We start from the raw sequence: 72,089 nt of genomic DNA on the forward strand, positions 1-72,089 counted from the left end.
AGGAGGTGGAGGTTGTGGTGAGCCAGGATTGCACCATTGCACTCCAGCCTGGGCAGCAAGGGCACAACTCCATCTCAAAAAAAGGTACATATACAACATGGAATACTATATAGCCATGAAAAAAGGAATCATGTCCTTTGTAGCAACATGGATGGAGCCAGAGACCATAATCCTAAAGAAATTAACACCAGAACAGGAAATCAAATACTGCATGTCATCACTTAGGAGTGGGAGTTAAACATTGAGCACACATGGATATAAACATGAAAACAATAGACACAGTGGTATACTGGTTGGGAGAGGGACTATGGGGGCAAGGTTTGAAAAATTATCTCTTGGGTACTGTGCTCACTAGCTGGGCCCAACATGATCAATGAATAATGCTACACATGTACCCCCTGTATTTAAAATAAAAGCTGAAATATAAAGAAAAAAGAAAGGACCTTAATATTTATATGACAGTTAAAAATAGTGGGTTTTTTTGAGCCAGAGTTTCTCTCCGTTGCCTGGCACCAGGCTGGAGTGCAGTGGTGTGATCTCGGCTCACTGCAACCTCCGTCTCCTGGGTTCGAGCAGTTCTCCTGCCTCAGCCTCCCAAGTAGCTGGACTACAGGTGCGCACCACCATGCCCAGCTAATTTTTGTATTTTTAGTAGAGAAGGGGTTTCACCTTGTTGACCAGGATGGTCTCGATCTCGACCTCGTGATTCACCCGCCTCAGCCTCCCAAAGTGCTGGGATTATAGGCATAAGCCACCGCGCCTGGCCTTTTTTTTTTTTTTTTTTTTTAAAGACAGAGTCTTACTCTGTCCCCCAGGCTGGAGTACAGTGGCATGATTTGTGCTAACTGCAACCTCCACCTCCCTGGTTCAAGCAATTCTCCTGCCTCATTCTCCTGAGTAGCTGGGAATACTGGTGACTGCCACCATGCCCAGCTAATTTTTGTGTTTTTAGCAAGGACAGGATTCCACCACGTTGGCCAGGCTGGTCTTGAACTCTTGACCCCCCAATTTTTGTGAGATGCAGCAGAAGCAACAGCATCCAAGAGTCAAGAGACCCGAGTGTGTTTGCCCTGAAAGCTGGATCTACACTGGTGTTTAGAGGCAGGGAAGGGTTGTGTAAATGACTGTAGATTTGGAAGGATAAAATGTGAGAATGTATCAGGAACTTTAAACTATTCTCATTGGCAAGAAAGTAAAAGTTGTATAGTGAATTAAGGCTCTTTCTTTCCCTTTCTCTCTCTCTCTCTCTTTCTTTCTTTCCTTTTTGAGATGAAGTTTAGCTCTTGTTACCCAGGCTGGAGTGCAATGGCGTGATCTCGGTTCACCGCAACCTCTGCCTTCTGGGTTCAGGCAATTCTCCTGCCTCAGCCTCCTGAGTAGCTGGGATTACAGGCATGCACCACCGTGCCCAGCTAATTTTTTGTATTTTTAGTAGAGACTGGGTTTCACCATGTTGACCAGGATGGTCTCGATCTCTTGACCTTGTGATCAACCCACCTCAGCCTCCCAAAGTGCTGGGATTACAGGAGTGAGCCAACACACCCGGCCCAAATTCTGGAGGTTTAAACTGACAAACTACCTATACAAAAGTATGGAACTTCAATCTTTTCACTGAAGTTCAAAAGTTACATTATGCTTTCCTGGTCCACACTGATAATTCACAAACACGGTATGGTTGTTCTGGACAATTCAATCCTCAGTTGGCCATTAAGGAATCATGCTCATTATTTTCTTTTTTTTTATTATTATTTTTTTTACTGCATTTTAAGTTTGGGGGTACATGTGCAGAACATGCAAGACAGTTGCATAGGTACACACATGGCAGTGTGTTTTGCTTTCCTTCTCCCCTTCACCCACATTTGGCATTTCTCCCCAGGCTACCCCTCCCCACCTCCCCCTCCCACTGGCCCTCCCCATTTCCCCCCAATAGACCCCAGTGTTTAGTACTCTTCTCTCTGTGTCCATGTGTTCTCATTTTTCATCACCCACCTATAAGTGAGGATATGCGGTGTTTCGTTTTCTGTTCTTGTGTCAGTTTCCTGAGGATGATGTTCTCCAGATTCATCCATGTCCCTACAAATGACACAAACTCATCATTTCTGATTGCTGCATAATATTCCATGGTGTATATGTGCCACATTTTTCCAATCCAGTCTATCATCAATGGGCATTTGGGTTGATTCCAAGTCTTTGCTACTGTAAACAGTGCTGCAATGAACATTCGTGTATATGTGTCCTTATAGTAGAACGACTTATAGCCTTTTGGATATATACCCAATAATGGGATTGCTGGGTCAAATGGAATTTCTATTTCTAAGGCCTTGAGGAATCGCCACATTGACTTCCACAGTGGTTGAACTACTTTACACTCCCACCAACAGTGTAAAAGTGTTCCTTTTTCTCCACATCCTCTCCAGCATCTGTTGTCTCCAGATTTTTTAATGATCGCCATTCTAACTGGCGTGAGATGGTATCTCAATGTGGTTTTGATTTGCATCTCTCTAATGACCAGTGACGATGAGCATTTTTTCATATGATTGTTGGCCTCATATATGTCTTCTTTCATAAAGTGTCTGTTCATATCCTTTGCCCACTTTTGAATGGGCTTGTTTGTTTTTTTCCTGTAAATCTGTTTGAGTTCTTTGTAAATTCTGGATATCAGCCCTTTGTCAGATGGGTAAACTGCAAAAATTTTTTCCCATTCTGTTGGTTGCCGATTCACTCTATTGACTGTTTCTTTTGCCGTGCAGAAGCTGTGGAGTTTCATTAGGTCCCATTTGTTTATTTTGGCTTTTGTTGCCAATGCTTTTGGTGTTTTGTTCATGAAGTCCTTGCCTACTCCTATGTCCTGGATAGTTTTGCCTAGATTTCCTTCTAGGGTTTTTATGGTGCCAGGTCTTATGTTTAAGTCTTTAATCCATCTGGAGTTAATTTTAGTGTAAGGTGCCAGGAAGGGGTCCAGTTTCTGCTTTCTGCACATGGCTAGCCAGTTTTCCCAGCACCATTTGTTGAACAGGGAATCCTTTCCCCATTGCTTGTTTTTGACTGATTTATCAAAGATTGTGTGGTTGTAGATATGTTGTGTTGCCTCTGTTCTGTTCCATTGGTCTATATCTCTGTTTTGGTACCAGTACCATGCTGTTTTGATTACTGTAGCCTTGTAGTATAGTTTGAAGTCCGGTAGTGTGATGCCGCCCGCTGTGTTCTTTTTGCTTAGAATTGACTTGGCTATGCGGGCTCTCTTTTGGTTCCATATGAAGTTCGTGGTGGTTTTCTCCAGTTCTGTGAAGAAAGTTGATGGTAGCTTGATGGGTATAGCATTGATTCTGTAAATTACTTTGGGCAGTATAGCCATTTTCATGATATTAATTCTTCCTAACCATGAACATGGAATGTTTCTCCATCTGTTTGTGTCCTCTCTGATTTCGTTGAGCAGTGGTTTGTAGTTCTCCTTGTTATTGGTCTATTCATAGTTTCAGCTTCCTCCTGGTTTAGGCTTGAGAGGACACAGGAGTCCAGGAATTTATCCATTTCTTCCAGGTTTACTAGTTTATGTGCATAGAGTTGTTTGTAATATTCTCTGATGATGGTTTGAATTTCTGTGGAATCTGTGGTGATTTCCCCTTTATCATTTTTTATTGCATCTATTTGGTTGTTCTCTCTTTTCTTTTTAATCAATCTGGCTAGTGGTCTGTTTATTTTGTTGATTTTTTAAAAAACCAGCTCTTGGATTTATTGATTTTTTGGAGGATTTTTCGTGTCTCAATCTCCTTCAGTTCAGCTCTGATCTTAGTTATTTCTTGTCTTCTGCTGGGTTTTGAGTTTTTTTGATCTTGCTCCTCTAGCTCTTTCAATTTTGACGATAGGGTGTCAATTTTGGATCTCTCCATTCTTCTCATATGGGCACTTATTGCTATATACTTTCCTCTAGAGACTGCTTTAAATGTGTCCCAGAGATTCTGGCACGTTGTGTCCTCATTCTCATTGGTTTTGAAGAACTTCTTTATTTCTGCCTTCATTTCATTGTTTATCCAGTCAACATTCAAGAGCCAGTTGTTCAGTTTCCATGAAGCTGTGCGGTTCTGGGTTGGTTTCTGAATTCTGAGTTCTAACTTGATTGCACTATGGTCTGAGAGGCTGTTTGTTATGATTTCAGTTGTTTTGCATTTGCTGAGCAGTGCTTTACTTCCAATTATGTGGTCAATTTTAGAGTAGGTGTGATGTGGTGCTGAGAAGAATGTATATTCTGTGTATTTGGGGTGGAGAGTTCTGTAAATGTCTATCAGGTTTGTTTGCTCCAGGTCTGAGTTCAAGCCCTGGATATCCTTGTTGATTTTCTGTCTGGTTGATCTGTCTAATATTGACAGTGGAGTGTTAAAGTCTCCCACTGTAATTGTGTGGGAGTCTAAGTCTCTTTGTAAGTTGTTAAGAACTTGCCTTATGTATCTGGGTGCTCCTGTGTTGGGTCCATATATGTTTAGGATCGTTAGCTCTTCTTGTTGTATCGATCCTTTTACCATTATGTAATGGCCTTCTTTGTCTCTTTTGATCTTTGTTGCTTTAAAGTCTATTTTATCAGAGATGAGAATTGCAATTCCTGCTTTTTTTTGCTCTCCATCTGCTTGGTAAATCTTCCTCCATCCGTTTATTTTGAGCCTTTGTGTATCCTTGCATGTGAGATGGGTTTCCTGGATACAGCACACTGATGGGTTTTGGATTTTTATCCAATTTGCCAGTCTGTGTCTTTTGATTGGTGCATTTAGTCCATTTACATTTAGGGTTAGTATTGTTATGTGTGAATTTGATACTGCCATTTTGATGCTAGCTGGCTGTTTTGCCTGTTAGTTGTTGCAGATTCTTCATTATGTTGATGCTCTTTAGCAATTAGTGTGATTTTGGAATGGCTGGTACTGGTTGTTCCTTTCTATGTGTAGTGCCTCTTTCAGGAGCTGTTGTAAAGCAGGCCTGGTGGTGACAGGATCTCTGAGTACTTGCTTGTTCACAAAGGATTTTATTTTTCCTTCACTTCTGAAGCTCAGTTTGGCTGGATATGAAATTCTGGGTTGAAAGTTCTTTTCTTTAAGGATGTTGAATATTGGCCCCCACTCTCTTCTGGCTTGCAGAGTTTCTGCCGAGAGATCTGCTGTGAGTCTAATGGGCTCGCCTTTGTGGGTGACCTGACCTTTCTCCCTGGCTGCCCTTAGTATTTTCTCCTTTATTTCAACCTTGTTGAATCTGACGATTATGTGCCTTGGGGTTGCTCTTCTTGCAGAATATCTTTGTGGTGTTCTCTGTATTTCCTGCAATTGAGTGTTGGCCTGTCTTGCTAGGTGGGGGAAATTTTCCTGGATAATGTCCTGAAGAGTATTTTCCAACTTGGATTCACTCTCTTCGTCACATTCTGGTACACCTGTCAAACGTAGGTTATGTCTCTTCACATAGTCCCACATTTCTTGGAGACTTTGTTCATTCCTTTTTGCGCTTTTTTCTCTGATCTTGGTTTCTTTTTTTATTTTTTATTTCATTGAGTTGATCTTCGACTTCTGAAATTCTTTCTTCAGCTTGGTCAATTCGGCTATTGAAACTTGTGCATGCTTCGTGAAGTTCTCGTATTGTGTTTTTCATCTCCTTTAATTCATTCATATTCCTCTCTAAGTTATCCATTCTTGTTATCATTTCCTCGAATCTTTTTTCAAGGTTCTTAGTTTCTTTGCATTGATTTGAAACATGTTCTTTTAGCTCACAAAAGTTTCTCACTATCCACCTTCTGAAGTCTAATTCCGTCATTTTGTCACAGTCATTCTCCATCCAGCTTTGTTCCCTTGATGGTGAGGAGTTTTGGTCCTTTCTAGGAGGAGAGTTGTTCTGGTTTTGGGTGTTTTCCTCCTTTTTTCGCTGGTTTCTTCCCATCTTTGTGGATTTATCCACCTGTCGTCTGTGTAGTTGCTGACTTTTCGATTGGGTCTCTGGTGGGACCCCCAGATTGTTGATGATGAAGTATTTCTGTTACTTGGTTTTCCTTCTACCAGTCTAGCCCCTTTGCTCTACGACTGAAGAGGTCCACTCCAGGCCCTGCTTGTCTGGGGTACACCTATAGCAGCTGCGGAACAGTAGGGATGCTACCAGTTTCTTTTTCTGCTATCTTTGTCCCAGAATGATGTCTGCCAAATGTCAGTCTTTTGGATATAGAGGGGTCAGGTAGCTGCTTGAGGAGACAGTCTGTACTTTGTAGGAGCTCAAGTGCTGAGCTGTGAGCTCTGATGTTCATTCTGGGCTGTTAGGCTGCTATGTTTAGTTCTGCTGCAACAGAACTCAAAAAATATCCCTTTTTTTCTCAGCTGCTCTTTCTGAAGGGGTTGGTGCTTTATTTTTGAGTGTCTTCTGGGTTGTCCTGCCCAGCTAGGCGGCAGTCTTGTCCTGCCGGGGCTCCGCCCTGCTGGTGTGAGGTTTACCCTGTTTCTGCGGTCTCCGCCCTGCAGCCGCGGGCTCTGCCCTGCGGCGGAGTCTCTCTGTTGTACCGGGTTGCCTCGGCAATCGCAGGCTGCATCAGCAATGGGCGTGTACCTCAGTAGGGGCTGATTGCCTCAGTAATGGTGGACGCCCCTCCCCCACGGAGCTGCGCCTTAAGGTAACCTCCTAACAGCGAGCGTTTGGAATCCAGTTTTGTTTGTCGCACTGCGCTACCCCTAACGCTTTGTCCTGGGCTGGCTCACTGTTCAAATCCCATTCAGTCTCAAGTTCAGCCCTCTCAGGTCTCAGGTTGCCAGTTCAACAGGGCACCCGGAACAGTGCGCTTTTGTGCGGACCTCTGTGGAGCGCCTCTGCGCTCCGGCGTGGGCCACAGCCGCACCGGCTGCTGGCTACACCAGTCAAGATCTCTGGCTGGCGTCCCGCGTTTGTTTTATATCTGGGAATTTCCCTGTTCTGTGGGCAACAAAGGTCCGTCTGGAAATGCGTCCCTGACTCACCTATTCTGCGCATCCAGCGAGAGCCTCATTCCTGGGTTGTTCTCACAGCGCCATCTTCTCATTATTTTCAAATACTAAAATTAGGTTATGATATGACCCAGCAAACCAAATACAAGAAAAATTAAACCCTCTTTCTTCTTATTATGACCATAAAATCACAACAATATAAATTAGATGAGCGTCAGACAACAATTCTCATTTTGCAAAATTAATTAAGTTATCCATTCTTGTTATCATTTCCTCGAATCTTTTTTCATATCTTTTTTCAAGGTTCTTAGTTTCTTTGCATTGATTTAATACATGTTCTTTTAGCTCACAGAAGTTTCTCATTATCCACCTTCTGAAGTCTAACTCCGTCATTTCGTCACAGTCATTCTCCATCCAGTTTTGTTCCCTTGCTGGTGAGGAGTTTGGTCCTTTCTAGGGGGCGAGGTGTTCTGGTTTCGGGTATTTTCCTCCTTTTTGCGCTGGTTTCTTCCCATCTTTGTGGATTTATCCGCTTGTTGTCTGCGTAGTTGCTGACTTTTCGATTGGGTCTCTGAGTGGACACCCAGATTGTTGGTGATGAAGTATTTCTGTTACTTGGTTTTCCTTCTACCAGTCTAGGCCCTTCGCTGTATGACTGCTGAGGTCCACTCCAGGCCCTGCTTGTCTGGGGTGCACCTATAGCAGCTGTGGAAAAGCGAGGGATGCTACCAGTTTCTTTTTCTGCTATCTTTGTCCCAGAATGATGTCTGCCAAATGTCAGTCTTTGGATATAGAGGGGTCAGGGAGCTGCTTGAGGAGACAGTCTGTACTTTGTAGGAGCTCAATTGCTGAGCTGTGAGCCCTGTTGTTCATTCAGGGCTGATAGGCTGAAAAAAACCCTTTTTTCTCAGATGCTCTTTCTGGGGCAGGGAGGGGTTGAGACTTTCCTTTTGAGTGTCCGCCTCGCTGTCCTGCCCCGCTGTCCTGCCCAGCTAGGAGGCAGTCAAATCACTATTTGCCTGCCGAGGCTCTGCTCTGCTGGTGTGAGGTTCACCCTGTTGCTGCAGGTTCTGCCCTTCTGCTGTGGTCTCCGCCCTGTTGCCACAGGCTACGCCCTGTAGCGCAGTCTTTCTGTTGTACTGGGTTGCTTCGGCAACAGCAGGCCACGTCAGCAATGGGCGTGTACCTCAGTGGGGGCTGATTGCCTCGGTAATGGCGGAGGCCCCTCCCCCACGGAGCTGCGCTTTAAGAAAACCTCCTCACAGGGAGGGTTTGGAATCGCCGTTTTGTTTGTCGTACTGCGCTAGCCCAAACGCTTTGTCCCTGGGATTTCCTGGGCTAGCTCACTGCCCAAGTCCTGTTCAGTCTTAAGTTTAGCCCTCCCAGGTCTCAGTTTGCCTGTTCAACAGGGCACCCGTAACAGTGCGCTTTTGTATGGAGTGCTGTGGAGCGCCTCTGCGCTCTGGCGTGGGCCGGAGCCGCAACGGCTGCTGGCCACTCCAGCCAAGACCTCCGCCTGGCGTCCCACGTCTCTTTTATACCTGGGAATTTCCCCGTTCTGTGGGCAACTAAGATCCGTCTGGAAATGCGTCCCCGACTCACCCTCTCCGCGCATCCAGCGAGAGCTTCAATCCTGGGTTGTTCTCACAGCGCCATCTTGAGTCCTCCACTCCTTTGTTCTTTTATGATCAAATGTATCTCAAATTAACTATTGGGGAAGTTTTCTGAGCCTTTATCCTGTTTCTCAAGGTCCATTTCATCACTGGTTGTAGCTATAACTATCTTGTCATTTTAAAAATCCCTGTTCAGTTTGAACCCATTGTTTAGAGTTTTTATGGAGGTTCTATTATGAAGGCATGTTTGGTTACATCATTAGCCATTAGTGATTGAACTCAGCAACCAACCCCATCCTAACGTTGTCTTGGGGGACATCAAAAGTGACCTCATGAGCATAGGCACCCGGCTTGGATAAAGGGTCTTGTTATGAATAATAAAAGACACTCTTTTCATCTTAAAAAAATTTTTTTTAGTGTTTAACTAGGTAACTATCATTAATTTTTTTCTTTCATCTTTATTGCCCTGGAGCTATTTCAGAAACTGGGAACAAAAAACAAATAGATAACATAAGATGTTTCTTGCATCTTTATTACTCTAGAACATGATTGAGAAGCTGAGACAAAACCCAAATATTATAATAAAAGATGCTCTTCTCATTTCTGTCAACCAGGTAGTTTTAGGGTTTCAGAAGCTCTGTAATAAACAAAAATGAAATATACATGTTTCTTATTATATCACAAGTTCAATATTCCTAATAGATTTTCTTGTATTTAAGACTGTTTACTTGAGAATGTGGAAATGTTTGTGATGTTAATAGAGTGATCTACATTTTAGAGACTGTATGTAAATGATGAAGTGTTTGAAAGCCCTTGGGTAATGATTGGAGGAAACAAAAATAACCCTCTCTAAGGTAACTGCATATTACTGAGCTGAAAAAGGTAGCAATGTAGGAGAACATTCTTCCCCTCCTTCTGCTTGCCTGATGGCAGAACAACAATTTGCAGAGATGAAGTTCTTTCTGCCCTTCTTTCCACTTTTCGCTGCTAAGGATTAGCTCCTTTAAAATACCTGTAAAAGGATTTAAAAGCAGACTACTCTTCCCATAAAAATGTCTTCCTGTTTCATTTCCTTTTGGAATACTGAAGATACTCTCTTCTATGTCTTTTCACTGTCATCCTAAAGGAAGTAGTTGAAGTCACATTAATACAGAGTTTATTTGGGCCAAGGTTGAGGACAGCTTCTTGGGAAAACACTTCCAAGTTGCCTTGGTAAGTGGACTGGAGAATAAAGGAAAGACTGAAGATTTTAAAGAAAAAAACAAAAGAATCTGTGAAATCACAGAACCAGCCCAAATGTCCATCAGTCAATAAGTGGATAAAGAAACTGTGGTATAAATATATGATGGAATACTACTCAGCCATAAGAAGGAATGAACAGAATTTGCACTGACCTGGATGAGATTGGAGACTGTTATTCTAAGTGAAGTACCTCAGGAATGGAAAACCAAACATTTTATTTTCTCACTGATATGGGGAGCTAAGCTATGATGATGCAGAGGCATAAGAATAATACAATGGACTTTGGGGAAGTGGACAGAAGAATGGGAGAGGATGAGGGATAAAAGACAACAAATATGGTATAGTGTATACTGCTTGGGTAATGGGTGCAAAAAAACTCACAAATCACCAATAAAGAAAGAAGTTACTTATGTAACCAAATACAACCTGTACCCCCAATAACTTATGGAAAAATAAATAAAAAGTGAAAAAGGAATGAATCAGGAGAGGGAGTGATTTTCAAAAGTTATTCAGTAAATTATCATTGGTTTAAAGAAACCACATTGATTAGGAATTGGCTATACACTGTTAAACTGAAGGGTTCAGTTAGTTTAGAAGCCACATAACAAGTGGCTTCAAGAGGTAATTGTTGAGCTCAAGGTGGCAGTGAGGCATGACTCTTGTCACGTCTCTCTCATGATTCAACTCTGGACTTGATACTTTCAAGGGGCCACATTTCTCAAATAAAAAGGATTTTTCCTTTCTCACCACCCCATAAGATTTATGGCTCTTTGTTAAAATACTATTTAAGCAAAGCCTATAAGCCACTGCCTTGAAAGAGATGAGTATTTGAACTGAGTTCTCTCCTCAGTGATGGGTACAGCACACATTAATAAACAACTGTTTTTTCTCTTGTTTCTCTAACTTTTGTTTTCAGGAGAGTGTCTCTATTAAGAATCTATGAGGACAAGAAAACTAACTATATTTTCTGTGTTACAATATCAAATTTATGAAGCCTGCTTCTGATTTTATATCACTTCAGCTCCCTTTCACCTAGTCAGGGAGACTACAAAATATCACTGACATCTGCCTAGTATTAGTCTTGATGCAGTAAGGATGTTTCATCACCTACACAGACTGATTTCAGAATGTTTCATTTTGCAGTCTGTTTACATTCCTTAACAATGTTCACAGGTTTTGTTATTTACTATGTTATCCTTCATATCGAAACCATATCCATTCAATCAGACTTGTACTTACTTCCTAGGGCGCTGTTTAACACATGGATTAAGGCTTGCATAAAATAAGCAACCAGTGTAAACTTTAGCTAGGGAGTACTTAATTTAAACAAGGTCTCCAAATAGATTTCTTTCAGAGGATATAAAATGTTCTATTTTGCATGCCAGAATGAATAGGAATCAGAGAGAGAAATTTTATATTAGGAACTGAAGAAATGATCTAAGTATTCTTGCCAAAGTTCTCACGAATGGTTTTCAATATGTTTCTTAATTCCTCTTTCTCCACCCCCCCGCCACCCCCATGTATTGAAATCACTGGAAACTTTAGTTGTAACTGTGACTTCTTCTTTTGAGGTACACTTAATATTGGAAGTCTCTTAGTCCTATGAGTGAGTGTGTAGCAGTTTGTCTCTGAGCTCTGGCTTCTTTAAATGAAGCTGGGTCTCTGCGCAACATCTTTAGGGAGAGAGATACAAAGGTTCCTGGACCTTCTCAACACAGGGAGCCTGTGTAAGGATGCAAGAGCGGCAACTTCAAGGTACAGGCGAGTATTTTCTCAGTTTCAGAGGAGGAAGTGTATGATGTAATAAGATCACCTGGAGAGAAGTAGCTAAAGAACAGATTGAAGAGCTAGTGATTGGACAGATGTAGTAGACCCAAAGGAATTTGAAAGAAAGAGTAATTATTCAGAGCCATAAGCACTTGAAAGAATAAGAAAGCAAATACTTTTTGGGAGATTTGTATTAGATTTTATTGAAAGTTTAGGGAGACAGAAAAGATTTACATGATAGAAGATAAACAGGGAAAGTATTGATTATTAGATAGCTGCTCTTAAAAGTCTTCTGACTAATTTTGAAATCCAGACAGCAGCATTCTTTTCAATTACCCTGAGATTTTTTTTGTACTTTCTTTTCTCTTTTTTTTTGTAAGAAAAAAGCTTCCCATTTTTAATGCATGAAAATTTGACTTTAGCTTCAATCCTTTGCATGTCGATGAATAATGTTTAAAAATTTTTTTATTAAAATTTTTTATGGATACAAAAGTTGTGCATATTTATAGGGTACATGTGATATTTTGATACAAGAATATGATGTGTAATGATAAAATCTGGAAAATTAGATTATCCATCATCTCAAATATTTATCATTTCTTTGTGTTGGGAACATTCCAAATCTCTTTTAGCTATTTTGAAATATACAATAAATTATTGTTGGGATAGGCACAGTGGCCCATACCTGTAATCTCAGCATTTTGGAAGGCTGAGGTGGGTGGATCACTTGCGGTCAGGAGTTCCAAACCAGCCTGGCCAACGTGGTGAAATCCCTGTCTCTACTAAAAAGACAAAAGTAAGCCAGACATGGTGGCATGTGCCTGTAATCCCAGCCACTCAGGAGGCTGATAGGAAGAACAGCTTCAACCCGGGAGATAGAGGTTGCAATGAGCCAAGATTTCCTCACTGCACTCTAGCCTGGATGACAGAGTGGGACTCCATGCCAAAAAAAAATTGTTAACTACAATTGTCCTACTGTGCTAAGGGACACTAGATTTTATTTTTTCTATCTAATTGTATTTTTGTACCCAGGAAGCAACCCTTCTCTATCTTCTCTTCCTCATTACCCTTCCTGACCTCTGGTAACCACCATTCTATTCACTGTCTCCACGAATCAATTTTTTAGCTTCCACATATGAGTCAGAACATGCAATGTTTGTCTTTCTGTGTCTAGCTCATTTCACTTAACATGGTGTCCTCCTGTCCCATCTATGTTGTTGCAAATGGCAGGATTTTGTTCTTTTTTATGATGGAATAATATGCCGTTGTATACATTATACTACAGTTTCTTTTTCCATTCATCTGTTGATAGACACTTAGGTTGATTTCATGTTTTGGCTACTGTGAATAGTGCTGTGATAAACACGGGAGTGCAGATATCTCTTGGATATACTGAAGAAACCAAATGTCAATACAGGGTTATGAGAAATGGGAGACAAAAGTGATGTTTTGAGAAAGAAAATAAATGGAAATACATAATAGTTAAGAAGAAAGAACAAAGATATGGAAATTCCAGTCGACTGAGCATGTGTTTTACCTGGATTCTTTTGGGCTACAGAGCTACTACCTGGTTATTTATTCTAAGGGAGTTTGTAAGATCTCTTTTTGCTTTAAGTTTTTGATTGCTCTAAGGTTCTTCATCCAATTTGTTTATTACTGCAAGCTTTCTGGGGATTTTGGCTCCCTGGTCCCCTGGTAACTGCATTTGTTGTCTTCTTGATTGAACAGAGAAAAGAGGCTGGTGGTCCCTGAAACACTGGTCTGTGGCTGGGATTTTCATTGCACTCCTCAGTGCTTGCTTCATTGTGAGCTGTGTGGGTAAGTTCTTCACTGAGGCGCTATTTTCCTTGCTTCCCTTCCCTTAAATATTGGTTTCCTAGGATATATTCTCCTTTGCCCCATTAATATGTCAGCTCTTACTTGGAATATTAGCCTTTCCTTGATTTCTCCTTTCCTTTTGTTATTCTTCCTCTATCTTTTGAAAATTGAATTCTTGTAGATTTACTTTACCTGGTTTTATTAGCATTTTCTGAATCATGGCCTCACATATCCGTGTTGTCACTGTGGCCATAATCTAAGACACCATCTTTCAGGATTGGGTTCACCAGCAATCATGTGTTTTCTAGTCACAGAAGTCCTGTATTGGGAGTGCAACTCTCATTGCTGTCATAAGTGTAATGTTTTATATTGGGTTTTTTGCTTCATATGCAGATCCTTTCCAGGATGAGAGGAAAAAGTATTCAAATGAAATAATGGAGATAAAGAGAATAAAAGATTTCTTTCCTGTTCTGTTTTCCTCTGAACACATGTCTCAGATTCATTGTGTGAGAAGTCTTATTAAAGACCTTTTTCCTCTCCGATTCACAATTTGAATTTCTATTTACTGATAAGGTGATTAAAAATAGTTATCGAATAGTCTGGGTGGGAGTAAAAGTGACTTCCTCTGTCAATCAGGTCATAGCTGTAGTTCCCTCAAAGATTTAGATAAATCTGACAATATTTAGTAAAATACAAGTAATTATCACCAAAGTTGGAGTCTGTTTTGCTTTTTATAATCAAGCGCAAGAGAGACGGGGTTTAAGAATAATTATTTCATAAAAAGAAACACAAATTCAGGACCTCAAAACATGGACTAAAGAGCAGGGTAGAAAGATTTGACTGTATTGAATTTCAGTTATAGAAGGACAAAAAAGAAATGAGTGAAGAATCAGATCAGATTCTGCGAGATAAAAGGTCTTGCTGAATGTGAACATTAACATAAAAGGTAACTTTCATTTGAGACATTCAAAATATCTTTATAAGTGTTTAAATTTTCCCCTTTGTTGTTACTTAGCCCATATGTTTATGTGTGGCTACTTGCAGCTAGTATTATTTAGAAAACATCAAAATAACCTGTGTGCTTGCATCAAGGTTATTAAGGCTAAAGACAAGCAGACATCGAGTGAGTCAATAAATATTTATTGATGACTTTGTGACAGTTACCCTTTTAGGTGTTTGCAATTAAAAAAATTAGTTTTCACCTTCAGACTTCCTCCTTTTTTAAATAATAAAATATTTTAAAATCATTATTTAAAAACTTAGTGGGTACATAGTAGGTATATATATTTATGAGGTATATGAGATGTTTTGATACAAGCATGCAACGTGAAATAAGCACGTTATGAAGAATGGAGTATTTATTCTCTCAAGCATTTGTCCTATCCTGTAAGTTGTGTTTGTGATTAATTGTTGTAGGAAACAGGCAGAATCTCTGTCCATGTGTATGGAGCCTAAATCCCAGTGGTGAAAAGACCAAACAATTAAGTGGGATATATATATATATATATATATATATATATGCAAATAAGATAAATGAGTACAAGCAAATAATAATTTGGCGTGGTCTTTACTGGGCTTGTATAGAGAAAGAGTGATGGGGTCAGAGGTAAGCCAGCACTGTATAGATATAGAGCCTGAGGCTCCATAGCAAAATAATAGATGAACACTAATCCTTCTTCTTCCTTCACAGTAACTTACCATTTTACATATGGCAAAACTGGCAGAAGTCTGTCTGAACTACACTCATATCATTCAAGTCTCACCTGCTTCAGTGAAGGGACAAAGGTGACAGGTAAAACTTTAAAATGCTTAAATAGAGAAATCTCAGAGAGAGATCAGGGTTGAGTTCAAAATTGGTCTATTGTATTGTGCATTTGTGTGTGTATGTTTTATTAAGGTTTCTGCTTGGATATTTTCATGATTTCTCTAAACATACATGTTCATATTAGGCTCTAGACATGCCCCCAAAACAATTTCTTCTTCATGCTTCTTGAGCTTGGTAAATACTATAAACCTACATGCATGTCATTTGCTCAGGCCAACCCTGGAAATTATTCATAACAATTCTCAGTTTTTACACTCTCCTCACCCTCCATCAAATGCATAAAATACTTTCTTTGATAGTTAAGTTTCCAAATTAATACTGCCTATCTCTATCCCAAATACCAGCTTTATTACTGGTCAAATTGGTTCAGGATGAGACTGATCCCTGTCCAAATTATACTGTTGTTAACTTCGTATGTCGAGAGTTGGCAGAGTTGAATTTAGGATCACGGTTGGTGTATTAGTCAGTTTTCAGGCTGCAGATAAGGACATAACCCGAGACTGGGCAATTTACAAAAGAAAGAGGTTTATTGGTTTCAGAGTTCCACGTGGCTGGGAGACCTCACAATCATGGTGGAAGGTGAAAGTCACGTCTCACGTGGCAGCAGACAAGAGAGACTGAGAGCCAAGTGAAACGAGTTTCCTCTTATCAAACCATCAGATCTTGTGAGACTTATTCACTACCATGAGAACAGTATAGGGGAACCACCCCCATGATTCAATTATCTCCCATAGGGTACCTCCCACAGCACGTAGGAATTATGGGAGTACAATTCAAGATGAGATTTGGGTGGAGACACAGAGCCAAACCTTATTAGTCAGCTTCATGAAAAAGGGAAAGAGGCTTGCCGTCTGGCGGCAGCTATCCAGTGAGCCAAGATGGGTGTATGTAAGTACATCCAGGAGTTATAGAGAAAGAAGCAGCCTGATGTCCTGCGCTTTCTTTCAAGAGTCTGCTGCTGGCAGTATCACCAGCTCTCTGCTCTCCACAGGTCCCCCCTGCCCCGCCCCAATAAAGAGCAGCGACTGGGCTACAAGGACAAGCAAGGTTACGTTATATATAGGATTCGTGTCCGTCCTGGTGGCCAAAAACGCCCAGTTCCTGAGTGTAACTTAGGGCGAGCCTGTCCCTCACAGTGTTAACCAGCTGAAATTTGCTCCAAGCCTTCAGTCTGTTGCAGAGGAGCAAGCTGGAGGACACTGTGGGGCTCTAACAGACCCGAATTCTTACTGGGTTGGTGAAGATTCCACATAAAAAGTTTTGAGCTTATTGATCCACTCTATAAAGCTATCGGAAGAAATCCTGACACCCAGTGGCTCTCCAAACCAGTCCACAAGCACAGGGAGACGCGTGGGCTGACATCTGCAGCCCGAAAGAGCCATGGTCTTGGAAAGGGCCGTAAGTTCCGCCACACATTTGTGGTTCTCGTCGGCAGCTTGGAGAAGGCACCATACTCTCCAGCTCCACTGTTACTCCTGATATAAGTAAACTTTGCAAACTTCATATCTAATAAACAATTTAGGACATTCAAAAAAAAAAAAAAAAAAAGAAAGAAGAAAGAAAAAGGGAAAGAGAAGTAAATAGTGGTCTTTATGGCTTTAAGCTTCCAAAGTAAGGAAATGCAATCTAGACAGATGGCAGACTCTTGCTATTTCAAAAACCAATTAATTCCTCTGCTTTTATTGAGAAGCCTGTGAGAATTGAAGAGAGGAAGAAGCTTCTTTGTACTTCCAGGAGATTCAGGAATTTTCTTTTTGGTATTTGTTGAGAACATGGTACATGAGAGATGTAGAGGATGCTGTTGTTTTTTTAACTTTCAACAACTTACATCATCCTGAGGGTTTTTAGTCAAACAATTTGGAGCTGATTCTTCTTGTTGGGGGGGTGGAGTGGGGGGGGAATCATAATCCTATTAGGATAATCTTCCTCCCACCTATGTGGAACACTGCTTCAAAAACTAGCATTTGAATGCATATTTTCCTGGAAGCAACAATGGGCACCTTAGCTTTTGCCTTCAGATTGCTCGGAAATGGGACAGAGATGGATATTAATTACATTAACTCTGTATCTATCTGGCATAAGAGACTGTTAATTATAACCAGCCTAGCTGTCCAATGCAACTACTTAAAGTTACAGAAAAGCTTATGCAACAAAATGCAATTATTTTATATAATACCATGGCAGCCAATAAAAGTGCTCTAATTTTAACAATATCCTTTCAAATTATCATTACAATGAAAAATAAAAAGTCCAAACACAAAATTTCCATTTTGATTGAGGTTAAAGAATAATTGAAATCCACACTGTATCTTCTTCAGTTTGTTTCCCACTCAGTCTCAGCGTGTGGAGACTTCAGCTGCATAGGAAGAGCTAGAGTTCCTTCAATCCACTTGCACTGTTTAGACTGGTTTGCTTTTAACTATTTTGCTTGTCAACCCCCAAAAAGGATTTTGAAAACATATGTACTCTCCTATACAGTTTAATTTGACGTTAAAGTTTTCATCATGCTATAGAACAAAAGCTTTAATTTCTGGAACATTGTAAATGTTGACTTTAAAAAACCAAACTGTTATTTCTCTTTTAAAATGTATTTACTTGTGTGTTACGAAGTGTTAACCCCTATCATCCATTGAAACAATAAAAAACATGTATTATTTAATAGTTGGATGTTTTACATCATCTTCTATCCCCTTGAACTAAAATTTATATTATGCTTTCCTCATCTGTGAAAATATGCAGATAAGCATGCCTAATATTTTGATTTCCTGTGGACCATTTGGCTTCAAGTATTATAAAATGTGTTCTGGATTGGTTTACTATCATAATCATTATCAGGACATAATATCAAAACATCACAAATTTACTATAGACTTTGATAAATCATTAATAATGAAGAAAAAGTATTGGAAGTCTAAATCTTAATGAGACGAATGAAACTTTTAAAAAGTTATCAAATATAACTATAATATTATTGCTAACATATTCAACATCAATTCAACTCCTATTTTCCAATTTAACAACATTAACTGAAAAATCTTGCTTACCTTAATCAGTAGATAAGAATGAAACAATTTTGTTTGAATGTAACTCAATTTTTGATATTCTTTCAGCATTGTCTGTTTAAGATTATATAGTAATTTATTGCCAAAAATTATTTATAATGCTTTGCAAACTGAGAATTTGATCAGGTTACCTCCAGTGTTGTTGAAAGTAAAGAATAAGAAATATTGTAAAATAATTTTGCAAGAGATTTGTTATTTCTCAGTCAGTAGTTGTTTGCTTTCTCAAAAGTATATCCAAAAGTGTTCTAATAAGGCCTGTCAAATGATTTTGATTTTCATCTGTTACTTTCTACACTTGCAAAGTAACTTGATCAGCTCATTATTCTCAGCGTAAACTGAGAAAATAAAATATAATTAATGTTAGTTATATCTTTTGACAGATGCTTTTATTGATCTCAGCTGTCAATATTTTTTGTCAACCTTGGAGTGGCAATTTCACATATTCAGCTTATGAAAAATTTTTGGCATATATATCTCAGTTGGCAAAGTCAGTCAAATTTGACGTTAGAAAATTCAAATCATATGTTAACACATACATTGGGACATATTAAAGCAATCATTAATAATAAGCAGAATGCACAATGAAAGTATATTTCTAAAAGAAGCCAACATGCAAATAATATAGAGGTGGTTAATCTATTTTATTTATTTTATAACATTATAAAAGGAAGAATACGCTTTCCGATTTTTAATCACTGAATATGTAATGATGTAATAATGTAAAAAAGGAATAAAATAGAACTATATGTGATAACATTGATGAATATTAGCAATGCAAAATAAAAAAATAAGCCCAAGAAGATCACATACATTATAATTACTGTTTCAAATTTCAAAACCCAACAAATCGAAACAATTTACTATTTAGGCACACATAGTTATTTGTTTAAATTATATGAAATCAAAATCATATTGATTTTAAGTATATAATGAAAATATATCAGTGGATTTATATATGACTAGCTATGGATTTCTTTAATCCTAGGATAGTGGCAAACTGGTACTTGTAAGGGGGCGGAAGAGAACTGCTAATTGTTTAAGATGCTTAAGCACTTAATATGGTGTGAAAATTAGTAATAGGTAACATTTATTGAGCAATTATTCTATGTTAAGCATTTTTAAAAAATGCTTTATACTTATTATGTGATTAAATCCCCCTGTGAGGTTGGCTCTATTATTATCTCCATTTTGGAGATGCAATAATTGAGGCTCAAGGAGGTTACAAATTTGCTCAAAGACATACCTGATAAATGGAGGAGCCAGAATTCTAAAGAGGCATAATTCTAATTCTCATAACTAACCTGTGAGTTATCATTTTAAAAACCTAAGGCCCTGTGGCTTGTGCAAGATTACTGAGCAGAACTGGATTTCTAGGTTCATCTGTGTTAGTCATTTAAAACTCTAGGAGGACTTGGTGCTCACAATGCATAAGGGACATGAAAAACAAAACTCAATCGTAATTTTTTTTTGAAGAAAATCCAGAGAAATTCTGCAGGTAACTTTAATACATACTGAGGACTTAATGCTAAAGAATGTTTATTTGAAATCAATTCTGGGTCCCCAAATTATATAATTCAGGAAACAGTAAAAACATGAATTAAGAAACTGTCTGTAGAAAGCAACCACAGATCATTAATCTTATTTATCTCATCTTGCATTCACTTTTTTTTTCATGTAACACAAAAATAGCCTGGGGATGTTGCCCAGCTTCTTGGAAGTCATTTGGTTCCAGTTGCTATTTCATTTCTAGTAAAGAGAAGTTTTGGTCTAAGAGTGAGCAGAACTGTGCTGAGATGGGAGCGCATTTGCTTGTGATTAACACGGAAGCAGAACAGGTACTGTTTTCGTTTTAAAATTATTTAATTGCAGAAAAAACATAACATAAAACTTACTCTCATAACCATTTTGAAGTGTACAGTTCAGTAGTGTTTACTATTTTCACATTGCTGTGTAACAGATCTCTAGAACTTTTTCATCTTGCAAAACGAAACGCTCCACCCATTGAACAGCAATTATCCATTTCCCCATTCCTGAAAGCCCTGTGAATCACTTCTCTACTTTTGTTTCTATGAGACTATTTTAAACACTTTATATAAGTGAAATTATACAGTATGTATCATTTTTAATAACCTATTTTATTTAGTATAATTTCCTCAAGATTCATCCATGTTCTAGTATATGACAGGACTTTCTTTCACTCCAGGGCTGAATAACATTCCATTGTATGTGCATCTCACACTTTCTTTTTGTTTCTTTGTTTTATTTAAGGTGTACACTGTGATGATTTGATATACATATATATTGTGAAATGGTTACCACAATCAAGCTAATTAATATATCCATACCTCATATATTTAACCTTCTTTTTCTCCTTTTTTGTGGTGAGAATTCATTAAGATGCCACACTTCCATTCATTTACCTGTTAATTGTCATTTAGGTTGCTGCCACTCTGTGGCTATTCTGAATAATTCTGCCATAAATGTGGGTGTGCAAATAATCTTTTATAGCTCCTGTTTTCAATTCTTTGGATATATACCCACCCATAAATTGGATTTCTGGATCACATGGTAGTTCTATTTTTAATTGTTTGAGGAACCTTCATACTATTTTGATACTGACTGTGCCATTTAATATCACCAGCAAGAGTACCCAAGGGTCTCACTTGACATTCTTGTCAACACTTGTTATTTTGTTTTTGCTTTTTGAATAGTGGCGATCCTAATGGATGAGGTAATATCTCATTGTAATTTTGATTTGTATTCCTTTAATAATCAGTAATGTTGAGCAACATTTTTTTTTTTTTGAGACGGAATCTTGCTCTGTCACCCAGGCTGAAGTGCAGTGGCAGTGATCTTGGCTCGCTGCAACCTCCACCTCCCAGGTTCAAGCAATTCTCTGCCTCAGGCTCCTGAGTAGCTGGGATTACAGGTGCCTGCCACCATGCCCAGCTAATTTTTGTATTTTAGTAGAGACAGGGTTTCACCATCTTGGCCAGGCTGGTCTTGAACTCCTGACCTTGTGATCCATGTGCTTTAGTCTCCCAAAGTGCTGGGATTAGAGGTGTGAGCCACCACACCCAGCCGAGCAACATTTTAAATGTACTGTTGATAGTGTGTATATCTTCTTTGGAGAAATGTCTATTCAAGTCCTGTGCCCACTTTTTAACTGGGTCATTTGTTTTATTGTTGTTGAGTTAGAGGCATTCCTTATATATTCTTGATATTAACTCCTTACCAGATATATGATTTGCATGTATTTTCTTTCATTTCATAGGCTGTCTTTTCCTTAGTTCATTGTTTCTTTTGCTTTGTAGAAATTTTTTAGTTTGATGGAGTTCCATTTTTCTGTTTTTTTTTGCTTTTGCTCCCCGTGGTTTTGATTTCATATCCAATACATTGCCAATTTCAATGTCATGAATCTTTTTGCTTATGTTTTTTCCAGGAATTTTAGTTTTAGTCCTTTGTTTAGGTCTTTAAAACATTTTGAGTTAATTTCTGTATATGATGTTGGGTAAGGATTCAACCTGATTCTTTCGCCTGTGGATATTCAGTATTTCTAGCACCATTTATTAAAGAGATTGTTCTTTCCCCATTGTGTGGTCTTGGCACATTTTGGAGATTATTTGACCATATGGGTGAGGGTTTATTACTGGACTCTCTATCCTCTTACATTGGTCTCTATCTCTGTCTTTATGCCAGCACTGCACTGTTTCAATTACTGTAGCTTTGGAACATACTTTGAAATCAGGAAGTGTGAGGCATCCAACTTTGTTCTTTTTCAAGGTTATTTTGGAAGTAGGGATTTTGTAATATTCCATATGAATTTTAGAATTTTTTTTCTTTCTTCAAAAAGTAATATTGGAATTATGGTAGGGATCACACTGAATTATTAGATTGCATTTCAACTATATTAACTCTACCAGTCCATAAACATGAGATGTATTTCCATTGATCTGTGTCTTCTTTGGTTTCCTTTATCAGTGTTTTATAGTTTTTATAGCACAAGTGCTTTGCCTTCTTGGTTAAGATTATTCCTAAGTATTTTATGCTACTTTATTTATTTTGCTTTTTTTTTGGGGATCTTCCCAATATTTTATTGTGTTTTGAAAAGCTACTAAAGTCTTATGAAACTCCTGTGGTATTAATGAAATAATATTTAAATCTAAGTCTTAAGTCTTCTCTTACTAGTTGTATAATCCTAGGCAAGTCATTTAGCTCATATGAAAAATGAGCACTACATGTTATTACGATCTTAGATTTGCTTTAAGATTGAATGAAACTTTGCACTTGAAGTGCCTTTGTCATTGGGATAACTGATTTTTTTTTAAATTGCATTTTAGGTTTTGGGGTACATGTGTGGAACATGCAAGACATTTGCATAGGTACACACATGGCAGTGTGTTTTGCTGCCTTCCTCCCCTTCACCCACATTTGGCATTTCTCCCCAGGCTATCCCTCCCCAGCTCCCCCGCCCCACTGTCCCTCCCCTCTTCCCCCCAATAGACTCCAGTGTTTGGTACTCCCTTCCCTGTGTCCATGTGCTCTCATTTTTCATCACCCACCTATGAGTGAGAATATGCGGTATTTCATTTTCTGTTCTTGTGTCAGTTTGCTGAGAATGATGTTCTCCAGATTCATCCATGTCCCTAAAAACGACATGAACTCATTATTTCTGATTGCTGCATAATATTCCATGGTGTATATGTGCCACATTTTCCCAATCCAGTCTATCATCAATGGGCATTTGGGTTGGTTCCAGGTCTTTGCTATTGTAAACAGTGCTGCAATGAACATTCGTGTGCATGTGTCCTTATAGTAGAACAATTTATAGTCCTTTGGATCTATACCCAGTAATGGGATTGCTGGGGCAATTGGAATTTCTATTTCTAAGGCCGTGAGGAATCGCCACACTGTCTTCCACAATGTTCAAACTAGTTTACACTCCCACCAACAGTGTAAAAGTGTTCCTATTTCTCGACATCTTCTGCAGCATCTGTTGTCTCCAGATTTTTTAATGATCGTCATTCTAACTGGCATGAGATGGTATCTCAATGTGGTTTTGATTTGCATCTTTCTAATGACCAGTGATGATGAGCATTTTTTCATATGTTTGTTGGCCTCTTGTATGTCTTCTTTTGTAAAGTGTCTGTTCATATCCTTTGCCCATTTTTGAATGAGCTTGTTTGTTTTTTTCCTGTACATTTGTTTGAATTCCTTGTAAATTCTGGATATCAGCCCTTTGTCAGATGGGTAAACTGCAACCTTTTTTTCCCATTCTGTTGGTTGCCGATTCACTCTAGTGACTGTTTCTTTTGCCGTGCAGAAGCTGTGGAGTTACATTAGGTCCCATTTGTCTATTTTGGCTTTTGTTGCCAGTGCTTTTGGTGTTTTGTTCATGAATTCCTTGCCTACTCCTATGTCCTGAATGGTTTTGCCTAGATTTTCCTCTAGGGTTTTTATGGTGCCAGGTCTTATATTTAAGTCTTTAATCCATCTGGAGTTAATTTTAGTGTAAGGTGTCAGGAAGGGGTCCAGTTTCTGCTTTCTACACGTGGCTAGCCAGTTTTCCCAACACCATTTGTTGAACAGGGAATCCTTTCCCCATTGCTTGTTTTTGTCAGGTTTATCAAAGATTGTATGGTTGTAGATATGTTGTGTTGCCTCTGATGCCTCTGTTCTGTTCCATTGGTCTATATCTCTGTTTTGATACCAGTACCATGCTGTTTTGATTACTGTAGTCTTGTAGTATAGTTTGAAATCCGGTAGTGTGATGCCCCCCGCTGTGTTCTTTTTGATTAGAATCGACTTGGCTATGCGGGCTCTCTTTTGGTTCCATATGAAGTTCATGGTGGTTTTTTCCAGTTCTGTGAAGAAACTCAATGGTAGCTTGATGGGGATAGAATTGATTCTGTAAATTACTTTGGGCAGTATAGCCATTTTCACGATATTAATTCTTCCTAATCATGAACATGGAATGTTTCTCCATCTGTTTGTGTCCTCTCTGATTTCGTTGAGCAGTGGTTTGTAGTTTTCCTTGAAGAGGTCCCTTACGTTCCTTGTGAGTTGTATTCCAAGGTATTTTATTCTTTTTGTAGCAATTGTGAATGGCAGTTCATTCTTGATTTGGCTTTCTTTAAGTCTGTTATTGGTGTAGAGGAAGGCTTGTGATTTTTGCACATTGATTTTATATCCTGAGACTTTGCTGAAGTTGCTTATCAGTTTCAGGAGTTTTTGGGCTGAGGCGATGGGGTCTTCTAGGTATACTCTCATGTGGTCTGCAAATAGAGACAATTTGGCTTCCACCTTTCCTATTTGAATACCCTTTATTTCTTTTTCTTGCCTGATTGCTCTGGCTAGAACTTCCAGTACTATATTGAATAGGAGTGGTGACAGAGGGCATCCTTGTCTAGTGCCGGATTTCAAAGGGAATGCTTCCAGTTTTTGCCCATTAAGTATGATGTTGGCTGTTGGTTTGTCATAAATAGCTTTTATTACTTTGAGATACGTTCCATCAATACCGAGTTTATTGAGGATTTTTAGCATAAAGGGCTGTTGAGTTTTGTCAAATGCCTTCTCTGCATCAATTGAGATAATCATGTGGTTTTTGTTTTTTGTTCTGTTTATGTGGTGAATTACATTGATAGACTTGCGTATGTTGAACCAGCATTGCATCCCCGGGATGAATCCTACTTGATCATGATGAATAAGTTTTTTGATTTGCTGTTGCAATCGGCTTGCCAATATTTTATTGAAGATTTTTGCATCTATGTTCATCATGGATATTGGCCGGAAGTTTTCTTTTCTTGTTGGGTCTCTGCTGGGTTTTGGTATCAGGATGATATTGGTCTCATAGAATGATTTGGGAAAGGTTCCTTCTTTTTGGATTATTTGGAATACTTTAAGAAGGAATGGTAACAGTTTCTCTTTGTGTGTCTGGTAGAATTTGACTGTGAACCCATCTGGACCTGGGCTTTTTTTGTGTGGTAGGCTCTTAATTGCTGCCTCGACTTCTGACCTTGTTATTGGTCTATTCATAGTTTCAGCTTCCTCCTGGTTTAGGCTTGGGAGGACACAGGAGTCCAGGAATTTATCCATTTCTTCCAGGTTTACTAGTTTATGTGCATAGAGTTGTTTGTAATATTCTCTGATGATGGTTTAAATTTCTGTGGAATCTGTGGTGATTTCCCCTTTATCATTTTTTATTGCCTCTATTTGGTGGTTCTCTCTTTTCTTTTTAATCAATCTGGCTAGTGGTCTGTCTATTTTGTTGATCTTTTCAAAAAACCAGCTCTTGGATTTATTGATTTTTTGGAGGATTTTTCGTGTCTCAATCTCCTTCAGTTCAGCTCTGATCTTAGTTATTTCTTGTCTTCTGCTGGGTTTTGAGTTTTTTTGATCTTGCTCCTCTAGCTCTTTCAATTTTGACGATAGGGTGTCGATTTTGGATCTCTCCATTCTTCTCATATGGGCACTTATTGCTATATACTTTCCTCTAGAGACTGCTTTAAATGTGTCCCAGAGATTCTGGCATGTTGTGTCTTCATTCTCATTGGTTTTGAAGAACTTCTTTATTTCTGCCTTCATTTTGTTGTGTATCCAGTCAACATTCAAGAGCCAGTTGTTCAGTTTCCATGAAGCTGTGTGGTTCTGGGTTGGTTTCTGAATTCTGAGTTCTAACTTGATTGCACTATGGTCTGAGAGGCTGTTTGTTATGATTTCAATTGTTTTGCATTTGCTGAGCAGTGCTTTACTTCCAATTATGTGGCCAAGTTTAGGGTAGGTGTGATGTGGTGCTGAGAAGAATGTATATTCTGTGGATTTGAGGTGGAGAGTTCTGTAAATGTCTATCAGGTTTGTTTGCTCCAGGTCTGAGTTCAAGCCCTGGATATCCTTGTTGATTTTCTGTCTGGTTGATCTGTCTAATATTGACAGTGGAGTGTTAAAGTCTCCCACTATTATTGTGTGGGAGTCTAAGTCTCTTTGTAAGTTGTTAAGAACTTGCCTTATGTATCTGAGTGCTCCTGCATTGGGTCCATATATGTTTAGGATCGTTAGCTCTTCTTGTTGTATTGATCCTTTTACCATCATGTAATGGCCTTCTTTGTCTCTTTTGATCTTTGTTGCTTTAAAGTCTATTTTATCAGAGATGAGAATTGCAACTCCTGCTTTTTTTTGCTCTCCATTTGCTTGATAAATCTTCCTCCATGCCTTTATTTTGAGCCTTTGTGTATCCTTGCGTGTGAGATGGGTTTCCTGGATACAGCACACTGATGGGTTTTGGATTTTTATCCAATTTGCCAGTCTGTGTCTTTTGATTGGTGCATTCAGCCCATTTACATTTAGGGTTAATAATGTTCTGTGTGAATTTGATACTGCCATTTTGATGGTAGCTGGCTGTTTTGCCCGTTAGTTGTTGTAGATTCTTCATTATGTTGATGCTTTTTAGCATTTAGTGTGATTTTGGAATGGCTGGTACTGGTTGTTCCTTTCTATGTGTAGTGCCTCTTTCAGGAGCTGTTGTAATGCAGGCCTGGTGGTGACAAAATCTCTGAGTACTTGCTTGTTCGCAAAGGATTTTATTTTTCCTTCACTTCTGAAGCTCAGTTTGGCTGGATATGAAATTCTGGGTTGAAAGTTGTTTTCTTTAAGGATGTTGAATATTGGCCCCCACTCTCTTCTTGCCTGTAGAGTTTCTGCCGAGAGATCTGCTGTGAGTCTGATGGGCTTCCCTTTGTGGGTGACCCGACCTTTCTCCCTGGCTGCCCTTAATATTTTCTCTTTTATTTCAACCTTGTTGAATCTGACGATTATGTGCCTTGGGGTTGCTTTTCTTGCGGAATATCTTTGTGGTGTTCTCTGTATTTCCTGCAGTTGAGTGTTGGCCTGTCTTGCTAGGTGGGGCAATTTTCCTGGATAATGTCCTGAAGAGTATTTTCCAGCTTGGATTCATTCTCTTCGTCACATTCTGGTATGCCTATCAAACGTAGGTTAGGTCTCTTCACATAGTCCCACATTTCTTGGAGATTTTGTTCATTCCTTTTTGTGCTTTTTTCTCTGATCTTGGTTTCTCGTTTTATTTCATTGAGTTGATCTTCAACTTCTGATATTCTTTCTTCTGCTTGGTCAATTCGGCTATTGAAACTTGTGCATGCTTCACGAAGTTCTCGTATTGTGTTTTTCAGCTCCTTTAATTCACTCATATTCCTCTCTAAGTTATCCATTCTTGTTATCATTTCCTCAAATCTTTTTTCATATCTTTTTTCAAGGTTCTTAGTTTTTTTCCATTGATTTAAAACATGATCTTTTAGCTCACGAAAGTTTCTCATTATCCACCTTCTGAAGTCTAATTCCGTCCTTTCGTCACAGTCATTATCCATCCAGCTTTGTTCCCTTGCTGGTGAGGAGTTTTGGTCCTTTCCAGGAGGCGAGGTGTTCTGGTTTCAGGTGTTTTCCTCTTTTTTTGCGCTGGTTTCTTCCCGTCTGTGTGGATTTATCCACCTGTCATCTGTGTAGTTGCTGACTTTTCGATTGGGTCTCTGAGTGGACACCCAGATTGTTGATGATGAAGTATTTCTGTGACTTGGTTTTCCTTCTACCAGTCTAGCCCCTTTACTGTACGACTGCTGAGGTCCACTCCAGGTCCTCCTTGTCTGGGGTGCACCTATAGCAGCTGCGGAACAGTGAGGGATGCTACCAGTTTGTTTTTCTGCTATCTTTGTCCCAGAATGATGCCTGCCAAATGTCAGTCTTTTGGATGTAGAGGGGTCAGGGAGCTGCTTGAGGAGACAGTCTGTACTTTATAGGAGCTCAAGTGCTGAGCTGTGAGCTCTGATGTTCATTCAGGGCTGTTAGGCTGCTATGTTTAATTCTGTTGCAACATAACTCATAAAAAAACCCTTTTTTTCTCAGATGCTCTGTCTGGGGGGGTTGGGGCTTTCCTTGTGAGTGTCTGCTGTGCTGTCCTTCCCAGCTAGGAGGCAGTCTAGTCACTATTTGCCTGCCGAGGCTCCGCCCTGCTGGTGTGAGGTTCGCCCTGTTGCTGCAGGCTCTGCCCTTCTGCTGCGGTCTCTGCCCTGTTGCCACGGGCTACGCCCTGTGGTGGAGTCTCTCTGTTTTAGCAGGTTGCCTCGGCAATGGCAGGCTGCGTCAGCAATGGGCGTGTACCTCAGTAGGGGCGGTTTGCCTTGGTAATGGCGGACACCCCTCCCCCATGGAGCTGCGACCTCAGGGAACCCCTCCACGGGGAGCATTTGGAATGCCGTTTTGTTTGTCCCACTGCGCTACCCCAAACGCTGTCACCCTGGAATCTCCTGGGCTGGCTCACTGTCCAAGTCCTGTTCAGTCTCAAGTTCAGCCCTTCCAAGTCTCATGTTGCCGCCCGACAGGGCACCTGGTCGAGTGTGCTTTGTGCGGAGAACTGTGTAGGGCCGCAACAGCGCAGGCCGCCGCTGCACCGGCAGTTGGCTGCACCAGCCAAAACCTCTGCCTGGCGTCCCATGTCTCCTCTATACCTAGGAATTTCCCCGTTCTGTGGGCAACAAATATCCGTCTGGAAATGCAGCCCTGACTCACCCCCTTCATGCATTGACCACGAGCTTCAATCCTAGGTTGTTCTCACAGAGCCATCTTGAGTCTGTTTCTATCTCTTGTGTTTCATTGATTTTTCTAGAGTAGTAGTTTTGATTCCTTTCTCACTTCCTTTTGTGTATCTCCTATAAGTATTTCGTTGTTGTTATTCTTATGGGGATTACATAAAACATACTAAAGTTATTAAAATTATAACCATTTTAAGATGATAACAACTTCAGTTGTATAAAAAATTTCTCTATTGGCCGGGCACAGTGCCTCACGCCTATAATCCCAGCACTTTGGGAGGCCGAGGCGGGTGGATCATGAGGTCAAGAGATCGAGACCATCCTGGTCAACATGGTGAAACCCCGTCTCTACTAAAAATACAAAAATTAGCTGGGCATGGTGGCATGTGCCTGTAGTCCCAGCTACTCGGGAGGCTGAGGCAGGAGAATTGGCTGAACCCAGGAGGCGGAGGTTGCGGTGAGCCAAGATTGCGCCATTGCACTCCAGTTTGGGTAACAACAGTGAAACTCTGTCTCAAAAAAAAAAAAATCTCTCTATCCCGCAGATATCCTCCCCTTGTTTATGTTACTAGTGTCACAAATTACTTATTTTTACATCATGCCTCCATTAAAATAGATTTTATAGTTACTTTAATACATTTTAAAGAAATATATTAGAAGAATGTAAGAAAGAATCAGTAAACTTGTGGGCAAGTCAATTGAATTCTGTTCCAGAATTAAAGGTGATTCATGCACTAACATTATAATATTACAGAAGTCTGTATTTATGTATGTATTCACTTTTACCAGAAAGCTTGCATATGTTTTCATGACTATCTATCAGTCTTTAACTTCAACTTAAAGGATTCCCTTTAGCATTTGTTTTAGGGTAGATCTAGTGACAATGAATTCTCTCAACTTTTGTTTATCTGGGAAATTCTTAATTTTTTTTTTTGAACCAGAATCTTCCTCTTTTTTCCAGGCTGGGGTGCAATGGTGTCATCTTGGCTCACTGCAACCTCTGCCTCCCAGGCTCAAGAGATTCTTGTGCTTCAGCTTCCCGAGTAGCTGAGATTACAGGCATGTGCCACCACACCCGGCTATATTTTTACCATATTGGCCAGTTTTGTCTAGAACTCCTGGCCTCAAGTGATCCACCTGTCTCAGCCTCTCAGAGTGCTGGGATTACAGATGTGATCCACCACTCCCAGCCTCTTCTTTAGTTTTTAATGATAGTTTTCCCAGATACAAATTTTAGTTGGCTGTTTTTTTTCTTTCAGTATCTTAATATATCATTGCAGTCCCTTCTGTCCTGCAAGGTTTCATTGAGAAACCTGCTGATAGTTATGGGAGCTTGCTTGTACATAATGAGCACTTTTCTCTTGCTGCTTTTAACATTATTTCTCTGTGACTTTTGACAGTTTGATTAAATGCATCTTAGTATGAGTCTCTTTGGATTTGTTCTAGTTGTACTTGAGCTTCTTGAATTTTGTATGCCCATTTCTCTCACAAAATTTGGGAAGTTTTTGGCCATGATTTCTTGAAATAGGTTTTCTTCCCCCACCCCTTTTAAAAAATTATCCTCCTATGACTCCCACAATGCATATATTGGTCAACTTCATGGCTTCCACAAATCATTAGGCTCTCTCTACTTTTCTTCATTCCTTTTTCTTTTTGCTCCTGATAATTTCAAATGACTTGTCCTCAAGTTCACTGATTGTTTCTTCACTTGATCAAGTTTTCTGTTAACCATGAATTTTTAAATTCATTTATTGGATTCTTCAGTTTCAGTATATTTTTGAAAAAATCAATAGTTCCTGTTTGTTGATATTCTCATTTCGTTTGTGCATTATTTTCCAGATTTTGTTTAGTATTCCACCTGTGTAGTCTTTTAACTCATTGAGATTTTTATGATAGTAACTTTGAAGTCTTTGTTAGGTTATTTATAAATCTTTTTTCTTTAGGTCCAGTGCCTGGAAATCTACTTTGTTCCTTTAATTTAGCCTTGTTTTTCTGTTTCATTGTATGTCTTGAGAGCTTCTGTTTATATTTAGGCATTTAAAAAAACACCTTTTCTGGTGTTTATTGTCTGGCTTTGTATAGACCTTCACCAAACAGCCTGAGTATAGATTCTAGGAGTCTCTCAAATTTTTTCTGGTGCTGCATCTTCTCTGGACCTGTGTGTGTACTTTTCCAGATAAAGTAATTTACACAGGTTTTATTTGTAGAAGCTTGCCGTCTCTTGCTTTACCTGGTGTCTAAATGCAGTTCCAGTCGATCTGGAGCAGTAATAAGCTGCCATGCTTGTTTTTGTTCTCATCAGCTACCAAATATCCCCAATATGTTGTGTTTGCCATTAGAGGTCTGAATTAGGTGTGACAGAAACCAGTTCCTAAGGCAGACCCCTGGAAAGCCAGAAAGTTGATGCTTGTTTCACTCTTCTCTTTCCCTTCCAAAAAAGATGCTTGGAGATGAAAGTTTTTTCTCTATTGCTTTGTGTAGTGCCTCGTATGAGGAGGGCCTATGGTAAGTAAATGCAGCAGACTTTCTTAACTGCTTCAATGTGATTTCTTGGCTTTTTTCTTTCTTTTTTTTTAAATTGTACTTTATGTTCTGGGGTACATGTGCAGATCATGCAGGATTGTTGCATAGGTACATACATGGCAATGTGGTTTACTGCCTTTATCCCCCCATCACCTATATCTGGCATTTCTCCCCCTGTTATCCATCCCCAACCTCCCCACCCCCCATTGTTCCTTCCCTAGCCTCCTCAACAGACCCCAGTTTGTGATGCTCCCCTCCCTGTGTCCATGTGTTCTCATTGCTCAACACCTGCCTATAAGAGAGCACATGCAGTGTTTGATTTTCTGTTCTTGTGTCAGTTTGCTGAGAATGAAGGTTTCCAGGTTCATCCATGTCCCTACAAAAGACACAAACTCATTGTTTTTTATGGCTGCATAGTATTCCATGGTGTATATGTGCCACACTTTCCTTGTCCAGTCTATGGATTGCTGGATCCAGTAAATGGATTGCTGGATCAAATGGAATTTCTATTTCTAGATCCTTGAGGAATCACCACACTGTCTTCCACAATGGCTGAACTAATTTACATTCTCACCAACAGTGTAAAAGTGTTCCTATTTCTCCACATCCTCTCCAGCATCTGTCTCCAGATTTTTTAATGCTCGCCATTCTAACTGGCATAAGATGGTATCTCAATGTGGTTTTGATTTGCATTTCTCTAATGACCAGTGATGATGAGCATTTTTTCATGTGTTTGTTGGCCTCATATATGTTTTCTTTTGAAAAATATCTGTTCATGTCCTTTGCCCACTTTTGAATGGGTTTGTTTGTTTTTTTCTTGCAAATGTGTTTTAGTTCTTTGTAGGTTCTGGATATTAGCCCTTTGTCAGATGGATAGATTGCAATTTTTTTTCTCATTCTGTTGGTTGCTGATGCACTCTAATGATTGTTTCTTTTGCTGTACAGAAGCTCTGGAGTTTAATAAGATTCCATTTGTCTATTTTGGCTTTTGTTGCCAATGCTTTTGGTATTTTAGTCACGAAGTCCTTGCCTATGCCTATGTCCTGAATGGTTTTGCCTAGGTTTTCTTTCTTTGCCTAGGAAAGTGGCCATGGATGGATGGGCTATATCTGTGTTTTCCCTTGGGAGTCTCCTGGGCCCAGCATCAGGCCTTGGGGTCAGCTACAGGGAAAGAGGATGGGCATGGGGAGGGCCTGGCCCTGCCTGTCTGGAGGCTTTGCTCAGGCCCCTCCCTGGGGAAGGTTTGCATGCAGATCTGCAGGTGAGGGTGCCTTTTGCCTTGTCTAATAAAATCCTTAGAACACTGGGCCTCAGCAGTGACTATAGATGGTCACACATGTTTAAAGTGACATTTGGAGATGCTCTCAGTCCTACGGCACATGGCATGAAGCCTCTGGGAAGCCAGTTTGCCTCTTCTCCTTCAAGCACAAGCTTTACTGCAAAAGGGCCAGTCGCATTTCTATTTCTCTTAATCCCAGGCTTCTGCTGACTGATGATACTTTTCAATGTTGTTCTAGTAAGTATTCTTGAATGTATTAAAATGGATGAAACAAAAAAACAAAAACAAAAACAAAAAAACCCTAGGTATCTATTGATACCTAGGGTTTTTATGGTGCTAGGTTTATATTTAAGTCTTTAATCCACCTGGATTTAATTTTAGTGTAAAGTGTCAGGAAGGGTTCCAGTTTCTGTTTTCTGCACATGGCTAGCCAGCTTTCCCAACATCACTTATTAAACAGAGAATCATTTCCCCATTGCTTGTTTTTGTCAGGTTTGTCAAAGATCAGATGATTGTAGATGTGTGGTGTTGCCTCCAAGACCTCTGTTCTGTTCCATTAGTCTGTATCTCTGTTTTGGTATCAGTACCATGCTGTTTTGATTACTGTAGCCTTGTAGTATAGTTTGAAGTCAGGTAGTATGATGCCTCCAGCTTTGTTCTTTTTGCTTAGGATCGTCTTGGCTATGCAGGCTCCCTTTTGGTTCCATATGAAGTTTAAGGTGATTTTTTCCAGTTCTGTGAAGAGGGTTATTGGTAGCCCAATAGGGATAGCATTGAGTGTCTAAATTACTTTGGGCAGTATGGCCATTCTCACAATATTGATTCTTCCTAACCATGAGCATGGAATATTTTTCCATCTATTTGTGTCCTCTCTTATTTCCTTGAGCAGTGGTTTGTAGTTCTCCTTGAAGAGGTCCTTTACATTCTTTGTTAGTTGTATTCCTAGGTGTTTTATTCACTTTGTTGCAATTGTGAATGGGAGTTTGCTCTTGATTTGGCTCTCTGTTAGTCTGTTACTGGTGTATTGAAATGCTTGTGAATTCTGCACATTGATTTTGTATCCTGAGACTTTGCTGAAGTTGCTTATCAGTTTAAGGAGATTTTGGGCTGAGATGATGGGGTCTACTAAGTATACAGTCATGTCATCTACACATGGAGACAGTTTTACTTTTTTCTTTCCTTATTGAATACCCTTTATTTCTTTGCCTTGCCTGATTGTTCTGGTTAGAACTTCCAATACTATATTGAATAGGAGTGGTGAGAGAGAGCATCCTTGTCTAGTGCCAGATTTCAAAGGGAATGCTTTCAGTTTTTGCCCATTCAGTATAATATTGGCTGTGGGTTTGTTGTAAATAGCTTTTATTATTTTGAGATACATTCTGTTGATACCCAGTTTACTGAGAGTTTTTAGCATAAAGGGCTGTTGACTTGTGTCGAAGGCCTTCATCTATTGAGATAATCATGTGGTTTTTGTCTTTGGTTCTGATTATGTGGTGGATTATGTTTATAGACTTGCATATGTTGAACCAGCCTTGCATCCCTGGGATGAAGCCTACTTGATCGTAATGGATAAGCTTTTTGATGTGCTGTTGCAATCAGTTTGACAGCATTTTACTGAAGATTTTTGCATCTACATTCATCATGGATATTGGCCTGAAGTTTTTTTTTTTAGTTGAGTATGCTGGGTTTTGGTATCAGGATGATATTGGTCTCATAAAATGATTTTGGATGGATTCCCTCTTTTTGTATTGTTTGGAATAGTTTCAGAAGGAATGATACCAGCTTCTCTTTGTACATCTGGTGGAATTTGGCTGTGAACCCATTTGGACCTGGACTTTTTTTGATTGGTAGGCTATTAATTGCTGCCTCAGCTTTAGCCCTTGCTATTGGTCTATTCAGTGTTTCAAGCAAGTGTTCAGGAATTTATCCATTTCTTCCAGGTTTACTGGTTTATATATATAGAGTTGTTTGTAGAAATCTCTGATGGTAGTTTGCATTTCTGTGGAATCAGTGGTGATAACCCCTTTATCATTTTTTATTGCATCTATTTGATTCTTCTCTTTTTTATTAACCTGGCTAGTGGTCCAGCTCGGTGGACATGTTCTTTTAGTTCAGAGAAATTTGTTATTACCCACCTTCTGATACCTGTTTCTGTCAATTCATCAGACTCATTCTCCGTCCAGCCTTGTTCCTTTGCTGGTGATAAATTGTAATCCCTTGGAGAAGAGATGTTCTGGTTTTTGGTGTTTTCATACTTTTTGCACTGGTTTCTTCCCATCTTAGTTGCTTTATCTATTTGTGGTCTTTGTAGTTGGTGACTTTTGAATGAGGTCTCTGAGTGGACATCCTTTTTGTTGATGTTGAAGCTATTTTGTTCTGTTTTTAAATTTTTCTTCTAATAGTCAGTTCTCTCTGCTGCAGGACAGCTGAAGGTCCACTCAAGACTCTGCTTGCCTGGGGAAAAACCTCTTTGCTGCAGGGGCTGCAGAACAGTAAGGATTGCTGCCAGTTTCTTCTTGTGTTATCTTCGTTCCAGAAGGGTTCCTGCCAGATGTCAGCCAGACCTCTCCTTTATGAGGTGTCTCTTTGGATATATAGAGGTCAGGGAACTGCTTGAGGAGACAGTCTGTCCCTTAAGGGACCTCAAGTGCTGTGCTGGGAGCTCTGTTCCTCTGTTCAGAGCTGCTGGGAAGGTACGTTTAAGTGTGCTGCAGTGTGACTCATACCCATCTCTTCGCCCAGGTGCCCCATCCTCAGAAGGTGGGGCTTTATTTTTAAGTTCCTGAAGTGCTGCTGTCCTTTCTCAGAGAGGTTCTCCCTAGCAAAGAGGTAGTCTAGTCACAGTCTGTCAGCAGAGGTGTTGCTGAGCTGCCACTAGCTCTGCCTAGCTACTGTGTAAATTTCCTTGTGGTTTTGTTTACAGAGGTACAGTTAGAACTGCCTCAGTAATGGCAGACCGCTTCAGTAATGGTGGACTTCCTTGGTAATGATGGACTGCCTCAATAATGGTGGACTGCCTTCGTAGTGGTGGACTGTCTCGGTAATGGCAGTCACCCTTCCCCCCACCGAGCTGGACCATCACTGTGCTTGCTGCAAAACTCTCAATCCAGACCGTTTCAGATTTCTGGTCTTCTTTGTGGTGGTGATACCTGACAAGCCAGATCACCTGGCTCCCTGTTTCAGCCCCCTCTTTATCAGTAGAATGGGCGGCTCTGTCTCCCCGGCATTCTAGGTGCCAGTTGAAATGGCCACCCAGATTTGTGTGAGTTTTTGCATGGAGACCCACAGTGCTGAAACAACTATGCTGTAAACTCGTGGCACTTTTCAGCCCGGGAATCTCCTGGTCTGTGGGCAGTAAAAACTTGTTTGGAAATATGGTGATCACCCACACTCTGCATTGTTCTTACTTGGAACTGCACTGCAGAGCTGTTCCTATTTGGACAACTTCTTAACTATTTTCTGAAGTTCCCAAAGGTAGTTTGGTTCACATATTGTTAAGTCAGTGTCTTAACGGGGAAACTAGGGCATTGGGTTTCTATTCTGCCATCTTATTGACATCAGTGGATCATGTACTTGTAAAAAATAATTTCAACTTTTATCTTAGATTTAGGAAGTACTTGTTCATGTTGGTTATTTGAGTATATTATGCAATGCCTAGGTTTGGGGTACAATTGATTCTGTCACCCAGGTACTTAGCATAGTACCCAATAGTTGGTTTTTCAACCATTGCCCCACTCCATTCTCCTCCCTTCCTTCTCTACTAGTCCCCAGTATCTATTTTTGCTACATTTATATCCATGAGTACTCAGTATTTAGCTCCCACTTCTATAAGTCAGAAGATGTGGTATTTGGTTTTCTGTTTCTGTGTTAATTCACTTAGGATAATGGCCTCCAGTCGAATCCATGTTGCTGCAAAGAACACAATTTAAATCATTGTAATGATGATGTAGTATTCCATTTTGTATATATATTATATTTTCTTTGTCCAATTCACCATTGATGAGCACCTGGGTTGATTCCCTGTTTTTACTATTGCAAATGCTATTGCAATGAACATATAAGCACATACTTTCTTTGGTCAAATTATTTATTTTCTGCTAAATATATACCCAGTAATGGGATTTCTGGGTTGAATAGCACTTCTGTTTTATGTTTTTCGAGAAATCCCCAAATTGCTCTCCATGGAGGCTGAACTAATTTACATTCCCACCAGCAGTGTATATAAGTGTTCTGTTTTCTCACTAGCCTCTCAAGCATCTGTTGTTTTTGACTTTAAAGGAATAGCCATTCTGACTGCTGTGAGATTATATCACAGTGCTTTTGTTTGCATTTCTCTGATGACTAGAGATGTGTATTTTTTCATATATTTGTTGCCTGCTTGTATGTCTTCTTTTAACAAGTTTCTACTTATATCTTTTGCCCATTTTTAAATGGGGTTGTTTCTTGTTTGTTCAGTTGTTTAATCTCCTTATAGATTCTGGATATTAGACCTTTGTTGGATGTGTAGTTTGTGAATATTTTCTCCTATTCTATAGGTGGTCTCTTTGCTCCATTGATAGTTTCTTTTGCTAAGATGAACTTTAGTTAATTAGGTCCCACTTGGGCATTTTTGTTTTTGTTGCAATTGCTTTTGAGGACTTAGTTATAAATTATTTCCTAAGGCTGATGTCCACAGGTGGTTCCTAGGGTTTCTTCCAGGATTCTTATATTTGAGGTCATATATTTAAACTTTTAATCCATTTTGGGTTAATTTTTGTCTGTGGTGAAAGCTAGGGATTTAGTTACATTCTTCTGCATATGATTACCCAGCTATCCAGCCCCATTTATTGAATAGGGAGTCCTTTCTGTATTGCTTGCTTGCTATTGTCAACTTTGTCAAACATCAGATGGCTACAGTTGTTTGGCTTGATTTCTAGGATCTCAATTTTGTTCCATTGGTTTATGTGTCTATATTAGTACCACTACTCTAATATTTTGGTTACTATAGCCTTATAATATAGTTTGAAGCTGGGTAATGTGATGTATATGGCTTTGTTCTTTTGAGCAGATACTTTTAAAAATAGAAATTAATGTCAGAAAAACTTTCTGATGTAGTATGTAACATCTTTGGCTGAGAAGCACTTCTCCCCACCCTGGAATATTAGTTTTGTCAGAATGTCTCAGGGAAATACACAACAAATGCTTCTTAAGCCTTCAGGTTCAATTCAAAATTAATTTTCATTGGCCTTAATAAAATTACCTATAGCAAAACAATCTGAACATATCTAAAGACATTTTAGAAGCCTAATTGGAAAGATGGAAAGAATTATTTTTTATGAAATATATAAATGAACTGTAGTTAAAACCTAGTAAGCTCTCTATTATGTTTAACTTTTCCAAATAATTTGCTACTTTCTAGGGAAGTACAAATTTGTATTTTAAGAACCCGGATGCAATTTCACTGAAAAACAATAGAAAATTAACATGGAACATATCTTAGTAGTTAACGAGCTCCAGAAAAACTCTCTCTCTCTATATATGAATAAATTTATATGAAAAAACCTGGCTTACATGATTATGGAGGCTAAGAAGTCCCACAGTCTGCCATCGGGAAATAGGAGACCCTGAAAAGCCAGTGGTGTAGGTCCCGTTTGAGTTCAAAGGCCTGAGATTCAGGGGAACCAATGGTGTAAATCCTAGTCCAGGGCAGTAAAAGACCGATGTCTCAGGTCAAGCAGGCAGGTAGGAAGGAATAAAAAAATGGATGAATTCCTCCTTCCTCTGCCTTTTGTTCTATTTAGGCCCTCAACAGATTGGTTGATGAATACCCACACTGGAGAGGACAATCTACTACTGAGCTTACCAATTCAAATGCTAATCTCATCTGAAAACACCCTTACTGTCAGCTGGTCACCCATTGGTCCAGTCAGGTTGACACATAGAATTAATAATTACACCATCCAAACATATAAAATTTTTAAAAAAGATTGAAAACACAAAAAATAAATTTATGTAATTTTAAAGACAATTCTGTTTCTTGGTAAAGAAAAGAATGAAATTCTGAGATGTGAACTCTTGTATTAGGACTGTCTCTTCCCTGTAATAATGTTGGTGGTTTAGGGCTGTACTCTTGGTCAGTAGGCCATCATGCACTCCTTGCACCTTGTGTTTTCATCTAAAGAGTAGCTCTGAAGGCTATAAGGAATCTTTACTCTGTTCAATCTGGAAATACCAAAGTCTTTGACTCCTTTTTTTCCTTCATGCAGAATTTCATTGTCCAACAGCTGAATGAGTCATTGTCCTATTTTCTGGGGCTTTCAGACCCACAAGGTAATAATAATTGGCAATGGATTGATAAGACACCTTTTGAGAAAAATGTCAGGTGAGTGCACAACTGGGGACTTGTTTACATGGAAAATCTGGGGAAATTTTGTTAGGAGTGACTAATAATGTTAATACTGATAATTATGATGATAACAGGATCTAACAATTATTAAGCATTACTAAGGATATGGATTATCTCACTTAAACTTCATGAAAACTTCTCTTTTTCTGAACTAGTTTTACGGATGAAAAACTAGATAACTTGCCCCAAATCAATAAACTATTAAGATGAGAAACTGGATTTCAACCCCATGTCCATCTGACTCCAGAGATGGTGCTCAAAACTACCATTTTGCTGACTTTAAACACAAGTCGACACTTAAACTTATCTCTAAATAATAAAATTTAAAATATCAGAACTATGTACAATTTTACATAATAATACTATTTACCTGTGGCTTTAAAAAAAGAATTCAATTATACACTATCTTATTTGATTCTTCCAATATCTTGTGAATTACTTAGAGACCTTATTATAATTCCCATTTTTAAAGATGAGGAATTTAATACCTGGGGATATTGAATTACTTTCCCAAGATCAAAATGAGTGAGTATCAAGACAAGGTCTTGTAATTCCAAAAGTTATGTGCAATCTCCCGGTCTTTATCCAGAATGTATTCCCTGGAGGCAGGGTAACTTTTACATCCAGACTCAGGCATCCACACATTCACTTAAGGCAGAGCCATGAGAATAAAGACAGTTAGGAAGGTGATTAGATACACAGATGTAAGGAGATAGATAGTCTCTTTATTACATGTCAGTAAGAAGGAAATTATTTAATAACCTCAGTCAGGATAAAGGGTCTGTAGAAAGGAAAAAGATTGCTGCAGAAAGACCTAAGAATAAAACATCTCATAAAACTTTTGCCAGGAGAATGTTAAAGAAGCAAGTTTAAAAGTATGTGTCCATACTTGAAGCTTTGAGGAGAGCAGTATGAAAAGAAGGAACAATTAATGGAATGTACTCTCTTCCTAAATCCGACTCTGCTCACCCCAAACTTACATACTTTCTAATCATTCATCATGCATTCATTGAAGACGTGTATCTACCTTTCTGTTTTCCTTTAGATTTTGGCACACAAATGAACCCAATCATTCTGAAGAGCAATGTGGTTCAATAGTCTTCTGGAAACCTAAAGGATGGGGATGGAATGATGTTCTCTGTGAATCTAGAAGAAATGCAATATGCGAGATGAATAAGATTTATCTATGAGTGGAACTTCTTTCACTGGCATTTCAAAACTGAAACCTATCATGAAATAATTTCTTCCTGTAATTTACACATAATCCTTATGTTATAGAGGTTCATAGAAATGGAAAGATACCTGTCTCCCTGTAATCAATCTTATTCTAGTTTCCTCTTTTCCACTAATGATAGAATGAGCTCTTCCTCTTTCTTCCATTCTTTCACTTGTTTTTCATTTTGCTCTTTCTTCATACTTCATTACCCAACATGTATTGTTTCAGAGACTGTACTATTTTGTTTGTTAGAAGATTTATAAGGCAGTATCTTTTGAAAATGATGACCTTTCTTCCTCAAAATATCATAAAGAAATCTTTTTGGTTGAGAACTGCAATCATCTGAAGACCTGAGAAGTGTTGAAAGATCTGTGTTCTAGATGGCTCACTTGCATGGCTGGCAACTTGGTGTTGGCCATTGCTAGGAGGCCTCAATATATCACCATGTGGAACTCTCGGGAGGGCTAACTGAATCTCCTTACAATATAGTGGCCGGCTGCATTGGAACAAGTGATCCAAAAAAACAAGTGAAAGTAATGTCTTTAATGAATTAGACTCAGCAGTTATGGACCATAACTTCTGCTCTACCCCATTGGTTGCATAAAACAGATCTGATATAATAAAGAATGGGACTACCCAAAGGCATGAATACCAGAATGTGAGAATCACCAAGGGCCATCTTGTAGGCTATCACAGCAAAATTTTTTTAAAAAGATACCAAAAATTAAGTGTAGTAAAAATTAAATTAATTTAAAAAATGTCCTATACTAAAATTATGGACTTCAGTTCATCAAAACATTATTAAGAAAATTAAATTTAAATGACTGGAGGAAGATATTTTAAACACTTAAAACTGACACAATATTAATGCCAAACATATATAAACATCTATTACAAATCAGTTAGAAGAACACAAAAAATGAGCAAAATATTTGAACACTTTATAGATGGGGAAATACAGACAATAAACATGTTTTTATAGAGATGCTCAGCTTCATTCATAATGTAATAACTGCAAGTCAAGACAATAATACATCATTTTATGTCAATTTTAATGGTAAAATTAAAAAATATAATTCCAAAAGTTGGAGGAAATATAAATTGATGACTACTTACATTACTGATTTGTGTTTAACTTTGTACAACTGCTTTGGAAAGTACATAAATATACATTTTCCTTGCATAAATACCATCCAAAAAGATGCTGTATTGGGAGAGATTCAAGATCTATGACATATGGTATTAAAATGGAGAGGTGTTCTAAGATTCTAGATTTTTTATTGGGCAGTAAAGTTAATATAAATATCCAACAACAACAACAAAATGAAACAAGAGTGTAAAGAGGATAGCATAGGATGAATCTAAAATTATGATCAGGCCGGGCATGGTGGCTCAAGCCTGTAATCCTAGCACTTTGGGAAGTTGAGTGGGGTGGATCATCTGAGGTCAGGAGTTTGAGACCAGCCTGGCCAATATGGCAAAACCCCATCTCTACTAAAAATACAAAAAATAATCAGGCATGGTTGCATGCATCTGTAATCTCAACTACTTGGGAGGCTGAGGCAGAAGAATTACTTGAATCCAGGAGGTGGAGTTTGCAGTGAGCTGAGATCGTGCCATTGCACTACAGCCTCAGAGACAAGAGCAAAACTTTGTCTCAAAAATAAATAAATAAATAAAATAATGATTAGTATGCTATTGTGCAAAGTGTAAATATGAAAAATAATCCATTGGGGCTAGATTAATGCAAGTTTGGGGTTCTTGACTTAGAGCTTTGCGTTCAAGATTACAGTGAAGTTGTGCTCCCAGGATCCAGAAGGCATTGTCTTTGTCTTCATGCCACCATTACCATAATGAAGCTGGTGGCTAGACACTACATACTCCATCTAACTGTAACAAGTACATCTGGAAAGTCACCATTTATGATCTTGATCATCAGGCAGAAACACAAGCAAGAAATTAGCTCTTGCTTTGTTTTTACTTCCCACATCTCATGCTATTGAATTTAATGGTTCCAAATTTGCATCAATAACATAATTGAAAAAGAGTCTTAAAAATATTGTTCATGGCTTTCCCAACTTTGAAGCACTGGCAGGCACAATGAAGGAAGTGGGAATGGATGTGAGTGCTGATTGACTAGATCCAGTATGGTTGTGCCATAGCATTCTTTAAATACATAGCTATATTTGACCTAAACATTACTATTCTTAAGTGAGATGGTGCATACTTTTCCTTTTGGTGCTATCCTAGTTTGGAATCAATTTATGCTAGCTTCATAAAAAATGAGTCAGAATATTTTTCATTTTTCATTCTCTGAATGATTTGGTTAAATTTTCCCATAATGTAAGTGTATATTTCTTAGAACTAGTTAAATTTATCTGTAAATTTCTCTAGACCTGCTCTCTGTTTAAGACTACTTTTTTGACCATATTTTTCTTTTCTTCTGTGATTTTGAGACTTAGGATTTCTAACCCTTCTTAGTTAATTTAGAATTTTTTTTTAAGAAAATCATCTATTTCATATTAAATTTGTTGATTTAATCTGTGAATAGTGTATGTATATAATTCTAATCTACCCTTGCATCTAAAAATGTGTAGCATTTTTAGTTTTAATTAATTTTAAATGTATCTTTCTTCTTCTAACTTGATCAAGCTTGTCAAAGTTATATTAAATGTCCTTTAAAAAAGAGAGTCAGCTTTCCTGATGGTATGCACTTTTATTCTATTTAATTAATGGATGTTTTTGTTATTAATTGATCCTTCACTCTTTGAATTTATTTTAATCTTATCTAGCTTCTTAAAATAAATTAATATAAAGGAATTCATTGATCTCCAGTCTATTTTTTTCAAATAAAGCATTAAAGGCTATATTTTTACTTTGGGTATTACTTTAACCCAACAGAACTTTTAAATTTTAATAATCTCATTATTTCTCATTTTTACATAGTAGTAGTCGTGGGAAGGACTTTTTCTTCATCTAGGAGTTATTTAGTATAGTGTTTTAAAATTTTTATGAGACTAGACAAGGTTTGGCTTCTATTTTGAAAATTTCTTACTACATTTTATTTAAAGAATGCAACATACGCATTTTATAATACTTTTAAGAGTTTATTATATTTTCTTTATGGCCTTGAATTAATTCAGACAAGAAAAGCTAAACTGTGTTAGACAATTGGTGAGGATAATGGGTTAGGCTTATTTAGGACTGCTTTCATTCTGATTTATTACATAACAAGAAAACAAAGCATACAATGAGGAAACCTCCTCCTCAGTGGAGAGTATTCACATGGATTAACAAGTATCCTCACATTCTGAGTCTGTTCTGAGAGGTATAACTTCATACCTGCTTCCCAAACATGCTTGATATTAATTCAGCAACATTGTTGTTTCCACGTCCCTGAGCACCCAGCCAAGCCACCAGGCACTGACTGTGAATTGATACAGATCTTTACCTCAAGCCTCTTTTCTTCTAGGCAAAGTCAACCATCAGATGCACAATTTGAAGTTATTTTCAGTGAGAAGGTTTCCACTTTTCACAGGCTTCCTGAGCTAGTTCTGAGTAGAGCTATAACTTTAAACTGTGTTCCTTTAGTGAGTGCCAAATAATGAGCACAACCATGTGAAAACAAAGCTTTTTTTCCTTCTGAGATAAGTAGTCATAGAGAACTCCCTAGGAGGTCATAGGTGAGGATTTAGGGAGAAGTAACATTATGGCAGAAATAAGCACACAGAGATTGTGAATCAAAGTGTTTTGAAGCCAATTTATATCCAATCATATTTAAAATGCTCCAAAATTTCCCATGATACACCAGCTAACCCAGTTTATGAAGGTCTTCCATGGTGATATGGTTTGTCTCTGTGTCCTCATCCAAATCTTATCTTGAACTGTAATTCCCATGTGTCAGAGGAGGGGCCTAATGGGAAATGATTGAATCATGGGGAAAGACTTCCCTTTTTATGATAGAGTTCTCACAAGATCTGGTTGTTTGATAAGTGTGTAGCTCTTCTTCCTTATCTTGCTCTCTCCTACCACCATGGTAAGATGTACTTGCTCTCTCTTTGCCTTCTGCCATGACTGTAAGCTTCCCAATGCCTCCCAGTCATGCTTCCTTCAGTCTGCAGAACTGTGAGTCAAACCTCTTTTCTTCAACTACCCATTCTCAGGTAGTTCTTTATAGCAAGTGTGAAAATGGATGAATACAGAAAATTGGCATCATGAGAGTGGAGCACTTCTATAAAGATACCCCATATGAAATTCCACATGAAAATGTGGAAGTGACTTTGGAACTGGGTACCAGCAGAGGTTGGAACAGTTTGGAGGACTTGGAAGAGGACAGGAAGATGTGGGAAAGCTTGGAACTTCCAAGAGACTTGTCAAATGGTTTTGACCAAACTGCTGATGGTGATATGGACAATAAAGTCCAGGCTGAGGTGCTCACAGATGGCGATGAGAAACTTGTTGGGTACTGGAGTAAATGTCACTCTTGCTATGCTTTAGCAAAGAGACTGGTGGCATTTTGCCTTAGAGATCTGTGGAACTTTGAACTTGAGAGAGATGATTTAGGATATCTGGCAGAAGAATTTCTAACCAGCAAAGCATTTAAGATGTGACCTGGCTCTTTCTAAAACTGTACACTTATATGCATGAACAAAGAGATGATCTGAAACTGCAACTTATATTTAAGAGGGAAGCTTGGAACAAAAGCTTAGAAACTTTGCAGCCCAGCCATGCAGTAAAAAAGAAAAACCTACTTTTTGGGAGAAAGTCAAGCCTGCTGCAGAAATTTGTGTAAGTAAAGAGGAACTGGAGTCAAATGTTAATGGGAAAAATGTATTCAGGTCATTTCAGAGATTTTCTTGGTAGTGCCTCCCATCACAGGCTTGGAGTCCTAGGAAGGATAAGTGGTTTCATGGGCTGGGCCCAGGGCCCTGCTGCTCTGTGCAACCTCAGGACCAGGCCCCTTGCATCCCAGCTGATCCATCTCTAGCCATGGCTAACAGGGTCAAGGTTTAGTTCAGGCCATTGCTTCAGAGGGTGCAAGTCCCAAGCCTTGGTGACTTCCACATGTTGTTGGGCCTATGGGTGCACAGAAGACAAAAGTTGAACTTTGGGAGTTTCTGTCTAGATTTCAGAGGCTGTATGGAAACACCTGGATGTCCAGGCAGAAGTCTGCTGCAGGGGTGGAGCCCTTAAGAAGACAATCTCTACTAGGGCAATGCAGAGAGGGAATGTGGGGTTGGAGACCCTACATGGAGTCCCCCGCTGGGGCACTGCCTAATGGAGCGGTGGGAAGAGGGCCATCATCTTCCAGACCCCAGAATTGTATCCACTGACAGTTTGCACTGTGCACCTGGAAAAGCTGTAGGGACTCAATGCTAGTCCATGAAAGCAGCTGCAGGTGCTGTAGCTTGCAAAGCCATAGAGGCTGAACTACTCAAGGCCTGGGAAGCCCACTTCTTGCATCAGCGTACCCTGTATGTGAGACATGGAATCAAAGGAGATTATTTTGGAGCTTTAGGATTTAATATGGCTGGGTGTGGTAACTCATGCCTGTAATTCCACAAATTTGGGAGGCCAATGCAGGCAAATCATCTGAGCTCAGGAGTTTGAGACCTGCCTAAGCAACATGGAAAAACCCTTTCTCTATGAAAAATACAAAATTAGCCATGTTCAGTGGCATGTGCCTGTAATCACAGCTACTTGGGAGGCTGAGGCAGGAGAATTGCTTGAGCCTGTAAGGTGGAGGTTGCACAGAGCTAAGATCATGCCATTGCAATCCATCATGGTGACAGAGATAGACCTTATCTCAAAAAAAATTTTTAAATAACTGCCCTGCTGGCTTTTGGGCTTGCATAGTGCCTGTAGCCTCTTTACTTTGGCCAATTTCTCCCTTTTGGAGTGGGACCATTTACCCAATATCTGTATCCCCATTTTATCTTGAAAGTAACTAACTTGTTTTTCACTTTATAGGCTCATAGGCAGAAGGGTCTTGCCTTGTCTCAGATGAAACTTGGCCCTTGGTCTTTTGAGTTAATGCTGGGATGAGTTAAGACTTTGAAGAACCATTGAGAAAGCATGATTTGTTTTGAAATGTGAAAAAAACATGAGGGCCTGGCTGGCAAGACTGCCAAATAGGAACAGCTCCTGTTTGCAGCTCCCAGTGAGATCAATGCAGAAGGCTGGTGGCTTATGCATTTCCAACTGAGGTACCTGGATCATCTCATTGGGACTGGTTAGACAGTGGGTGCAGCCCATGGAGAGGGTGAACTGAAGCAGGGTTGGGTGCTGCATCACCTGGGAAGCACAAGGGGTCAGGGAACTCCCTCCCCTAGTCAAGAGAAGCTGTGATCTTACTCTAAGCCAAACAAGTATTGTTTGATCAGTCATAGTTGGCATCAGTTCGATGGGATCCACTGAATCAGGGCTATCGGGCCTACTCATTGATATATTATCATCTTCATCCATATCATCATGTGCAGGCTGCTCTGGCAACATCACCCTTGCCTCAGAGAGGGCAGGGGGATCATCAAAGACACTGCCATCATTATTACTAATAAGTTTGTCATCTAATATTCCACCATATTTCCTTCTCCAAAATTATTCTCCTTACATTGGTCTTCATATTCTAAATGGTTAACTTTCTCATTTAGATTGCTGGTGCTCTGCTTAGACTCTAATAGGAAGTTAGAAGCAGTAATGCTTACTAACATGTCCTCATTGTCATAAACACAGTCTTCTCTCATTATCTTATAATCATCCATTCCAAAATTGCAAAAATTATTTTCTTGTAAGATACTGATGTTCCCAATTTCTTCTCTCCTGGTTATCTCTTTGATTCAAGCTGAACTGCTGGGCTACTTTGATGTCATCTCCCATCCAAGTACTAACACCAGGCCCTACCCTGCTTAGCTTCTGAGATCTGACAAGATTCGGCACATTCAGGGTGGTATGGCCATAGACTACTTTGATGTCATCTAAGTCAGCTTACAATGCCATTACTTGAAGACTAAAGTAATGGCATTATAAACTGCTTCCTGATTTTCAAGTAGGCCAACAACACCTGACCAAAAAGCCATCTTTATGTTAATGAATGCTACATTACAGTCTGCAAAAAGGTATTTGTCTCTTCTGTGATAGATTCAAACAACTCCCAGTCAGAGATGTCCTGATATCCCTAATGCCATTTCCACCTTTGGTGAGGTGATACTCTCCAGGCTGCTCTCTAAATTGCACTCAAATACATAAGCTTTGGTTAGCTTTTTATCCCAATGGGCCGCTAGCCAAATTTTGGTCAGAGATCCTCTTTTACTGAGGAGAAAACGTGCATGGAACATTATTCTGGTTGGCTATGAAAATAAAAGGAAGCTTGCTCTCTGCTGGGAGTTGGGTGGGCTGGGTGGCCCAGGGACAGAAAAAGGGTTGGTAGAGGGGTGGAAAAGGGGGGAAACCTTATGAGGTGTAGCTTCAGAGCAGCTCCTGCTGCCTACTGCAGCCACCGCCTCCTTTCCGATTCACTCAAACAAGATGGTTTGCTCCAACATGTTTTATGTTCCTTTTTTCTTTCTGCTGCCTTGCCTTCCATTTGATTGATTATTTAAAAATTATTATTTTCCTCATTTGTCATTTTGGCAGTCACATGCTTTTTGACTACTTATAGTAGTTATTCTAGAAATTACAACATGCAACAATGACCTATCAAACCACATTTGGTTCATCCATTCCATCCATTGATGAACACTTGAGTTGCTTTTTTTTTATGACTCTTGTGAATAATGCTGCCATGAATGCGGGAGCAGAAATATCACTTTGAGAGCCTACTTTCAATTATTTTGGGTATATATTAAAAGTGCAATTGCTGGATCTTACAGTAGTTTTATTTTTAAATTTTTGAGAAACTACCATACTGTTTTCCATAGTGGTTGCACCATTTTACATTCTGACCAACAGTATACAAAGGTTCCATTTTTTCCATATCTTTGTCAACATTTATTATTCTCTGTATTTTTTGCAGCCATCTTAATGGGTGTAAGATTGCATTGCATTGTGCCTTTGATTTGCATTTCCTTAATGATTAGTGATGTTGAGCACATTTTCATCTGCTTGTGAGCCATTGATATTTTTTTAGAACATTAAAAATACAGCTTTTTAATGTCTTCCTCAGGATGGTTAGTCCAATTTACCTAGTCTGCAATAACTAGATTTGGAATTTAGACATCTTGATGTTTTACTGGGACAATAAAATATTTTGAACCTTTCCCTAGTGGGCTGAATAGTGATTCCCCAGAGATGTCCATATTCTAATCCCATGAATCTGTGAACATATTACCTTATGTTGTGAAAGGGACTTTGCAGGTGTGATTAAGTGAAGAATTTTGAATTGAAGACATTATCCTGAATTATCTGGGTGAGCCCAATATTATCATGTGGGTCTTTAAAAGAGGAAGACGGAGAATCAGAGTGAGGAAAGGAGATATGATGACAATTGCAGACATCAGAGTTAGTGTGAGATATTTGAAGATGCTATCCTGCTGACTTTGAAGATGGAGGAAGGGACTATGAGCCAATGAATGCAGGAAGCCTCTAAAAGCTGGAGAAGGCAAAAATGGGTTTTCCTCCAGAGCTCCAGAAGGAACATGGTCTTTCCAACCCATTCTAGGCTTCTCACCTTCAGAGCTAGAAGACAACACATTTATGTGGCACAGTTTGTGACAGCAGCACTAGAAAACTAATACAATTCATTTCCATTTTGGCTTTATTACTGTCAAGAGCTCAGCTGTGCTGGCAAGGGTTCAGTTGTCAGGTATTAAAATAGCCAACTAGAGCAACGAGTTGAAATGAAACTAACAGTGAAGCCTTTGATGGCTTACTGTGATAGTATAAGCAAGAGACTAAACCAGAGAAAGCACTGGCTCCCCTTGTTTTATTTTCCTCTATGGACCAGCACACCAGCTGAGGGTCACTTAGGTCATCCCAGATGTGGGTCATCCCAGTCATGGGTCACCTCACTGGAACAAAAAGATCTTGGAGTTTTATGGATACTGGAGTGGGGGTTGAAAATTTAAAGGGGAAGGGCTAAGAGTGGAGAACTACTGGGGACTGAGTCGGAGTGGGGAAAAGCGTCTTTAGGGTATCCCCTCCATCAGCTAATAAGGAAGCTTCTGCAGAGGCAACTGAAGAAGAACTTGGCCAATGTTCCCTGATAAAGAGACCTAGGAATTAAGGCATTGGGCTAGGAATGCAAATATATATAAGAGCATGGCCTGATTGCTTGATTGCAACATCCCTTGCAAACTGCAGTGCATTTGCTGTGCAACAGGTTTGGTGTGGGGAGGGCAGCTTTTCATCATGAGGCCTGCCAGGTGAAACCTTTGTAAATGCCTGTTGGTTGGCCTAAAAAATCACACATAGATTTTTTTTTTTGGCCACAAGCTGGACTCCTCAAGTTATAGTGACTCTTTTGAGTTATAATGAGTTCTTAGCTACAGACAAAATAAAATCACTGTTAAAGAATGTTTATACAGGGACAAGAGTAAAAAGACATTATCAGAGTTCAAAATGTACACACTTATTTGTCGGAAGTTTCACTTCCTTGCCATTCAAATGGCAAGCTGATTCTGTGGCAAGCTGATTCTGTAATTTGCAACAATGGAAGTTAAGTGTCAGAGCAGCAGCTTGCTAGCCTTTCTGGCATTTTCGTTCCCAAAGTATAACCCTTTGGAAAATTATAGAAATTTTGGAGAAAGTAGAATTAGAAGAGGGTTCTGTGAAGAATCAGGATATGTTTGGTGAATCAAAAATGAAAAAGATTTATGTGTCTAAATCATATAACAAAAATCACAGGGCCTGAGGAAGTCATGTGGATAGAAATGCCTTTCAGTGATCACTAGACTCATGAACAATGAACATACACACCTGGCTCTTCTGGAATGTTGGCACTGGATATCTTGGCACTCTCTCACTAGAGGAGATATGCTAACTCTTCTGTGGGAGAGCAGTACATTGCTAGATCAGTCACAGTTCTTCCAGTCCAATGGTATGTGGATTTACAGTAAATATAAACTAATTTATAAAGAAAATAGTTTCAATATTTTATATCCTTAAGCGTTTAGACAGAAATTTATACTTTATGCACACTTTCAAATATCTAATTTATGATTGTAGAGGACTTTCTAGGTGAAAATTTTCTACATTCCAACTAGCAATCTGTTATTCTTTTTTTTGCACAAAAACTTAATAAGACTTTAATATCACTAAGTATGTACACATAGTTCACATTTTCCCAATTGTCATTATTTTTTCATGGTTTATTCAAATCAGAATTAAAATATAGTCATACACTGCAACTGGTTGAAATGATCAAGACATATTTGAAGACGGAAACCTGCCTTTGACATGCCAAAACTTCATTGTCACCTTTTCTTGTTTCAGTAATTCTGTTGTTATTTAGCTAAGGAAATCATAAAATATTTTTCCAACATATATCTCTCCCTGGCCTTGACTCAAGAGGACTATTCAGCAACCCTCAAAGAATTGCAAGAACTCTTTTTGCAGGCATGTCCCACACAATAAAATATTAATAGATCCCATTATTACTATTTTTCCTTAAACTCTACATACATAAAATTGGGCGTTGCTGATCTTCCTACAGCAAAACAACTTATGTTTCTTCTTTTTTTGCTACATAATTTTTCATAATTTTATTTTTTTATTATTATACCTTAAGTTTTGGGATATATGTGCAGAACATGCAGGTTTGTTATATAGGTATACATGTGCCATGGTGGTTTGCTGCACCCATCAACTTGCCATCTATATTAGGTATTTCTCCTAATGCTATCCCTCCCCTTGCCTCCCAACCCCTCAACAGACCCAGTGTGTGATGCTCCTCTCCTTGTGTCCATGTGTTCTCAATATTCATCCACTTGTGAGTGAAAACATGTGGTGTTTGTTTTTTTGTTCCTATGTTAGTTTGCTGAGAATGATGGCTTCATCCATGTCCCTGCAAAGAACATAAACTTATTCTTTTTTTATGGCTGCATATTGTTCCATGGTGTATATATGCCACATTTTCTTTATCTAGTCTATCATTGAAGTGCATTTGAGTTGGTTCCAAGTATTTGTTATTGTGAACAGTGCTGCAATAAACATACATGTGCATATATATTTATAGTAGAATGATTTATAATCCTTTGGATATATACCCGGTAATGGGATTGCTGGGTTAAATGGTATTTCTGGTTCTAGATCTTTGAGGAACCACCACACTGTCTTCCGCAATGGTTGAACTAATTTACACTCACAGCAACAAGGTAAAGGCATTTCTCTTTCTCTATATTCTCCAGCATCTGTTGTTTCCTAACTTTTGAATGATTACCATTCTAACTGGTATGAGATGGTATCTCATTGTGGTTTTGACTTGCATTTCTCTAATGGCCAGTGATGATGAGTTTTTTGTCATATGTTTGTTGGCTGCATAAATGTCGTCTTTTTAAAAGTGTCTGTTCATATTTTTTTGCCCACTTTTTGATTAGGTGTTTTTTGTAAATTTGTTTAAGTTCATTGTAGATTCTGGATATTAGCCTTCTGTTAGATGGAGAGATTGCAAAAATGTTCTCCCATTCTGTAGGTTCACTCTGTTCACTCTGATGATAGTTTCTTTTGCTATGCAGAAGCTCTTTAGTTTAATTAGATCCCATTTTGTCTATTTTGGCTTTTGTTGCCATTGCTTTTGGTATTTTAGTCATGAAGTCTTTGCCCATGCTTGTGTCCTAAATGATATTGCCTAAGTTTTCTTCTAGGTTTTTTATGGTTTTAGGTCTTAAGTTTAAGTCTTTAATCCATCTTGGGTTAATTTTTGTATATATTGTATAAAAAGGTGTAAGAAAATGGTCCAGTTTCAGCTTTCTGCACATGGCTAGCCAGTGTTCCCAACACCATTTATTAAATAGGAAATTCTTTCCCCATTGTTTGTTTCTGTCAGGTTTGTCAAAGATCAGATGGTTGTAGATGTGTGGTGTTATTTCTGAGGTCTCTGTTCTGTTCTATTGGTCTATATAGATCTGTTTTGGTACCATACTGTTTTGATATCATACTGTATTACCATACTGTTTTGGTTACTGTAGCCTTGTAGTATAGTTTAAAGTCAGATAGTGTGATGCCTCTAGCTTTGTTCTATTTGCTTAAAATTGTTTTGGCTATGCAGGCTTTTTTTTTGTTATTGTTGTTCCAAATGAAGTTTAAAGTCTTTTTTTTCCCCAATTATGTGAAGAAAGTCATTGGTAGTTTGATAGGGGTAACACTGAATCTGTAAATTACTTTGGGCAGTATGACCATTTTCATGATATTGATTTTTCCTATCCATGAACATGGAATATTTTTCCATTTGTTTTTGTCTTCTCTTAGTTTTTTGTAGTTTGTAGTTCTTAGTGGTTTGTAGTTCTCTTTGAACAGGTCCTTCACATCCATTGTAAGTTGTAATCCTGGTATTTTATTCTCTTTTAGCAATTATGAATGGGAGTTCATGTATGATTTGGCTCTCTGTTTGTCTGTTATTAGTGTATAAATATGCTTGTGATTTTTGCACATTGATTTTTTTAATCCATAGTCTGCTGAAATTGCTTATTAGCTTAAGCAGATTTTGGGCTGAGATGATGGGGTTTTAAAAATATACAATCATGTCATCTGCAAACAGAGACAATTTGGCTTTCTCTTTTCCTAATTGGATGCCCTTTATTTCTTTCTCTTGCTTGATTGCCCTGGCCAGAACTTCCAATACTATATTGGAGTGGTGAGAGAGAGCATGTTTTTGTCCATTTAGTATGATATTGGCTGTAGGTTTGTCATAAATAACTCTTATTATTTTGAGATATGTTCCATCAATACCTAATTTGTTGAGAGTTGTTAGCTTGAAGTGCTGTTGAATTTTGTTGAAGATCCTTTTCTGTATCTATTGAGATAATCACGTGGTTTTTGTCTGTGGTTCTGTTTATGTGATGGATGACGTTTATTTATTTGCATAAATGTTGAACCAGCCTTACATCCCAGTGATGAAGCCAACTTGATCATGATAGATAATCTTTTTGATGTGCTGCTGGGTTCTGTTTACCAGTATTTTATTGAGGATTTTTGCATTGATGTTCATCATGGATATTGGCCTGATATTTTCTTTTTTAATTGTGTCTCCGCCAGGTTTTGGTATCAGGATGATTCTGGCCTCATAAAATGAGCTATGGAGGAGTCCGTCTTTTTCTCTTAGAATAGTTTCAGAAGGAATGATACTAGCTCCTCTTTGTACCTCAGGTAGAATTCAGCTGTGAATCCATCTGGTCCTGGACTTTCTATTGTTGGTAGGTTATTAATTGCTGCCTCAATTTCAGAACTTGTTATTCGTCTGTTTAGGGATTTGCCTTTTTCCTGATTTAGACTTGGGAGGCTGTATGTGTCCAGGAATTTATCCAATTCTTCTAGATTTTTGTAAGGTCTTTTAGGTCAACTGATCATGCCATGGATGGCATGGTAACCTTTGTGACCTCCATGTATACTCCAGATGAGTACCTGGAACTAGAAAGTCTGAAGTAACTGGAAAACCACAAAAAAAGGAGAAGAAATGATGAATGCCTGTGGCACCTAATTAACTTTGAGACGTCCTTCTATTGTTCCTTATTCCCACCTCAACTGATAAGGCAATTGGACTTTGTAACCAACTATGGTCAACTTCATGACTGCAGACCCTATGACCCCCTCCCCGCTTGGAAAAATCACCCTGAACTGTAACTTCTTTAACTTTCCACTGACTACTCCAAACCTTTAACACCAGCTCCTATCCCTTCACCCTCCACTGACTCTCTTTTTGGACCCAGCCTGTCCACACCCAGGTGAATAAACAGGCACGTTGCTCACACAAAGCCTGTTTGGGGAGTCTCTTCATTCAGAGCATGCATTTTAACAATTTTCTAGTTTATTTGCATAAAGGTGTTTATAGTATTATCTGATGGTAGATTGTATTTCTGTGGGATCAGTGGTGATATCCCCTTAATTTTTTATTGCATTTGTTTGATTCTTCTCTCCTCCTCTTCCTCCTTTTCCTCCTCCTCCTCCTTCTTCTTCTTCCTTCTTCTTCCTCTTCTTCTTCTTTTGAGATGGAATCTTGCTCTGTTGCTCAAGCTGAAGTGCAGTGGCACAATCTCAGCTCACTGCAACCTCCACCTCCTGGGTTCAAGTGATTCTCCTCCCTCAGCTGCCTGGATCGCTGGGATTACAGGTGCATGCCACCATACCCACCTAATTTTTGTATTTTTAGTAGGGATGGGGTTTCACCATGTTGGTCAGGCTGGTCTTGAACTCCTGACCTCATGATCCACCTACCTCAGCCCCCCAAAGTGCTGGGATTGTAGGCATGAGCCACCACACCTAACTCTTTCTTTTCTTCCTTATTAGTCTGGCTAACTGTCTATCTATTTTGTTGATCTTTTCAAATAACCAGCTCCTGTATTCTTTGATATTTTTGAAGGGTTTTTTGTGTCTCTATCTCTTTCAGTTCTGCTCTGATTTTAGTTATTTTTTGTCTTCTGCTAGCTTTTGAATTTGTTTGCTCTTGCTTCTCTATTTCTTTTAATTGTGATGTTAGGGAGTCAATTTTAGATCTTTTCTGCTGTCTCTTGTGGGCACTTAGTGATATAAATTTCCTTCTACACACTGCTTTAAATGTGTCCCAGAGATTCTGGTGCCTTGTGTGTTTTTTTTTTCTCATTGGTTTCAAAGAACATCTTTATTTCTGCCTTCATTTCATTATTTACCCTGTAGCATTCAGGAGTAGGTTGTTCAGTTTTCATGTTGTTGTGTGATTTTGAGTGAGTTTCATAATCCTGAGTTCTAATTTGATTGCATTGTCATCTGAGAGACTGTTATAATTTATATTTTTTGCATTTGCTGAGGAGTGTTTTACTTCCTCAATTTTAGAATTCAGTGTCACTTCTATGTGGTCAATTTTATAATAAATGCAATGTGTCACTGAGAAGAAAGTATATTATGTTGATTTGGGGTTGAGAGTAACTGTAGATTTCCATTAGGTCTGCTTGATTTAGAGCTGAGTTCAAGTCCTGGTTATCCTTGTTAATTTTCTATCTTTTTGATCTAATTTGACAGTGGGCTCTTAAAGTCCTCCACTAATATTGTGTGGGAGTCTAAGTCTCTTTGTAGGTCTCTAAGAGCTTGCTTTATGAATCTGAGTGCTCCTGTATTGGGTGTGTATATATTTAGGATAATTACTTCTTCTTGTTGCATTGATGCCTTTATCATTATGTAATGCCCTTTGTCTTTTAAACTCTTTGTTAGTTTGAAGTCTCTTTTATCAGAGACTAGGATTTCAACCCCTGCTTTTTTTTTTTAACCTTCCATTTGCGTGGTAAAAGTTCCTCTATTTCTTTAGAGCCTATGTGTGTCTTTGGATGTGGATGGGTCTCCTGAACACAGCACAACAATGGATCTTGAGTCTTTATCCAATGTGTCCATCTGTGTCTTTTAATTGGGGCATTTAGTCCATTTACATTTAAAGTTAATATTATTATGTGTGAATTTAATCCTGTCATTATAATGCTAACTGGTTATTTTGCACATTAGTAGATGCAGTTTCTTCATAGTGTGGATGGTCTTTACATTTTGATATGTTTTTGCAGTGGCTGGTATGGGTTTTTTATTCTCCTTTTCAGTGCTTCTTTTAGGACCATTTGTCCTGGTGGTGACAAAATCCCTCAGGATTTGCTTGTCTGGAAAGGATTTTATTTCTCCTTCACTTATAAAGCTTAGTTTGGCTGGATATGAAAATCTGGGTTGAAAATTCTTTTCTTTTAGAATGTTAAATACTAGCCCCCATTCTCTTCTGGTTTATAGGGTTTCTGCAGAGATATCTGCTGTTAGTCTGATGGGTTACTCTTTGTGGGTAACCTAACCTTTTTCTCTGGCTGCCCTTAACATTTTTTCTTTCATTTCAATGAATGTGATGATTATGTGTCTTGGGGTTGCTTTTCTCAAGGAGTGTCTTTGTGGTGTTCTCTATATTTCCTGGATTTCAATGTTGGCCTGTCTTGCTAGGCTGCGGAAGTTCTTCTGGATGATATCCTAAAGTGTTTTACAGCTTGGTTTCATTTTCCCTATTACTTTCAGGTACACCAATCAAACATAGGTTTGGTCTTTTCACATAGTCCCATATTTCTTGGAGGCTTTGTTCCTTCCTTTGCATTCTTTTTTCTCTACTATTTTATCACATTTTATTTCATTAAGTTGATCTTCAATCTCTGATATCCTTTCTTCTGCTTGATCATGGCTATTAATACTTGTGTATACTTGCGAAGTTCTTGTGCTGTTTTTCAGCTCTATTTAGTTATTTATGTTCTCTAAACTGGTTATTCTAGTTAGCAATTTCTGTAATATTTTGTCAAGGTTCTTAGCTTCCTTGCATTGGGTTAGAACATGCTCCTTTAACTTGGAGGAGTTTGTTATTACTTGCTTTCTGAAGCCTACTTCTGTCAATGCATCAAACTCATTCTCTGCCCAGTTTTGTTCCCTTGCTGGCAAAGAGTTGTGATCCTTTGGAGGAGAAGACACGTTCTTGATTTTGAAATTTTCAGCATTTTTTACACTGTTTTTTCCTCATCTTTTTGGATGTATTTACCTTTGATTTTTGTTGTTGGTGACTTTTGAATGTGATTTTTATTTGTGTGGGTATCCTTTTTGTTGTTGGTGACTTTTGAATGTGTTTTTTGTTTGTATGGGTATCCTTTTTGTTGTTGGTGACTTTTGAATGTGTTTTTTGTTTGTGTGGGTATCCTTTTTGTCGATATTGATGTTATTGCTTTCTGTTTGTTAGTTTTCCGTCTGTCAGGCCCCTCTTCTGAAGGTCTGCTGGAGTCTACTGGAGGTCCACTCCAGACCCTGTTTGTCTTGGTATCACTAGCAGAGGCTGCAAAACAGCAAAGATTGCTTCCTGTAGTTTCCTCTGGAAGCTTCATCCCAAGGCGCACCTCCCAGATGCCAGCTGGAGCTCTCTTGTATGAGGTGTTTGTCAACTTCTGCTAGGAGGTGTCTTCCAATTAGGAGGCATGAGGATCAGGGACTCACATAAGGATGCAGTCTTTTCCTTAACAGAGCTTGAGTGCTGTGCTGGGAGAGCTGCTGCTCGCTTTAGAGCTAGCAGGCAGAAATGCTGAAGTCTGCTGAAGTTGCACTCACAGCCACTCTTTCACCCTGGTGCTCTGTTTAGAGAGATGTGAATTTTCTCTATGGGCCCCTGACTAAGGCTGCTGCCTTTCTTTCAGAGATGCCCTGCCTAGAGAACTAGAGCAGCAGTCTGGCTACAGCAGCTTTGCTGCTGCTATGGTGGGCAGCAAATTTTTCAGAGGCTTTGTTTACACTGTGAGGGGAAAACCACCTACTCAAGTCTCAGTAATGGGAGACACCCCACCCCCCACCCAAGTCAAAGCATCCCAGGTTAACTCCAGACTGCTGTGCTGGCAGCTAGAATTTAAAGCCAGTGAATCTTAGCTTGCTGGGTCCCATGTGGGTGAGATCACCTGACAAGATCACTTGGCTCTCTAGCTTTAGCCCCTTATCAAAGGGAGTGAACAGTTCTGTCTTGCTGGCATTCCAAGTGCCACTGGGGTATGCAAAAAAAAATGAACCAAATTCTTGCAGCTAGCTCATTGTCCAAATGGCCAGCACTGTCCCACATGGCACAGTCCCTCACCACTTCCCTTGGCTAGGGGAGGAAGCCCCCCAACTCCTTATGAATGAGGTGATGCCCCACTCTGCTTCTGCTCACCCTCCATAAGCTGAACTCACTGTCTAACCAGTCCCAGTGAGATTAATTGGGTATCTCAGTTGGAAATGAAGAAATCACCCATTTTTTGTGTTGCTCTTGCTGGGGGCTGCAGACCGCAGCTGTTCCTATATGGCCATCTTGCCAGCCCTCCATTATATTTCTTCTTAAGACATAAACTGTATTAACACAGCTTCCAATGAATATTTATCATTAAGAAAAGTATATAGAAATAGAAATAGATATTTGTGATATTAAATACTTGTTCACATTTTGAAGGCATATAAACAAATTATCTTTATGCCATTTAAATGCTTGTCTTTTGCATGATATAACATTGTAATAAAAAAGAGAAACTTCACATAAAACATCATGGGAATTATTTAAACATATTTGGAGAGTCAACATTCATTAAGTTTTTGACTGTTCTTTTGCTTTTATTTTTTTCAAGATCAAGACTAAAATTTGAACCTCCAAGAAAGCCACACAAGTGGTTCCTGTCTGCCTCACTTTGGAGTTGTATATGAAGTGATTCTAGAAGAATAACCTCAAAGTGGAAGTGAGAACTGTTTTTCTTCTTTTTTTAAATTTTTAATTTTTTTAATTGGATTTTGGGTTTTGGGGTACATGTGCGGAACATGCAAGATAGTTGCATAGGTACACACATGACAGTGTGTTTTGCTGCCTTCCTCCCTTTCACTCACATTTGGCATTTCTCCCCAGGCTATCCCTCCCCAGCTCCCCCCTCTGCTGCCCCTCCCCTCTTCCCCCCAACAGACCCCAGTGTGTAGTGCTCCCTTCCCTGTGTCCAAGTGTTCTCATTTTTCATCACCCACCTATGAGTGAGAATATGCGGTATTTCATTTTCTGTTCTTGTGTCAGTTTGCTGAGAATGATGTTCTCCAGATTCATTCATGTCCCTAAAAACGACATGAACTCATCATTTCTGATTGCTGCATAATATTCCATGGTGTATATGTGCCACATTTTCCCAATCCAGTCTAACATCGATGGGCATTTGGGTTGGTTCCAGGTCTTTGCTATTGTAAACAGTGCTGCAATGAACATTCGTGTACATGTGTCCTTATAGTAGAACGATTTATAGTCCTTTGGATATATACCCAGTAATGGGATTGCTGGGTCAATTGGAATTTCTATTTCTAAGGCCTTGAGGAATCGCCACACTGTCTTCCACAATGGTTGAACTAGTTTACACTCCCACCAACAGTGTAAAAGTGTTCCTTTTTCTCCACATCTTCTCCAGCATCTGTTGTCTCCAGATTTTTTAATGATCTCCATTCTAACTGGCGTGAGATGGTATCTCAATGTGGTTTTGATTTGCATCTCTCTAATGTCCAGTGATGATGAGCATTTTTTCATATGTTTGTTGGCCTCATATATGTCTTCTTTTGTAAAGTGTCTGTTCATATCCTTTGCCCATTTTTGAATGGGCTTATTTGTTTTTTTCCTGTAAATCTGTTTGAGTTCTTTGTAAATTCTGGATATCAGCCCTTTGTCAGATGGGTAGACTGCAAAAATTTTTTCCCATTCCGTTGGTTGCCAATTCACTCTAGTGACTGTTTCTTTTGCCATGCAGAAGCTGTGGAGTTTGATTAGGTCCCATTTATCTATTTTGGCTTTTGTTGCCAATGCTTTTGGTGTTTTGTTCATGAAGTCCTTGCCTACTCCTATGTCCTGAATGGTTTTGCCTAGATTTTCTTCTAGGGTATTTATGGTGCCAGGTCTTATGTTTAAGGCTTTAATCCATCTGGAGTTAATTTTAGTGTAAGGTGTCAGGAAGGGGTCCAGTTTCTGCTTTCTGCACATGGCTAGCCAGTTTTCCCAACACCATTTATTAAACAGGGACTCATTTCCCCATTGCTTGTTGTTGTCAGGTTTATCAAAGATTGTATGGTTGTAGATATGTTGTGTTGCCTCTGATGCCTCTGTTCTGTTCCATTGGTCTATATCTCTGTTTTGGTACTAGTACCATGCTGTTTTGATTACTGTAGCATTGTAGTATAGTTTGAAATCCGGTAGTGTGATGCCCCCCGCTGTGTTCTTTTTGCTTAGAATTGACTTGGCTATGCGGGCCCCCTTTTGATTTCATATGAAGTTCATGGTGGTTTTCTCCAGTTCTGTGAGGAAAGTCAAAGGTAGCTTGATGGGTATAGCATTGATTCTGTAAATTACTTTGGGCAGTATAGCCATTTTCACGATATTAATTCTTCCTAACCATGAACATGGAATGCTTCTCCATCTGTTTGTGTCCTCTCTTATTTCATTGAGCAGTGGTTTGTAGTTTTCCATGAAGAGGTCCCTTACATTCCTTGTGAGTTGTATTTCTAGGTATTTTATTCTCTTTGTAGCAATTGTGAATGGCAGTTCGTTCTTAATTAGGCTCTCTTTAAGCCTGTTGTTGGTATATAGGAATACTTGTGATTTTTGCACATTAATTTTGTATCCTGAGACTTTGCTGAAGTTGCTTATCAGTTTCAGGAGTTTTTGGGCTGAGGCGATGGGGTCTTCTAGGTATACTATCATGTGGTCTGCAAATAGAGACAATTTGGCTTCCACCTTTCCTATTTGAATACCCTTTATTTCTTTTTCTTGCCTGGTTGCTCTGGCTAGAACTTCCAGTACTATATTGAATAGGATTGGTGAAAGAGGGCATCCTTGTCTAGTGCCGGATTTCAAAGGGAATGCTTCCAGTTTTTGCCTATTCAGTGTGATATTGGCTGTTGGTTTGTCATAAATAGCTTTTATTACTTTGAAATACGTTCCACTGATACCGAGTTTATTGAGGGTTTTTAGCATAAAGGTTGTTGTATTTTGTCAAATGCCTTCTCTGCATCAATTGAGATAATCATGTGGTTTTTGTTTATGGTTCTGTTTATGTGGTGAATTACAGTTATAGATTTGCGTATGTTGAACCAGCCTTGCATCCCCGGGATGAATCCTACTTGATCATGATGGATAAGTTTTTTGATTTGCTGTTGCAATCGGCTTGCCAATATTTTATTGAAGATTTTTGCATCTATGTTTATCATGGACATTGGCCTGAAGTTTTCTTTTCTTGTTGGGTCTCTGCCAGTTTTGGTATCAGGATGATGTTAGTCTCATAAAATGGTTTGGAAAGGATTCCCTCTTTTTGGATTATTTGGAATAGTTTCAGAAGGAATGGTACCAGCTCCTCTTTGTGTGTCTGGTAGAATTCGGCCGTGAACCCATCTGGACCTGGACTTTTTTTGTGTGGTAGGCTCTTAATTGCTGCCTCGACTTCAGACCTTGTTATTGGTCTATTCATAGTTTCAGCTTCCTCCTGGTTTAGGCTTGGGAGGAAACAGGTGTCCAGGAATTTATTCATTTCTTCCAGGTTTACTAGTTTATGTGCATAGAGTTGTTTGTAATATTCTCTGATGATTGTTTGAATTTCTCTGGAGTCTGTGGTGATTTCCCCTTTATTATTTTTTAATTGCATCTATTTGGTTGTTCTCTCTTTTCTTTTTTATCAGTCTGGCTAGTGGTCTGTCTATTTTGTTAATCTTCAAAAAGCCAGCTCTTGGATTTATTGATTTTTTGAAGGGTTTTTCGTGTCTCTATCTCCTTCAGTTCTGCTCTGATCTTAGTTATTTCTTGCCTTCTGCTAGGTTTTGAGTTTTTTTGATCTTGCTCCTCTAGCTCTTTCAATTTTGATGATAGGGTGTCAATTTTGGATCTCTTCACTCTTCTCATATGGGCACTTATTGCTATATATTTTCCTCTAGAGACTGCTTTAAATGTGTCCCAGAGATTTTGGTATGTTGTGTCTTCGTTCTCACTGGTTTCAAATAACTTCTTTATTTCTGCCTTCATTTTATTCTTTACCCATTGAACATTCAAGAGCCAGTTGTTCAGTTTCCATGAAGCTGTGCAGTTCTGAGTTAACTTCTGAATTCTTAGTTGTAACTTGATTGCACTATGGTCTGAGAGACTGTTTGTTATTATGTCAGTTGCTTTGCATTTGCTGAGGAGTGCTTTACTGCCAATTATGTGGTCAATTTTAGAGTAGGTGTGGTGTGGTGTTGAGAAGTATGTATATTCTGTGGGTTTGGGGTGGAGCGTTCTGTAAATGTCTATCAGGTTTGCTTGTTTCAGGTCTGAGTTCAAGTCCTGGATTTCCTTGTCAATTCTCTGTCTGGTTGATCTGTCTAATATTGACAGTGGAGTGTTAAAGTCTCCCATTATTGTGTGGGAGTCTAAGTCTCTTTGTATATCATTAAGAACTTGCCTTATATATCTGGGTGCTCCTGTATTGGGTGCATATATATTTAGGATCGTTAGCTCTTCTTGTTGTATCGATCCTTTTACCATTATGTAATGTCCTTCTTTGTCTCTTTTGATCTTTGTTGCTTTAAAGTCTATTTTATCAGAGGCAAGAATTGCAACTCCTGCTTCTTTTTGCTCTGCATTTCCTTGGTAAATCTTCCTCCATCCCTTTATTTTGAGCCTTTGTGTATCCTTGCATGTGAGATGGGTTTCCTGGATACAGCACACTGGTGGGTTTTGGCCTTTTATCCAATTTGCCAGCCTGTGTCTTTTGATTGGTGCATTTAGCCCATTCACATTTAGGGTTGATGTTGTTATGTGTGAATTTGATACTGCCATTTTGATGCTAGCTGGCAGTTTTGCCCGTTAGTTGGTGCAGATTATTCTATTTTTTTTTTGATGCTCTTTAGCATTTGGTATGTTTTTGGAATGCCTGGTACTGGTTGTTTCTTTCTATGTGTAGTGCCTCTTTCAGGAGCTCTTGTAGAGCAGGCCTGGTGGTGACAAAATCTCTGAGTACTTGCTTGTTTGCAAAGAATTTTATTTTTTCTTTACTTATGAAGCTCAGTTTGGCTGGATATGAAATTCTGGGTTGAAAGTTCTTTTCTTTAAGGATGTTGAATATTGGCCCCCACTTTCTCCTGACTTGTAGAGTTTCTGCCGAGAGATCTGCTGTGAGTCTGATGGGCTTCCCTTTGTGGGTGACTCGACCTTTCTCCCTGGCTGCCTTTAGTATTTTCTCCTTCATTTCAACTCTGGTGAATCTGATGATTATGTGCCTTGGGGTTGCTTTTCTTGTGGAATCTTTGTGGTGTTCTCTGTATTTCCTGGATTTGAGTATTGGCCTGGATTGCTAGGTTGGGGAAATTTTCCTGGATCATATCCTGAAGAGTATTTTCCAGCATGAATTCATTCTCTTCATCACATTCTGGTACACCTATCAAACGTAGGTTAGGTCTCTTCACATAATCCCACATTTCTTGGAGACTTTGTTTATTCCTATTTGTGCTTTTTTCTCTAATCTTGGTTTCTCGTTTTATTTCATTGAGTTGATCTTCGACTTCAGATATTCTTTCTTCTGCTTGGTCAATTCAGCTGTTGAAGCTTGTGCATGCTTCGCAAAGTTCTCATGTTGTGTTTTTCAGCTCCTTCAGTTCTTTTATATTCCTAAGTTTTCCATTCTTGTTATCATTTCCTGGAATCTTTATTCAAATCTTTTTTCAAGGTTCTTAATTTCTTTGCATTGATTTAGAACATGTCTTTTTAGCTCACGGAAGTTTCTCATTATCCACCTTCTGAAGTCTGATTCTGTCATTTCATCACCCTCATTCTCCGTCCAGCTTTGTTCCCTTGCTGGCAAGGAGTTTTGGTTTTTTGTAGGAGGCGAGGTGTGTTGGTTTCGGGTGTTTTTCTCCTTTTTGCGCTGGTTTCTTCCCATCTTTGTGGGTTTATCCTCCTGTGGGTTTATCCTCCTGTGGTCAGTAGTTGCTGACTTTTCGGTTGGTTCTCTGAGTGGATGCCCAGATTGTTGATGGTGAAGTATTTCTGTTACTTAGTTTTCCTTCTAACAGTCTAACCCCTCTGCTGTATGACTGCTGAGGTCTGCTCCAGGCCCTGCTTGTCTCGGGTACACCTGTAGCAGCTGTGGAACAGTGAGGGATGCTACCAGTTTCTTCTTCTGCTATCTTTGTCCCAGAATGATACCCACCAAATGTCAGTCTGATCAGTCTTTTCTGAGGTGACTCTTTGGACATTCAGGGGTCAAGGAGTTGCTTGAGGAGACGGTCTGTACTTTATAGGAGCTCAAGTGCTAAGCTGTGAACTCCGTTGTTCCTTGAGGACTGTTCGGTAGATACTTTTATGTCTGTTGCAGCAGAACTCATAAAACCTTTTATTTTTTCCCTCAGATGCTCTGTCTCGGGGCATTAGGGCTTTTTTTTATGAGTATCCGTTGCACTTTCCTGCCCAGCTAGGAGGCAGTCTAGTCACTATTTGCCTGCTGAGGCTCCGCCCTGTTGGCATTGGCTCCGCCCTACTGTGGTGGGCTCTGCTCTGTTGCCTTGGGTTTCACCCTGTTGCTGAGGGCTCTGCCTTGCTGTCATGTGCTCTGCTCTGTTGCCTCTGTATTGGTTGAGTCTCTTTGTTATGGCGGGTTGCCTCGGCAACAGCAGGCTGCGACAGCAATGGGAGTAAACTTCCATAGGGGCAGATCGCCTCAGCAATGGGGGACGCCCCTCCCCCACCGAGCTGCAACATCCCTGGCTCTGTTGCATCCGCAGTGAAACTCTCAATCCTGGGTGTATGGAATTGCCGCCCTGCTTGTCCCTGTGGGGGTGAGACCCGCCAAGCCTGGTCACCTGGCTCACCGCCTCAGAGCCCCTCTTTTTCCCTTTCCTAAGTTGAAAGGTTGACTCTCTCCCAGGTATTTCAGTCGCCCGCTGATTGGGGACCAGGATCCGTGCAATTTCTCGTGCCTCGAACCACTGCTCCAGCTCAAATGTTGCCTCCCGGGAATCTCCTGGTCTGGGTCACTGTCCAAATCCTGTTCAATCAGATGGATATGCTAATCTGCCCTCCCAAATCTCAGATTGCCAGTTTAACAGGGCATCCAGACCAGTGGGCCTTGTGCAGAGTGCCACTGCACTGTTGCGTGGGCGCAACGGCAGTGCTGGCCAAAACAGGCAGCGGGGCTTTGTGTCTCTCCTCTACCTGGGAATCCCCTCATTCTGTGGGCAACAAAGATCCATCTGAAAATGCAGCTTGAACTCACCCTCTGAGCCTTCACTGAGAGCTGCAACCCTGAGCTGCTGCAACCCCAAGCTGCTCGTACCCCACCATCTTGAAGAGTCCCTGCCTTCTGCTAGCTTTTGAATTTGTTTGATCTTGCTCCTCTAGTTCTTTTAATCATGACATTAGAGTGCCAATTTTATATCTTTCCTTACTTCTCTGTGGGGCATTTAGTGCTATAAATTTCTCTCTAGACATTGCTTTAAATGTGTCCCAGAGATTCTGGTACATTGTCTTTGTTCTCATTGGTTTCGAAGAACATTTTTATTTCTGCCTCATTTCATTATTTATCTTATAGTCATTCAGGAGCAGGTTGTTTAGTTTCCATGTAGTTGTGCAATTTTGAGTGAGTTTATTAATTCTGAGTCCTAATTTGATTGCACTGTGAGAGACTGGTTGTTATGATTTCCATTTTTTTGCATTTGGTTGAGGAGTGTTTTACTTCCAGTTATGTGGTCAGTTTTAGAATAAATGTGATGAGGTGCTGAGAAGTATGTATATTCTGTGGTTTGGGGTGGAGAGTCCTGTAGATTTCTGTTAGGTCTGCTTGGTCCACATCTGAGTTCAAGTCCTGTATATCTTTGTTAATTTTCTGTCTCATTGATCTGTCTAGTATTGACAGTGGGGTGTTAAAATCTTCCAATATTATTGTGTGGGAGTCTAAGTATCTTTGTAGGACATTAAGAGCTTGCTTTATGAATCTGGGTGCTCCTGTACTGGGTGCATACATGTTTAGGATAATTAATTCTTCTAGTTGCATCGATCCCTTTACCATTATGTAATACCCTTCTTTGTCTCTTTTGATCTTTGTTGGTTTAAAGTCCATTTTTGTCAGAGGCTAGGATTGCAACCCCTGCTTTTTTTTTTTTTTAATCTCCATTTGCTTGGTAAATGTTTCTCCACCACTTTATTTTGAGCCTATGTGTGTCTTTGCAAGTGAGATGGGTTTCCTGAACACAGCACACCAATGATTCTTCACTTTTTTAAAATCCAATTTGCCAGTCTGTGTCTTTTGATTGGGGCATTGATCCCATTTACATTTAATGTTAATATTGTTATATGTGAATTTGATACTGCCATTTTGATGCTAGCTGGTTGTTTTGCCTATTAGTTGATGCAGTTTCTTCATAATGTTGATGGTCTATACAGCTTGGTATGTTTTTGTAGTGGCTGGTACTGGTTGTTCCTTTTCATGCTTAGTACTTCCTTCAGGAGCTCTTGTAAGGCAGGCCTGGTGGTGATGAAATCTCTCAACAGTTGCTTGTCCATAAAGGATTTTATTTCTCCTTCACTTATGGAGCTTAGTTTGGCTGGATATGAAATTCTGGGTTGAAAGTTTTTTCTTTAAGGATGTTGAATATTGGCCCCCACTCTCTTCTGTCTTGTAGGGTTTCTGCCAAGAGATCAGCTGTGAGTCTGATGGGCTTCCTTTTGTGGGTCACATGACCTTTCTCTCCAGCTGCCCTTAGAATTTTTTCTTCATTTTAACCCTGGTGAATCTGATGATTATGTGCCTTGGGGTTGCTCTTCTTGAGGAGTATCTTTGTGGTGTTCTCTGCATTTCCTGTATTTGAATGTTGGTGGGCCTTGCTAGGTTGGAGAAGTTCTCCTGGATAATATCCTGAAGAGTGTTTTCTAACTTGGTTTTGTTATCCCCATCACTTTCAGGTACACTGGTCAAGCATAGATTTGGTCTTTTCACATTATCCCATATTTCTTGAAGGCTTTGTTCATTTTTTTCACTCTTTTTTCTCTACTTTTGCCTTCTTGCTTTATTTCATTGAGTTGATCTTCAATATCTGATATTCTTTCTTCTGTTTGATTGATTTGGCTATTGAAACATGTGTATGCTTCACGGAGATCTTGTGCTGTGTTTTTCAGCTCCATCAAGTCGTTTATGTTCTTCTATAAGTTGATTATTCTAGTTAGCATTTCTTGTAACCTTTTTTTCAAGGTTCCTAGTGTTCTTGCATTGGGTTAAAACATGGCCCTTTGGCTTGGAGAAGTTTGTAATTACCCACCTTCTGAAGCCTGCTTCTGTCAATTTGTCACACTCATTTCCATCCAGTTTTGTTCCCTTGCTGCTGAGGGGTTGTGATCCCTTGGAGGAGAAGAGGTATTTTGGGTTTTGGTGATTTCAGCCTTTTTGTGCTGATTCCTTTCCATCTTCATGGATTTATCTACCTTTGGTCTTTGAAGTTAGTGACTTTTGGATGGAGTTTCTGAGTGGACATATTTTCTGTTGATGTTGAAGCTATTTCTTTCTGTTTGTTAATTTTCTTTCTAACAGTTAGACCCCTCTGCTGCAGATCTGCTGGAATTTTCTAGAGGTCCATTCCAGACCCTGCTTGCCTGGGAATCACCTGCGGGGGCTACAGAACAGCAAAGGTTGTTGCCTGTTTCTTCTTCTAGTAGCTGTGTCCCAAAAAGGGAACCTGCCAGATGTCAGCCAGAGCTCTTCTGTATGACATGTCTCCCAGTTAGGATACACAGGGTGGGGAGGGGGTCAGGGAGCCACTTGAGGAGGCAGCCTGTCCCTTAACAGAGCTCAAGCACTGTGCTGGGGGATCCTTGCTCCCTTCAGGGTTGCCATGCAGGGATGTTTAAGTCTGCTGAAGCAGAATTCATAACTGCCCCTTTTCCAAGGTGTTCTGTCCCAGGAAAGTGGGGGCTTTTTAAGTCCCTGATGGGCTGCTGTCTTTTTTTTTTCTGGGATGACCTGCCCAGCAAGAAGGGAATCTACTTGACAGTTTGCCTGCAGAGGCCTCTGCCCAGCTGCTGTGTAAACTTCCCAGCAGCTTTATTTACACAGCCAATGTTGAAACCACTTACTGGGCTCTGCCCAGCTGCTGTGTAAACTTCCCAGTGGCTTTGTTTAGACAGGCAATGTTGAAACCTCTTAGGGAGCCTCACTAATGGTGGAAACCCCTCCCCTCACCAAGCTCTAACTTCCCAGTTTGAGCTCAGACTGCTGTGCTTGTTGTTAGAATTTCAAGCCAGTGGATTTTAGTTTGCCAGTCTCAGTCCCCTTTTTCAGGGAAATGGGTGGTTCTGTCTCACTGGCATTCCAGGTGCCACTTGACTAAAACTGCCACCCAGTTTTCTGCTGGAAACCCAGGCGCTGGCGTTGTAGGCACCGGATGGAGTCTCCTGGTCTGTGGGTTGTGTAAACTGTGGGAAAATTTAGTATCTGAACCAGAGTGCTGGAGTGTCCAGAAAAGTCCCTAATGGCTTTCCTTGGCTGAGAGAGAGAGTTCTCTGGCTGCTTGCACATCCTGAGTGAGGCTATGCCCCACCCTGGTTTGGTTTGCCCACCTTGTGCTGTTCCCACTGTCTAACCAGTTCCAATGAAATGAACCTGGCAGCTCTACTGGAAATGTGGAGATACTCATCTCGTGCACTCTTGCTGGGAACTGCAGACCGGAGCTGTTCCTATTCAGCTGTTTTAACTTGTTGGGGCATGATAATTATTTCTTTTAAGGCATTGCTAAATATTTTGTCTAAATGAAGGAAAAGAAACAAATTGAAAATTCCACACTACACACTGGTCTAGTGATCTCAACATACTTATGGGTTTCTACTAATGATTGTACCGTTTTGGGGCGTTGCTTTCTCAATTTCCTTTTCTTCCTTTTTACCTCATCTCTCAGAATAAATCAAAGGAAACACCAGTCTTTGAAAAAGACTTCTTCTTTTGAGTTAACTTTCTTATATTGGGAACCTTCTAATCTCACTATATTATGTAACATTGGTGTTCACTCTGAAGTATTTCTGAATATATTCCTCTATTCAAAGGAATATACTCTGGGGGAAAAAATAGAGCAAGTTCTTGCCCTCCTGACCATTGAACAGCAAGAGACTGATTATACAATGGGGCTAGAAAAACCTCAAAGTAAACGTGAGTACTTTCTTTCCTTTTAATTTCAAAGAAGCAAATGGAATTATAACTAAATTTTAAAGATATGAATTGATGGTAGTTTTAAAGATTGTTGATGATGATGGGGAGGAGGAGGTGAAAGGAAATAAAGTGATGTTGGTGAAGAGGAAGAACATACAGTCAAATAAGTTAAATAACAGAAACTTCTTTATACAATGTAGATTGGACCAAGAGGGGAGATAAAATATGTAAAAGAGAAATGAGAGGAAAAGAAAGAGGGTACTATGAGAAGATTCTTTTAAAGGCAAAAGAGAAAAGGAAGATGTATAAAACACACTTACACTTATAGTGTATGAGAGGCTCTGATTGTCCCATTTTATGTCTGTCTTAAGTGACACTGGTGACTTTGTATTGTGATAATACTAAATAATATTTTTGATAGATATGTAGAACAAATGCAAGAATATATAAATTAAAATTAAAGTTTAACTTTATCTCATCACCCTCCCATGGCAGACTTCATTAGGATCATGCTTTACAAAGGTCCTAAAACTACCTTTTTAGGTAACAATATTTCTTGGAGATTTTTTGCATCAATATATACTGATTACATGCTTATTTAATTACTACATAGAATGTCATTGTGTGAAGTGACCATAATTTAGAATTTCCACTATTGATGATACAAGTGCAAATATTAGATTCCATTATGTTTTTTCTATTTTGAAAAGTACTGAAATGAATATCTTTTAACATAAATAAGTTCAATTATTTCTATAGGATAAATACCTATAATTGAAATTATTGTGGCAAATGTAATGCATTTCAAAATGGATAAATGTTACTAAATTGATCCTTCTAAAAGGCATTCTTAATTTTACAGTCCAGGCAGCAGCATTTATTTTCTCACCAAGTGTGCTTATTTCCCCTCAGTCTTGCCAACACTGCATATATTTAATTTACTTTAAAAATCTGATATGTGAAAAGTTATACCACAATCTTTTAGTTTACAGTTCCCTGATTGGGCATATTTTTGTTTGATTAGTATCTATTTATAACTTCAGCAAATTAAAACTTCAGCAAATTTCCTGCTCGAAGTTTTGCTTAGTTTTCTAGTTGACTTTGAAATTCTTTATACAGTCTGGATATTAATACTGTGACAAGACTTTTCTTTCATATGTTACTTATCTTTAATATTGTTTGTGTTATATAGAAGTTTTAATTTTTATGTACCCAAATTATAAATTTTAATGGCTTTTGTATTTTTTATCCTACTTATAAACTTCTTTTCCCAAATTACCAAAAAACATATTTTCTTTCTTATTTATTCAATAAGCTCTAAAATTGATTTATTTGGAGAAAATATTTATGCTTTTTCTAGATCTAAAATATGTTGTTTGTTTTCATTTTTAGATTGCTCCTTTGTAGAATTAGCTTCCCTAGCTTGTCTTTGAGAGGAGGTTAATCTCTATTTTTCTTGCAGACCTAATGGAAGGAGGCATGCATTTCCAGCTGATCCCTTGGGTTATTGCTATAGTTTTCATCTTACTTCTCGGTTCCTGTTTTATTGCCAGTTGTTTGGGTAAGTTATTAGCCAAAGTAGGATATATCTTGAATTATTTTTTCCAAACATCTTTTCTGCAGTTGCTCTAAGCCTTTTGCTATCTTGATTTTTTTTAACATAACCTATCTATAATGTCTTCAGAGTCTTGTGTTCAATATTCAGAGCTACATTGTTTACCTTCTGTCTTTTGATGGTGCTACCTTGTGACAGAGAATGACAGATGGAATTTAAATCATTTTCTGTACATGTAAAAGATGGTTACTATAGTAAATTTCTGCCCATTTTGGACTGGGATTACAAAAGGATATATCTTATGAATAAAGAGTAAACAGCAGAAAAATAACTTTCAGATAGACTGGCTTTGAAAAGAACAAGGTTGGAAGAATTGTTCTCTCTTTCTTTTCTTCCTTTCTTTTGACCTCTTTATTGATATAAAATTGACATATAAAAACCTGCACATATTTAATGTATACATCTCAATTTGGGAGGTAAATATACAGCCTTGAAAACATCACCATCATTAAAGCCATTGGAAGACATTCTTTCTGATATAAAAAAATAATTATAATTAAAGTAATATGGTATAGGTGCAAGGCAAAAAGACTAGAGGAAAATAAAGGAGAGCTTGGTTACAGATACTGCATGTATATAAGACTCTTCATATAGAACAAAAGATGATAGCTCAGAGTTATGGGAAAAGAACAGTTTTATTTAATTAATGTTGCAGAGCCCATTGATTATTTATATTTAAAAGATGAAATTGGTCTCCTGCATCATACTATATACAAAAACAAATCTAGAGTGGATTATTGTGCAAAATGTGAAAAGTAAATCAATAAAGCTTTAAGAAGATAAATGGAGAATATCCTCATGACATTAAGGCCGAGAACAATTTCTTAAACAAGTCACAAAATGCACTAGAAAATAAACATTGACAAATTATACTACATTAAAATGAGTTACTGTACAACAAAACATACTACTTACAGTGAAAACAAGCCATAGGAGAAGATACTTGTAATGTTTATTATTAGTAAATAATTCACATGCAGAGTATATAAAATTTTTTCAAACCAATAGGAAAATATTTACAATAAAAACAGTGTGCAAAGTCTTAAATAGGTACTAAAAAAAGAGAAAATGAAATGTCTAAAAAACACACAAAAGTGCCAGGCTCATTAATTATCAGGGAAATGCAAATACAACACACAATAAGACTCTTTGCACACATAACAGGATGGCAACAATTAAAAAGTCTGGCCCTACCAGGTATTGATGATGCCAGGGAGCAAATGGACCTCTAATGAATTGCTTCTGGTGGAGTTTAGGCATTGCAACCAGTTTGGAAAAGTTGGTCACTATCATAGTTTACAATATTCATACCCCATTGCCTGCAGTTCCACTCCTACATATATGCCCTACAGAAATGCATACTGATGTGCTCCACAATGCATGGTCAAAAATGCTCAGAAGACCATAAT

The 72,089-nt window shown here is 39.0% G+C and overlaps 2 protein-coding genes and 2 pseudogenes across 2 annotated transcripts in view; 3 read left to right on the top strand and 1 right to left on the bottom strand.

Annotated features, from left to right (window-relative positions):
• The first annotated feature begins 11,414 nt into the window (after nucleotides 1-11,414).
• Nucleotides 11,415-43,073, top strand: CLEC6A (C-type lectin domain containing 6A). The gene is made up of 6 exons (XM_002752315.7): nucleotides 11,415-11,545; nucleotides 13,286-13,375; nucleotides 15,066-15,167; nucleotides 19,952-20,097; nucleotides 38,905-39,020; nucleotides 40,090-43,073. The coding sequence occupies exons 1-6, from the start codon at nucleotides 11,524-11,526 to the stop codon at nucleotides 40,232-40,234; spliced, it is 621 nt and encodes a 206-aa protein (XP_002752361.3). The 5' UTR covers nucleotides 11,415-11,523; the 3' UTR covers nucleotides 40,235-43,073.
• On the top strand, nucleotides 16,079-16,679 carry LOC118144119 (large ribosomal subunit protein eL15 pseudogene; annotated as a pseudogene).
• Nucleotides 43,074-45,243: 2,170 nt separating the features above from the next.
• LOC144577810 (double-strand-break repair protein rad21 homolog pseudogene) lies at nucleotides 45,244-47,594 on the bottom strand (annotated as a pseudogene).
• A 21,214-nt stretch (nucleotides 47,595-68,808) lies between these two features.
• The window catches only part of CLEC4D (C-type lectin domain family 4 member D), a 15,247-nt gene continuing 11,966 nt past the window's right edge, over nucleotides 68,809-72,089 (top strand). The window contains exons 1-2 of the mRNA XM_009003551.6: nucleotides 68,809-69,065; nucleotides 70,528-70,626. Coding sequence (XP_009001799.3) covers nucleotides 69,038-69,065; nucleotides 70,528-70,626 — 127 coding nt within the window. The 5' untranslated portion in view covers nucleotides 68,809-69,037. The remainder of the gene's footprint in view (nucleotides 69,066-70,527; nucleotides 70,627-72,089) is intronic.

The sequence above is a fragment of the Callithrix jacchus genome, chromosome 9, assembly GCF_049354715.1.
Source record: "Callithrix jacchus isolate 240 chromosome 9, calJac240_pri, whole genome shotgun sequence".
Taxonomy (NCBI): domain Eukaryota; kingdom Metazoa; phylum Chordata; class Mammalia; order Primates; family Cebidae; genus Callithrix; species Callithrix jacchus.

Coding starts and splice junctions, on each gene's coding strand:
- CLEC6A (XM_002752315.7), top strand. CDS start 11,524: ATGCAAGAGCGGCAACTTCAAG. Junction 13,376..15,065: donor CTTCATTGTGAGCTGTGTGG/GTAAGTTCTTCA, acceptor CTTCCTTCACAG/TAACTTACCATTTTACATAT. Junction 20,098..38,904: donor TTAACACGGAAGCAGAACAG/GTACTGTTTTCG, acceptor TCCTTCATGCAG/AATTTCATTGTCCAACAGCT.